At 45.4% G+C, this 71,074-nt stretch overlaps 2 protein-coding genes across 2 annotated transcripts; one reads left to right on the forward strand and one right to left on the reverse strand.

The window, feature by feature from the left end:
• Positions 1–3,137: 3,137 nt before the first annotated feature.
• KIF7 (kinesin family member 7) lies at positions 3,138–30,138 on the forward strand. The gene is made up of 18 exons (XM_087704289.1): positions 3,138–3,465; positions 5,106–5,306; positions 6,996–7,416; positions 10,704–11,244; positions 12,831–12,968; positions 13,797–13,994; positions 15,729–15,904; positions 16,949–17,058; positions 17,383–17,532; positions 18,443–18,645; positions 20,346–20,543; positions 21,972–22,097; positions 23,344–23,520; positions 24,500–24,715; positions 25,506–25,712; positions 26,344–26,542; positions 27,440–27,580; positions 28,988–30,138. Exons 1-18 carry the CDS (start codon positions 3,138–3,140, stop codon positions 29,356–29,358), a joined length of 4,101 nt encoding a protein of 1,366 aa, XP_087560415.1. The 3' UTR covers positions 29,359–30,138.
• A 418-nt stretch (positions 30,139–30,556) lies between these two features.
• Positions 30,557–56,583, reverse strand: TICRR (TOPBP1 interacting checkpoint and replication regulator). The gene is made up of 22 exons (XM_087703638.1): positions 55,927–56,583; positions 53,853–54,141; positions 52,640–52,881; positions 51,455–51,704; positions 50,373–50,502; positions 49,461–49,603; positions 47,363–47,572; positions 46,210–46,343; positions 44,427–44,527; positions 43,606–43,699; positions 43,418–43,497; positions 42,507–42,746; positions 41,438–41,534; positions 41,108–41,171; positions 39,612–39,758; positions 38,875–38,965; positions 38,682–38,743; positions 37,070–37,198; positions 35,882–36,024; positions 33,001–35,140; positions 31,748–31,873; positions 30,557–30,865 (listed from the first exon to the last, which is right to left on the reverse strand). The coding sequence occupies exons 1-22, from the start codon at positions 56,581–56,583 to the stop codon at positions 30,750–30,752; spliced, it is 5,685 nt and encodes a 1,894-aa protein (XP_087559764.1). The 3' UTR covers positions 30,557–30,749.
• Between the last annotated feature and the right edge of the window lie 14,491 nt (positions 56,584–71,074).

Raw genomic sequence — 71,074 nt, forward strand, 5'->3', positions numbered from 1 at the left:
GCCATGGATGGATTTTTAAAAATTATTATTTTGATGCTTGCAAGTGATTGTTGATTCCTAATCCATGGTGACTGAAATCAAAACATTTTTTCCCTAGAAGAAATAGAAAAGAGAAAGTTTTGTAGGGGGAGAGGGGTTGATGAATGCTCCACTGGACAGGTAGCTTTCTGTTTTCTTTTTCTAGACACTAGTGGCGTTATGATTAACCTAGTTATTGCATTAGCCCATCTCCTTTGTACTAATGAAAGAAATGTCCTTCTGGGTTCAGCTCCAAGTGGGGAAAAAGACACTAGAGACATGGAGGCTGCTTGGAAAGATGGTTTATTGTTGGACAGGACCACATGGCTTGAGTCCTGAACAGAAAAGGTGATCACATGCTTCAATGTTGGTGGAGAAGAAGAGAAAGGCGGGGGGAGGGGCTTGCTAGGCTTTTTATACCCTGTTTGGTCCCACCTCTCTGTTTCCTGTTCCTGTGTAAGAAATGTATTCTGATTGGTTGTCAGACTCCCATGGGACCATGCAGGGGCTACTCTCTAGGCTGTGTTTTGAATCCAGGTATGGATGAATTCTCAGATGCATTGTGGTCAGTTGAGTAAAGTTCCAACATTATCATGCCTTTACTCCCATCCCCCCTGGGGCTGCAGTGGAGACGTCTTTATTATGTAAAGTGGACTAGCCTGGCCCTCTCAATGGTCCACTGAGAAAGTGGGGATGGGCAGGAAGCTACAGGCAACTATTCTGTCCTTTAAAACAGGTTTCTTTTCATATTCAGAGAAATATTCTGCCTTTTCAATATTTCCTAGGATATTTCATTTTTCTGGGAGAGGGCTGGATGATAACTTCCCACAGTACAATGCTGTTTCCATCACAGTTTTAGTTAAGCAGGATAAGAACACAGCTTCACTGTGCTACCTTTCTGGTTTTGAGATCACATTATTTCCAAAATAAACTTGTAAAAGGTTTACTAAGACAGCCACAACTCCTTAAACATGTGTTGGTATGTCTGTTTTCTCCTCCTCCTTTATAAGGAGCAAGGGCAGGTTCCCCCACCATCCATGGTCTATTGGCTAAACCTGGCTGATCGTGGCTTATTGAAGGAATTTTGCTAAATTTTTAAAGCTGAATCAAAAAGGGCCCAGCATGTACCGCCTCTGTCACTGCTTTTTAAGTGTGAAGCAACAGATCCACCTTCCTCGTGGGAATTAGAATAGAATAACAGAGTTGGAAGGGACCTTGGAGGTCCTCTAGTCCACCCCCTGCTTAAGCAGGAAACCCTGCACCACTTCAGACAAATAGTTATCCAATCTCTTCTTAAAAACGTCCAGTTTTGGAGCATTCACTACTTCTCCAGCTATTGGGGGGAAAAACCACCCACCAGGATTTAGCTCCTAAAAAGCACAGGCGCCTGGAGAATTCCCTCCGTCTTTCTGGCGCGCATTACACAATAAAATCAAAACTTTCTTCCGTTCAGTCCGATTCCCTTCCCCGCGCCCGATCCTCTTCCCAGCGGATTTCGTGGTCCCTAGAAGGACCACGCGGCAAGACTTTTCAGAACTCCGAAAAAAGTATTCACAATTAAATCTACCGTTCGCCTACAATGGCCGAGGCCGCCTCCTAAAACTCTTCCACTCAAAAGAGGCTGCTACTGATGCGTCCCAGGCTGCGGGAAGGACAGGTTTACACCGAAGGGGGGACGGGGGAGAAACCCAGATCGCCCGAGAGAATTTTTCTCCCGGAGTTAACAGCAAAGCTAGGCTGCGTCCACGCCGCGTTCGCCCTCAAAGAGGATGCGCCTCCGTTCCAAGGAGGCGGCTTCCTCCACCGCCATCCCATTCCCCCTCCCAGATGTGGATACAGGACCATTCCCGGCATGCTTTTCCACCGGAGCTGCTGGGAACTGTAGTTCGCCAACATCTGGAAAAAAACTCAAGCGGTTCTTGTTTGCTTCCCAGATGCGCTTTGCAGTCCGGCTCTGCAGAGAGCAGCAGCCGCTTCATCTTCTCCCCAGAGATAGCGGCGCGTCCTGGACCCGCGGATCCAGAATCTCCCCTCTTCCTTCTTCTCCCCCCCCTTCCTCCCCCCCCCCAGTCTTCCTCGGACGGGGGAGCGGGTGAAGGAGCCGCCCCTTGACGCCATCGCTCGGCGCCGGCTATCCCAGGACTTGGGGAGGTCTTGGTTCGCAAGGAGGAGACGGCATAAGGTGAGTCGGAGCAGAGAGGCGGCTCCCTCTTTTTGGATACAAGATGCCTCTGAACGGATGAAGAGGAACTAGTGGTTTGTTCCTGGAAAGGGAGTGGAAGGAACCAAGAGGTGGGTCTAACAGACCAGCTTCTACCCTAAGAGCAGCCTTGGTCACAGTTCCCATCCTTGGGATAGGGGATGTTGTAGGTCCCACCTTCTCTTCTGGCTCCATCTTCCTCTTAAATTTTGGGAATGTCATGGGACTAGATCAGAAGAGCCAAGGAGCTGCCTACACTGCTCCCTCTTCTAGACCTACGTGAGATGCTAATCCCACTCTATAAAGCCTTAGTAAGACCATACCTAGAGTACTGCATCCAGTTTTGGTCACTACACTATAAAAAAAGATGTTGAGACTCTAGAAAGAGTGCAGAGAAGAGCAACAAAGATGATTAGGGGACTAGAGACTAAACAAAACCATCCGAAGAACGGTTACAAGAACTGGGCATGGCTAGTCTAGTGAAGAGAAGGACCAAAGGAGATATGACAGCAGTTCCAGTATTTGAGGGGCTGCCACAGAGAGGAAGGGGTCTTATTTTCCAAAGCACCCGAAGGCCAGGCAAAGAATAATGGATGGAAACTGATCAAGGAGGGATTCAACCTAGAAATAAGAAGAAATTTTCTGACAGTGAGAACAATCAACCCATGGAACAGAAGTTGCCTTCGGAAGTTGTGGCAGCTTCATCACTGGAAGCTTTCAAGAAGAGACTGGACTGCCATCTGTCTCGAAATGGTGTAGGGTCTTCTGCTTGGGTGGGTGGGAGGGTTTGGACGAGATGACATACAAGGTCCCTTCCAGCTCTGTTATTCTGTGATTATTACCTTCCTTTCTTCTCCTAGCAGAAAGATGCTACCTTCTTTTGGCTTGTGTCTCTCCTGACTTCCTGCCCTTGCCAGTCATGGGTCTGAAAGCCAAGACCCAACCCTTGATGGAAGAGACCCCGGTCAGGGTAGCCGTGCGCATTCGGCCGTTGTTGCCCAAGGAACAGTTACATGGGCACCAGATCTGCCTCCGGGGAGACCCTGAGAAGAAAGAAGTGACTTTGGGCCATACCCGACATTTCCAGTTCGACACAATCTTCACCGAAATATCAGACCAGATGTCTGTGTATGCCACCTGTATCCAACCGCTGGTGGAAGCCTTCCTGGAAGGATTTAATGTCACTGTCTTTGCTTACGGCCAGACGGGCTCGGGGAAGACTTACACCATTGGAGAAGCACGTCTCTGTAAGTTCCCTGCAGTGGTGGAATTCACTTTTTTTTACTACCGGTTCTGTGGGTGTGGCTTGGTGGGCGTAGCAGGGGAAGGATACTGCAAAATCCCCATTTCCTCCCAATCAGCTGGGACTCGGGAGGCAGAGAATAGATGGGGGCGAGGCCAGCCAGAGGTGTATTTACCGGTTCTCCAAACTACTCAAAATTTCCATTCCCGGTTCTCCAGAACTGGTCAGAACCTCCTGAATACCACTTCTGGTTCCCAGGGTTTTTCCCCATAAATTAGGTCCTTTAATGTCGCTCTTATTTTAGAAGGCATGAATACAGATAGTCCTGTGCCTACGAGTACACGCGAGCCCAAAACTTCTGTTGCCAAGTTGTAAAGTTGAATTTTGCCACATTTTAACTATTTTTCTTGGCACAGTTGTTAGGTGAATCACTGCACTTGTGAAGTTAGTAACACCGTTGTTAACTGAATCTGGCCTCCCCATTGACACTGCTTGTCAGAAGGTTGAAAAAGGTGACACGTGAGCCTGGGACCCTGCAACCGTCATAAATATGAGTCAGCTGCCAAGCATCTGGATTTTGATTTTTGATCCTGTGACCGTGGGAACGCTGCAAGGGTCATAATTGTAGAAAAACAGTCATACGTTACTTTTTCAGTGCCGTTGTAACTTTGAATGGTCACTAAATGAACTGTTGTAAGTCGAGGGCTTACCCCAAAGGGGCTTTTTCATGAGGCAACTGGACTTTCTAGTTTTACTTTGAAAATGTTTTACTTCTCATCCAAGAAGCTTCTACAGCTCGGAACAGCTGAAAAACCAGAAAGTCCAGTTGTCTCTTGAAAAAGCACCTTTGGGACAACCATGACCTTCCTACCTACCTACCTTCCTTCCTTTCTTTCCTCCTCCCTCCTTCACCAACCCTCCTCTTCCTTCCTTTCCTCCCTCCTTCCTTCCCCCCTCCTTCACCATCCTTCCCTCCCTCTTTCCTTCCTCTCTTCTTCCCTCCCTCCTTCACCAACCCTCCCTCCCCTTCCTTCCTTCCCTCCCCCTTCCTTCCTTCCCTCCCTCCTTCCTTCTTCCTTCCCTCCTGCCTTCCTTCCTCCCTCCTTCACCATCCCTCCCTCCCTCCTTCCTCTCTTCTTCCCTCCCTCCTTCATCAACCCTCCCTCCCCTTCCTTCCCTCCCCCTTCCTTCCTTCACTCCCTTCCTTCTTCCTTCCCTCCTGTCTTCCTTCCTCCCTCCTTCACCATCCCTCCCTCCCTCCTTCACCAACCCTCCCTCCCCTTCCTTCCTTCCCTCCCCCTTCCTTCCTTCCCTCCCTCCTCCCTCCTTCCTTCCCTCCTGCCTTCCTTCCTCCCTCCTTCACCATCCCTCCCTCCCTCCCTCCTTCCTCTCTTCTTCCCTCCCTCCTTCACCAACCCTCCCTCCCCTTCCTTCCTTCCCTCCCTCCTTCCTTCCCTCCCTCCCTCCTTCCCCATCCCCCATTAGTTTGTTGAAAAACACTCATTTTATTATTATTGTATGCACTGGTCTACCTTTGGGGAAAATGTGTGTGTGTGTGTCAGTGCCATCAGTCCATTTCCCTTAGGAAGGGGATGCTTCCGCCTTGCAGCCAGTGCCTCTGATAACTCCATTTCTCCCATCCAGCTTCCATCAAGGAGGATGAGCAGGGCATCATCCCTCGCGCCATGGCTGAGGCCTTCAAGCTGATGGATGAGAACGATCTGCTCAACTACACTGTCCGTGTCTCTTACCTGGAAGTCTACAAGGAGGAGTTCCGAGACTTGTTGCAGGTGGACACAGCCAGCAAGGACATCCAGATATGGGAAGATGACAGGGGGAATATGGGTATAAGCCAAAGGACTCTTTTCTCTCCCCCCCCACCTTTCCTTCATAAAGAACCCCTTAGGACAGGGGTGTCCAAACTTGGGGACTTTAAGACTTGTGGACTTCAACTCCCAGAATTCCCCAACCGGAATTCTGGGAGTTGAAGTCCACAAGTCTTAAAGTTCCCAAGTTTGGACAGCCCTCCCTTAGGACATGTTTTCTTCCTCCTTTGTAGTAAGAGTTTGATAACACAATTTGTTGCTCAAAGTTTGGGGCCAGAGAAGTAGTTTTCAACATCTGTCTCCTGCTAGGCATTCAATTGTCCAGTAAGATTTTTGGAAACTGGTGTAGCTATTTCCTCCTCTTTTTTGTTATTTTCCTCTATGTGTTGTTTTGCTGCTGTGGTTGGTTGCACAGTCAGCCAGATGTTTCAATTGGATTTGGCACTGGAATCCATCTTTGGAGTCCTTCCCCAAGACCAGGGATAGCAGATATTGCTACTTGCTGATATTAAGGGTATGAACACAGGATGTAAGCTGTTCTAAGTAAAGCTGCCTTTTGCAATTGATTGAAGGTGATTCTGTCAATGCCGATGGTGGTTCAAGTGGCTCTGCAGTTGTTTTGAGGTTGCACCTAAGGTAGCTGTTACTATCGGTACTGTATTATCCACTTCTTTCATTATTGTCCCCCTTTTTTAAACAAAAATCATAGCTGCCAGAATAGTATATAAAATTCTGGGAAAGATTGCCTGTTTTGTTTTAGTACATTAACAACTTGGCTTCTCTTTCTTAATTTTATTGTTTCCTTAGCGCGAAGATGTGTTGTGAAACTAGAGGTCGCAGCACCATTTTTGCACAGTGATTTACCCTAATATAAAACTGATGAACCACAGATGAGGCCAAAGAAGCCACAGAGTAAGGGCAGAGAAGTTTTAAATCCATAGCTGCTTTGTTCAAGAGCTGCATCCTCTCCTCATATCAACCGTGGTTGTTGTTAGCTGTGGCTCGACCGTCTTGGCTGGGTTTTTACCAGCTTCCTTTCTCATGTTGATCTAAGACGGAGGTTGCTATGTTCTGAATCGAATTTTAACCACGTGCATCTTTGAAACCACGATTAGACAAAGCGTGGTTTATTAGAGCCTCGGTGGCGCAGTGGTTAGAGTGCTGTACTGCAGGCTACTTCTGCTGACTGCTGGTTGCCTGCAATTTGGCAGTTCGAATCCCACCCGGCTCCAGGTTGACTCAGCCTCCCATCCTTCCGAGGTGGGTAAAATGAGGACCCAGATTGTTGGGGGCAAGAAAGAGGCTGACTCTGTAAAACCGCTTAGAGAGGGCTGCAAAGTCCTGTAAAGCGGTATATAAGTCTAAGTGCTATTGTTAAGTGGGAAGGAAGGAAGGAAGGAAGGAAGGAAGGAAGGAAGGAAGGAAAGAAGGAAGGAAGGAAGACCCATGGTGGTGCAGTGGTTACAATGCAGCATTGCAGACTAACTCTGCCAACTGCCAGCAGTTCGAATCTCACCAGGCTCAAGGTTGACTCAGCTTTCCATCCTTCCGAGATGGGTAAAATGAGGACCCAGGTTGTTGGGGACAATAGGCTGACTCTGTAAAACTGCTTAGAGAGGGCTGTAAAGTGGTATATAAGTCTAAGTGCTATTGCTATTGCTATTACAACAAGGGGGCCCAGTCTCTGTCCTTCCTTCTCTTGTTGCAGTGCTGCACGGGGTGAAGGAAACGGAAGTTGAAGGTCTGGATGAGGTTCTGAGCCTGCTGGAAATGGGCAACGCAGCCAAGCACACGGGAAGCACCCACCTCAACCGGAGGTCCAGCCGTTCCCACACCATCTTCACTGTGACCATGGTGCGAAGGCAGGGCAGCAACTGCCTCGCTCGCTTCGCCTGCCCGGAGAAAACGTTGGTGGCACCAACCTCTGGGCAGCTTCTGAAGTCCAAGTTTCACTTTGTGGATCTGGCCGGTTCTGAGCGGGTGGTAAAGTCTGGATGTACTGGGGAGAGGCTGAAGGAGAGCATCCAGATCAATGCCAGCCTGTTGGCCTTGGGCAACGTCATCAGTGCCCTGGGAGACCCCCGCCGGAAAAGCAGCCACATCCCATATCGGGATTCCAAAATCACCAGGTAGTCTCCTTCTGATTCCTCACTGTTAGGATGTACTCTTAAAAACTATTCTCCAAAGCACCTGAGGGCAGAACACGAAGCAATGGGTGGAAACTAATCAAGGAGAGAAGCAACTTAGAACCAAGGAGAAATTTCCTGGCAATTAGAACAATTAATCAGTGGAACAACTTGCCTCCAGAAGTTGTGAATGCTCCAACACTGGACGTTTTTAAGAAGATGTTGGATAGCCATTTGTCTGAAGTGCTGTAGGGTTTCCTGCCTAGGCAGGGGGTTGGACTAGAAGACCTCCAAGGTCCCTTCCAACTCTGTTATTCTATTCTATTCTATTCTTTTCTATTCTTATCAGCTTTGCTGAAGCAATAGTTATATTCAAATCAAATCAAAATCAGATCAAATCACATGTATTATAGACAGAGACCAGAACAAATATCTTTTTTTAGTATTTAATAACACCGGGCCTCACAGTTTATGAATTGTTATTCTAGTATAGTTAGGCCAGGTGTAACTGACAGACTGGATTTTAATATCTGTTATTAAAATGAGCTCTGGTGGCACAGTGGTTGGAGAGCAGTACTGCAGGCTACTTCTGCTGACTGACTGCTGCCTGCAATTTGGCAGTTCGAATCTCACCAGACTCAAGGTTGACTCAGCCTTCCATCCTTGCGAGGTGGGTAAAATGAGGAGCCAGATTGTTGGGGGCAAATATGCTGACTCTGTAAACCGCTTAAAGAGGGCTGTAAAGCAGTATATAAGTCCAAGTGCTCTCGCTATTTATTATTTTATTCTAGAATTTTTAACTGGATAAATCCCTGATTGTTTTTATTTGTTCTGGTCTCTGACTGTAGTAATAAACCTGACCACAACTGAGCCCTAGGTTTCTGTTGTTAAGTGAGTTTTGCTCCCGTTTTGCGACCTTCCTGCCACAGTTTAATGAATCCCTGCAGTTGTTAGTTACCAAGTTAGTAACATGGTTGTTAAGTGAATCTGGCTTCCCCATTGACAGAATTGACGCAAAAGGGGATCACAGGAGCCCGGGACACTGCAACTGCTGTAACTATGAGTCAGTGGCCAGTGTCTGAATTTTGATCACGTGACCATGGGGATGCCACAACAGTTCTAAGCGAAAAACTGTCATAAATCACTTTTTTCGGTGCCGTTGTAACTTTGAATAGTCACTAAATTAACTGTTGTAAGTCGAGGATCACCTGTAGCCATTGATCGACTGGCCGTTTCCATCCTTTCCATGGTTGTTATGGAACTCCAAGAAATTTTGCTGATGAGTACAAACGCGGATCCATCTGATCTTTTTAATTAACCCTCTTAAAAGACCTGTGTCCAAACGGCCTACAGAAGAATACCGCATTTTTCAGAGTATAAGACGCACCTTTTTCCCTCAAAAAAGAGGCTGAAAATCTGGGTGTGTCTTATACACTGAATACAGGATTTTTTTTTGCCTCCCGAAACCCCACCCCCTTCATCAAAATGGCTGTGCATAGCCTTTAAGGGGCTTATAGAGTGCTCCTGGGGGCTGGGGAAGGCAGAAAAGGGAATTGACAGTGTTGAGTTTACTTCAGGCTAAAACGTAGGAGCAACTTTGTACAATCCCCGCAAAATATACTATATTTTCTGGAGTATTAGATGCACCTTTTCCCCTCAAAAAAGATGGTGACAATCTGGGTGCATCTTATACAATGAATACAGCATTTTTGGCCTCCTGAAACCCTGCCCCCTTTGCAAAAATGGCCGTGCATAGCCTTTAGGAAACTTGTAGAATGTTCCTGGGGACTGGGGAGGGCAAAAATGATCAAAAAATGGGCCTTTTTTGATCAATTTTGCCAGCCCCCAGGAGCACTCTACAAGCCTCCTAAAGGCAATTCATGCCCTTTTTTTGAAAAAGTGTTTTTGGGAGGTCTGCAGAGTGCAAACCCTTTTTTAAAAAATTTGCCTCTTCAAAATCTTGTGCGTCTTATACTCCGGTGCATCTTATACTCTGAAAAACGCTGTAGTTTTCTTTAATGAATATTTTTATTTCCATTTTCATTTTCATAACACACACTCACATGTATACTATACATGGCCCGTATCATATGGTATTAAATAATAATTACATCAGTTCCTCTTGTCAACAATGCCCAGAAAAATAGAAACCCATTATAGCTCTTCTGCTCTCCATACACCTCTTTCTTCTACCACCCTCCAACTTTCTATCTTCCCTCCATCATCCTTTTCTACTCTACTTCCCCTCCCTTTCTACTACTCCTCTCTCTACAATCCACTCCTCCTTATCCTTCCCATCTTCCCCCCTTACCCTCTCTCCTATCCTTCTCTTCTCATTTTTCTTCTCCCTTCTATTTCCCACTCCTCCTCTCCTTGGTGTATTTCCGCTACATGTCAATATGCTTAACATATCCTAGTTTTTTTAAAAAATAGTAGTAATAATAGCAATGAAAATATAAGAAAAAAAAAACAGTATACATGTGGGGTCAAATTACATTAAAATCTAACACCTCATCAAACCTAATATATATCCCTCCCCCCCACCCTCCCCCCACCCTCCCCCCTTCCCCCAGCTTCCCAGAACCCGTACACGGTATAGATTTTTAACAAACACAGTCTAAAATATATTGGAAAAAAGAATGAGAAATTAATAACATCTTTACATTGAACCTAGCTCCTCCTTGCTAAGCTAACTTTAAACAATTTAAATCATTCCTGATCTTAAGCATAGGCTATCTGGAATTTCTTAGTCCCGTATTTATTTTGTATATAATCATCCATTTTTTCCAGTCTTGTTTATATCTCTCATTTGAGTGGTCCTTAAGATATGCAGATATTTTAGCCACCTGGGCTAAATTTGTGACTTTCAATGTCCATTCTTGAATTGTAGACAAGTCTTCCTTCTTCCAGTATTGCGCCACCAACAGTCTTGCTGCCGTTATTAAGTGCAGAAATACTGTAGTTTTCAAGTTCCTCTTGAAGGCTGGGTGGCTGGCTGTGTTGCTTTTTTAAAAAAAAGCTTTAAGGTTGGATTTTAAAATGAGGATACTACATCAATTTGGGCTGCCTGCTCCCTGAAATAAAATTGATTCGAAGCTAAGAACTGCATAAATAACAAACTTCAATGCCACCATTATTTTCATTTGCAGCCTCCGATAGGTTTTTCCTTCTTCAGGAGCTATTTATGACCCAAAACGAAAAAAACATGGACCGCGTTGTTCCTTCTTTAACCGTGATTCCTCCCACTCTACTTCAGTCTTGCTAATACGAGATCCTGCTCTGGTTTTTAGGATCCTGAAAGGCTCCTTAGGTGGGAATGCCAAAACCGTGATGATCGCCTGCGTCAGCCCTTCCTCCTCCGACTTTGATGAGAGCCTGACTACTCTGAATTATGCCCGGTGGGCTCAGAATATCAAAAATTGGGCTGTGGTGAATTGCAGCAAGGAGGTGGAGCCCGTAGAAGCCCTGCAGCTGCGTCTCAAGAAGCTTCAGAGGGCCGTGGAACAGAGACACCGGTCCGAGACTCGCATCATCCACCGATCGGAGGTGGTGCCCATCAAGGGACACTTGGAGGAAAGCGTGGCTCGCTTACGAGCAGAGTGCAACCACTACCGGACTTGCACAGACGCCGCCTATCAGCTCTTGATGGAACTGCAAGGGGAGGGCAATTTGACAGAGGAACAGGGGCTCCAGGTGAAAGGCTGGCTCTGTGCGGTGGAAAATGGGGCAGGTGAGCCGAGCTTGACCTCCGGCATAGACAGCGGGATTGGGAGCACTTCGGCTGAGGAGCCGCACTCTAAAACCTCCAGTTCCAAGCTGGTCAAGATTCAGGTACTGTGGTGGAACCCCCAAATGAAGAGCAGGATGGGGGGCATTTGTGGGAGGAAAGAGGCAGTGGAGTTGGTTGAAGGGAGGAAACATCTGGGGTCAAACTGTTAGGTCTATATCAGAGGTGGTATTCAGAAGGTTCTGACCAGTTCTGCAGAACTGGTGGCTGAAGTTTTGAGTAGTTCGGAGAACCGGCAAATACCACCTCTGGCTGGCCCCACCCCATCTATTCTCTGCCTCCCGAGTCCCAGCTGGTTGGGAGGAAATGGGGATTTTGCAGTATCCTTCCCCTGGAGTGGGAAGGGAATGGAGATTTTACAGTATCCTTCCCCTGCCACGCCTACCAAGTCATGCCCACAGAACTGGTAGTAAAATTTTTTGAATCCCACTACTGGTGTATATCTATATATCTCTATATCTTTAAAAACCAGCCACAATTGGTTGGTTGCTACTTATTTTTAAGACACTCTGGTTTATATTTATTTATTTTTATATATCTGTCTATATCTACCTATATATTTATCTATGTCTAGTGTATATTTATATCCGCCTGCCCTCACATCCATCCATATCTATCTATCTATCTATCTATCTATCTATCTATCTATCTATCTATCTATCTATCTATCTATCTATCTATCATCTATCTATCTATCTATCTATCTCTATCTATCTCTATCTATCTATCTATCTATCATTTATTTATTTTTATATATCTGTCTATATCTACCTATATATTTATCTATGTCTACTGTACATTTATATCCGCCTGCCCTCACATCCATCCATATCTATCTATCTATCTATCTATCTATCTATCTATCTATCTATCTATCTATCTATCTATCTATCTATCTATCTACCTACCTACCTACCTACCTACCTACCTACCTACCTACCTACCTACCTACCTACCTATTGTATCTACTCTATCTATCTATCTATCTATCTATCTATCTATCTATCTATCTATCTATCATCTATCTATCATCTATCTATCTATATCTATCATCTATCTATCTATCTATCTATCTATCTATCTATCTATCTATCTATCTATCTATCTATCATCTATCTATCTATCATCTATCTATCTATCATCTATCTATCTATATCTATCATCTATCTATCTATCTATCTATCTATCTATCTATCTATCTATCTATCTATCTATCTATCTATCGTATATATCTTCCATCTGCCCACCTACTTACCTTCCTAACTACCTGAGTGTCTTAAAGATAAGCAGCCAGCAACCAACCAATTGTGGCTGGTTTTGAAAGAGCTGCCAGAGACTATTATGCTTGTGAAGTCTTTAGAAGGGACATGATAGGTGATTTTGCATGTGTGTGTTGTTGTTGTTTGCTCTTGGGGACCATTCAAGGTGGAGATATAATTAAATAGCCTTCAGTGGGTTACAAGACATGGAGATGTTTCTGCCAATAGCATCTCTTGGGTGGATACTGAGAGTCGGTTATAAAGATGCTCTGCTCCTTCTTTCGTCTGGCTGGGGAGCTGACCCAAGAATCTTCTGAAGATCCCATGAAGAAGATCCCACCTTTCCCTCCTTTTTCTCTTCTTTCCTTCAGGAGGGGCATCAACGAGGAGCTGAGATGGTGAGACAGGAGGAGATGGTAAGGCTGGAGGAGCAAGTAGAACACTTAGAGAGAGAGAACCAGGATTTCTTGACAGCCCTTGAGGATGCTATGGAGCAGTACAAAGCACAGGTATCTCCTTGTTAGGTTGGAAAGCTTCTCATCCCTGCCATTCATCTTTGCAGCCAGATTCTCTTTCTCCACTTTGGTCTCCCTTAGAACTCATCTTTTAGCTGAATTTGGGAGAAGGAAGTCACTCATCTTTGGAGTTTGGGTCAACAGCTCCATTCTGTTCCAGGCCTTTCTTTGTGGTACTTGCCTGGCTTCATTCGAATCCCAAAGTTCATGTTATGGCCCACCAGCAGAGCTGGTGGCAGATTCAGACAGTGAGGAGGTTGGGGAGGAACCTGGGCCAGTCCTGGAGTCTGGGGAAGGCTCTAATGAGGGCTCTGTGTTGGAGGCAGAGAGGGGGGCCAGAGCTGTATGCCAGTTATCAGCTGCCTTCAGAGTCAGACGTGAGGCAGACAAACAGCTGGAGCCTGTTCCCAGACGAAGGGAACAGCTAAAGAACAGGGGTCGACTTGGGAGTAGGGCCAGATGATGAATGCCCTCCCCAGGAAATAAAAGAGGAACGAAAGGGGAGTGGAGTTTGCAGGAGACAATTAGTTTGCTGAATTGGTTCATGACTCTCTGAGACTCCTTGCCAAGTTTTGCAGATAATTGGCCTGGCAGCTCTCCAAGGCAGATAAGGTCTGTGACAGCAAATCCTCCCTTGAAAGACTTTGCTGGATGTGAATGAGCAGGATTCACAGTAAATTAATAAAAGGGTTTTTTTGTCGGAATCAGGAGTTTGCTTCATGCTCTCGGGAAGCCTCGGTCAGAACACACCAGGAACAATAAAGAACTGGGGTGCCCGTGGCCCTGAAGAATCACATTTGGTCTCACGTTATATTTTTTCAGGGGGCCAAATTGCGAGAACAGGAAGACATCATCTCTCAACTTCAGAAGCACCTAAAGATGGAGCTGCCCCATTTGGGCATCCCTGAAATGCTAGGGAGTGTCTCCCTGGTGCAGCTTGACCAAAGGCCCCACACGGCTCCTGTGGACACATATCAGTCCCATCGCTGGCTCAAGCCCGCCTGTAATAACCACAGTAAGGTTTGTGAGTTGTTTCATTGTCCTATAAACAGGAGTTATGTTTTTCTTAGGATTGGAGACAACTTGGAGGCTGCGTCTCCCTTCCTACCCCACTACTATCACCCAGTTAAATAAACTCACTTTTAGAAGAGGTTGCCATACATGTCCAAATGAACATTTCTGCATGCACTTGTGAAATCTCTTGAAAGGATGCCAAACTCTTGTGATGCTTCGGGAGTTTGGAAGCTACTGTGCACGATCACCTAATAATCTTGGGGGAGAGGAAAGGATGATAGCTCCTTCCTGAAAGTTTGTATTTATTGATTTGATTTCTGTAGCCATCCAACTTAACCAACTGACAACTCTAAAATCATAAAACAATTAATAGCAATAGCACTTAGACTTTTATACTGCTTCACAGAGCTTTACAGGCCCCTCTAAGTGGTTTACAGAGTCAGCCTCTTGTCCCCAACAATCTGGGTCCTCATTTTACCCATCTCGGAAGGATGAGTCAACCTTGAACTTGGTGAGATTTGAACAGCCAAATCGCAGGCAGTCGGCAGTCAGCTGAAGTAGCCTGCAGTACTGCACTCTAACCACTGCACCACTGTGGCTCATTAAATTAAAAATTAAAGAAATTTTAAACATTAATAAAAAACATAATATAAATACAGCCACAAAACACCCACAAAATAAATAAGTATAAATGGCAGCCATTAACATAAGAACATCCACAAAATAAATAAGTATAAACGGCAACCATGATGATTAATCAACTAATAGTAAAGCCAATTGACAGGGTCCTTAGCGCATTCCAAGCCCCCGGCCTGGTTGCTCCACTGAAAATATGCATGTACATAATGCATTTTTCCTAACAATAGGGCAAGCAGTTTGAGCATCACTTTATTGGGTATTGCATGAATTAATGAAAAATAAAACAAAAATATAATGAGGTGTCAGTGAGGCACATTGACTGTATTCCCATTATATGTTTAACTTAGCAATAGTTTTCTCAATTCACCCAATTTTGGGGGTTCACGTAACACACTGAACCCTAACCTACGTAATTACATGACCTGATCTTGTGCAACTTACTGGTCAAAAATGAGATTGACTAGTGGTATAATCAGTTATTTTCCTCCCATGGAAGTTGTTATTGTTGTTAGCTGCGAAGTCATGTCCAACCCATCACGACCCCATGGACAATGTTCTTCCAGGCCCTCCTGTCCTCTACCATCCTCTGGAGTCCATTTAAGCTCACGCCTACTGCTTTGGTGACTCCATCCAGCCACCTCATTCTCTGTCTTCCCCTTCTTCTCTTGTCCTCAATCTTTCCCAGCATTAGGCTCTTCTCCAGTGAGTCCTTCCTTCTCATTAGGTGGCCAAAGTATATGAGTTTCCTCTTCAGGATCTGGCCTTCTAAAGAGCAGTCAGGGTTGAGCTCCTCTAGGACTGACCGGTTAGATCGCCTTGCAGTCCAAGGGACTCGCAGGAGTCTTCTCCAGCACCAGAGTTCAAAGGCCTCCATTCTTTGGTGCTCAGCCTTTCTTATGGTCCAACTTTCACAGCCATCCATTGCAACTGGGAAAACCCCTGGAAATAGATAAAGAGAAGCAAAGAAAAGATAATTAAAATTCAGTCTAAGTAACTATAAGTAACCGCAAACCTTCTTGTGGGGAAATAGCTTAGAGCTGTAAGCAAATTCTTAGACTCATCATGCAGCCTTTTCTTCATTGCACATTTTCCTTTAAATAGCTCCACAGTGTCACAGCTCACAATGGAGAAGACTCATTGGTTCGAAGTCAGAGTCTCTCTGGAGACAATATGTACAGTCTGGGGACAAAGGAAATGCCACAAATGAAAACACTGGACAATGTTTTTGATTCATCTTTGGAAGACGAGAATAGATGTTGGTCCCTTCAGCAACACAGGTGAGTCATGAGTGATATGTTAAATCTTCCTGTAGATTGTTTGGGTCTGGTGGTGTCCACAATGTTTCAAATATGGCTTTTTTTTAAAAAAAAAAAGGAAACATCTGCATTGAATTCAAAATGGTCGCTTCAAATTTGAAACATTGATTCCATTGAAATCCTCTACTTGATTCTAGATACTAATTCATTTTTCTGAATTATTTTTTTTTAAAGGAGAAAACTTTCTGCAAGCATCTGTTTCATCCCCATCTTCAGCCTGATCAGCCAGTCTGATCTGATTGGACTTTCAATAAAATTGCCTTCTTATTGAAAGTCCAAATCAAAGCTATAAATTGCATCTACAAAGGATGATGCTTGTGTCTCTTGGATTAAGAGACCTTGATTTTTTTTGTTGTTGTTAGTTGTGAAGTCGTGTCTGACCCATTGAGACCCCATGGACAACGTTCTTCCAGGCCTACCTGTCCTCTCCCATCCTCTGGAGTCCATTTAAGCTCATGCCGACTGCTTTGGTGACTCTATCCAGCCACCTCATTCTCTGTCGTCCCCTTCTTCTTTTGCCCTCAATCGTTCCCAGCATTAGGCTCTTCTCCAGTGAGTCCCTCCTTCTCATTGGGTGGCCAAAGTATTTGAGTTTCATCTTCAGGATCTGGCCTTCTGAAGAGCAGTCAAGGTTGATCTCCTTTAGGACTGACCAGTTTGATCACCTTGCAGTCCAAGGGACTCGCAGGAGTCTTCTCCGGCACCATAGTTCAAAGGCTTCAATTCTTCGACGCTCAGCCTTTCTTATGGTCCAACCTTCACAGCCATCCATTGCAACTGGATTTTTTTTGCCTTAGCACCACATATAATCAAGACACAGAAATTTACTACGGTCTATTGTCTCTCATATTTGTTGTAGAATACCTTCAGTTATAGCATGGAAATATGCAAGTATAAGTTGACTTAATTTAGGCAATTCTCAAAGGATTTGCAATTGTGTTCCTTGTCTCCTCTGCCTTATTGATTGTTGTTTTCATTCAACCCAACAACTGGGTGTTCTTGTAGGAACAGAACCCACAGCTGCAGCAAAGAGGAGGCTTCAACCAAGAAGAATAAAAAATACAACTCAAAATCCCCAGAGGGAGTACAAGAGAATTCTTTGGAACTATCTAAAGGTACGGCATACTTTCAGCCAAGCCAAGAATACCCAGGAACGTTTATTCTGTTTATTCCCAATACTTGGAATAAACATGTTATTTCAGACACTCCTCTCCTTCTCCAAGTCCTGAATCCTCACTCAAGAGAAACGTGGAGAAAATGGTAAGAGTTGGAAAAAGTAAGAAGGCGGGCGTGGGCCAAAGATTTTTGTCACTGGTTCAGAGAACCGATGCCAATCATCCCTGCCAGTTTGGCCGAACTGGGAGGATTTCACCCCTGGTTCCATCCCTTATTGTGATAAATTTGTACCAAACCGTTCTCATTTACATTTTCTTTCCCAGATGGTAGGCAACAAGAGCTGAGCAGTCCAGCAGGGAGCTTTCCAGGCAAGGATTCAGAATGGCAGCTGCTCCAGGCCCACCAAAAGATCCGTGAGCTGGCCATCAACATCCGTATGAAAGAAGACCTGATAGGAGAGCTCATTAAAACAGGTACAGAGCTGTTGAGCTGTTGTTGAACTCAACTCATGCTTGATCCTTCTGTTCTTCAAGGCCATTCTTCATGGCTTCTACAACAATCCTACCTCCCCATGTCATCTGTTTCTCTTCTTCCCTGCTTGTGGAAAAGGCTAGCAGAACTTTCTCTTGGAATATCAGACTTTGCCTTTTTCTTCTTTGTTTGCTGTATCTTTCGGCATCATTCTTCCCCTTCTTTCTAATTCATTTGATATCCAACTTTTCTGTTCAGGAAGTAGCTCTGTGGGCTGATCTTCCTCCATGTCACTGTTCTGACCTAGGTTTCCCAAGAGCATGAAGCAGACTCCTCGTCCTGATAAAACCCCTTATTTAGTTTAAAGTGAATTCCTCTCCAGCAAAGTCCCGGCAAACAGTCTTCCATGAGATTTCACAACTACAGATCTTTATCAGGCTTGGAGAGTGGTGAGGCCGATATCTTCCAAACACCACACTGTAGCAGCAATTACCTGGCAAGAAGTCAAGAACAGATCTTCACCCTAATGAATTGAACTAATTGCCTCCTGCAAACTCCACTCCCCTTACGCTCCTCTTATTCCCTATGGGTGGAGCCATTTACCGTCCACCTGTGGCTTTACTCCCTAATCAACCCTTGCTCCTTAGCTGTTCCCCTCCCCTGGCAGCTCTGCACATGCGCACATGGAACAGGCTCCAGCTATTCTTCTGCCTCACTGATTTCAGATTCCAAAGGCAGCTGATAACTGTCAGATGGCCCTGGCCTCATCTCTGCCTCCGACGCAGAGCTCTCATCAGAGCCTTACCCAGAATCCAGGACTGGGCCATGTTCCTCCTCAACCTCCCCATTGTCTGAGTCTGCCAGTAGCTCTGCTGGAGGGCCACAAGAGTCACATAAGTCTATTTGTTTCAGGCAAGCATGCTCAAGCCATGAACAAACAGTACCAGCAGAAAATCCAACACTTGGAGCAGGAAGCCGAGCAGGTGCGGTTGGAACTGAATGATGGACAGAGGGAGTTGCGAGAGCTGGAAGGCAAAGAATCTCGTGACCCTGCCGAAAAGTGGAAACTCCAGGAATATCGCAGCAAAGTGGAAGCCGCGCAGAGCAAGGCAAAGGTAGCCTAGAAAATAAGGAGATTATCATAGGTTCTGAAGCCAAAATGGCTTAGATTGTTTAGCAAAGACCGACCTCCACTGTAAACGGGGTGTTATGGCATAGAGTAATCTGTGTGACAAGGGATGTGGCGGCTCAGTGGCTAACACACTGAGCTTGTCGATCAGAAAGGTCGGCAGTTCGGCAGTTTGAATCTCTAGCGCCGCATAACGGAGTGAGCTCCCATTACATGTCCCAGCTTCTGCCAACCTAGCAGTTGAAAAGCACGTAAAAATGCAAGTAGAAAAATAGGAACCACCTTTGGTGGGAAGGTAACAGCGTTCCGTGCGCCTTTGGCGTTTAGTCATGCCGGCCACCTGACCACGGAGATGTCTTCAGACAGCGCTGGCTCTTCGGCTTTGAAACAGATATGAACACCACCCCATAGAGTCGGGAATGACTAGCACATATGTGCAAGGGGAACATTTACATTTACCTTTAATTTGTGTGATGCCATTTATACTATTTATAAATGCAAAATTGTTTAAATTATTCTAGTTTAGGCACCCAGCTGTTGTGGCTTGTAATCATATGCGCCAGTGCAAATCTGACTTGTTCTTTTGGCCATTTTCAAATTAAAATGTCACATGCATATTCTAGATTATGCATTTCCCTGCCTGATGCTGGAAACATCTGGCGACTCAGACTTAGAAGGAAGAGCGGACGAGTACAGGCAATCTTTGACTTACGACCACAATCGAACCTAACATTTATGTTGCTAAGCGCAACATTGGTTCAGCGAGCTTCATCCCACTTTACAAACTTTCTTGCCGCTGTCGTTAAATGAATCATTGCAGTTGTTAAATCAAGGGAATGGCGGTTGAGTGAATCCGTCTCCCCCGCTGACTTTGTTTGCCAGAAGGTCACAAAAGCGAAGCGCATGACCCCGGGACACGGCAACCGTCATATAAGTGAGTCCGTTGCCAACTTTGATCAAGTGACCTCAGGGATGCTGCAGCGGTGACGCGACAAACGATCCCGAGTCACTTTTTTCAGTAACTTTGAGCGGTCACTAAATGGACTGTTGTAAGTCAAGGACTGCCTGTAATGAGGACATGGTTCCCTCGTTCCTATTCATTGTCGGAGCTGCATGTCTGGTCCAGTGGTGGGTTCAGGATCCCGTCGCAACCGGTACACTGCGACGGGGCCGGGTGTCTACCAGGTGCACGCATGCGCACCCACCACCTGCAAGGCTCCAGCTGCTCAGCGGAGCGTCACGCAGGCGCCATATAGCAATTATAGCAATTAGACTTATATACCGCTTCATAGGGCTTTCAGCCCTCTCTAAGCGGTTTACAGAGTCAGCATATTGCCCCCAACAACAATCCGGGTCCTCATTTTACCCACCTCAGAAGGATAGAAGGCTGAGTCAACCCTGAGCCGGTGAGATTTGAACCACCGAACTGCCGAACTAGCAGTCAGCTGAAGTGGCCTGCAGTACTGCACTCTACCCACTGCGCCACCTCGGCTCTTCCAAGGTGCATATGCTGCATGCACGTGAGCAAGTGGCCCATTTGGATCCAATATAGCTAAGGAATGCAGGCGGGTGGGTGGGCCCTCTGAAGTATCGTACCGGAACGATACCTGTTGCTCCCGGAATTCACCACTGGTCCGGTCCCACCATCTGCTACTTTCCCTGCATCGTCTCTCTTGCTTGGGACAGATCCTGCAGGAGAAGAAGCGGGCGACGCAGAGGCTGGCCTCCTTCTCTGCTCAAAACGAGAAGCGCCTGCTGGGGCTGGAGAGGAACGTGCAGCTGATGCGGCAACAGCAAGGCCAGCTCCAGAAGCGTTTGCGGGAAGAAGTGGAGCAGAAGCGACGTCTGGAAACCGAGATGCAGAAGAGGCAGCATCGGGTCAAGGTAGAGATGGCTGGGCTCCAGCAGCACCCAAGCGAGAAAAGAGGGAGATAGGCAGTACTTGTCTACCGTGTTTGAATTGTATTTCTTTTATTAGCAATAGGACTCAAGACAGTTCTGACCCAGGCTTCCCCAGCGGCACAAAGCCGAGTCCTCGGCCCAATAAACCCCTTTTATTTAATTTACAGTGGAATTCTTCTCCAGCAAAGTCCTGGCCCACATTTTCTCAAGATAGTTCACCAATCACCGACCTTTATCAGGCTTGGAGAGTGGCCAGGCTGATATCTTTCAGACGTCGCAGTACTTGGCAAGAATGCAGGAATGAACTAATTGTCTCCTGCAAACTCCACTCCCCTTTCGCTCCTCTTTTATTTCCTATGGGAGAGGCCATTCATCATCCACCTGTGGCCTTACTCCCAAGGCAACCCTTGTTCCTTAGCTGTTCCCTTCATCTGGCAACTCTGCACATGTGCACACTGGGAACAGGCTCCAGGTGTTCATCTGCCTCACTGATCTCTGACTCCAAAGGCAGCTGATAACTGTCGGACGGCCCTGGTCCCATCTTCTGCCTCTGACACAGAGCCCTCATCAGAGCCTTCCCCAGACTCCAGGACTGGCCCATGTTCCTCCCCAACCTCCTCACTGTCTGAGTTTGCTGCTTTCCCCGTCGATGGAGGCTGCACATGTAGGATTCTCACTTTGAAATGCTGATCAATTTTCAGTAGTCATGGTTGGAGTTTGACCTGAGGAATTATTTAAAATAGTTCAGAAGCTGTATCCCTACTCACAGTCACCCATGCCTTTGTCACTTCCCATCTTGATTATTGCAACATGCTCTACATGGGGCTGCCCTTGAAGAGCATCCGGAAGCTCCAGTTGGTGCAAAATGCAGCGGCATGCACGGTTTTGTGCACACCCCGGTGTGCACAAGTATCCCCTCTCCTGTGGGAGCTGCATTGGTTGCCGATTTGTTTCCAGGTGCAATTCAAGGTGCTGGTTGTCACCTTTAAAGTCCTTAAATGGCTTGGGACCGGGTTATCTGAGGGACTGTCTCTTGCCCGTCACATCAGAGCAGGAGGGAGGGAATGTTGTGGGTCCCATCCCCAAAGGAGATACACCTGGCGGGACTCAGAAGAAGGGCCTTCTCCATGGTGGCTCCCTCTCTCGGGAACCTCATTCCCCCGGTGATTAGAATGGCCCCCACTCTGAAAGACTTCTAGAAGGCACTGAAGACCTGGTTTTGCCAGCGGGCCTGAGGAACCCAGACTGGGATGTGGCCCATTAAATGGGCGAATAGGCGGCAATATAAATTCAATAGATAGATATATAAAATAAATATATGCTATCTAGAAGATCCAGGTGGTTCTCCCTTGCTTTAAATAGATTCACAAACAGTAGCTAAATTGTGCGTTTCCTTCCTTCCATCATTAGGAGTTGGAACTGAAGCACGAGCAGCATCAGAAGATTCTGAGGATCAAAACGGAGGAGGTGGCTGCCTACCAGCGGAAGCACAGGAGCGGCAGCAATGACTCTATGATCAGTCTTGAACAGCAGCAGGTAAAGGTGGATGCCCAGGAGCTTCTTGGCAGGAAACTGGGCCACAAGTAGAGCCAAGGACAAAATGAACATCACAACACAAGTGGGACAATCGTGTTATTTGCACAGCGATATTGAGGATACGCACACATCCTCATCCTCATCTGGACTTAGTTGTGACTTTGATCTTGAATTCTTCCAATTCTCCCCAATGTTTCTCCCCAAAGGGACGGTTTGATTAATTTACATGATGCCATCAAGTCATCCTCAACTCCTGAAGACCTCATAGATAGATCTTCTCCATTACCAAAGAGACACTCCCTTTAAAATGGTGGCTTGTACTTATTTCGGTTCACTGACAAATGCGCGCACGATAAATGCGCGCCAACTAAACCGTGGTGAGAAAACCGCGATGTCGAAATCGTGCCCACAGCAGCGCGCCGATAAAAGCGCGCCTTCAACAAACAACGCGAAAACAATGTAATAACCCTAAACCTAACCCTGAACCTAACCCTAACCCTTACCTTAACCCTAATCGCGCTTTTGTGGACGCGGTTTTGTCAGCGTGCTGTTGTGGGTGCGGTTTTGTCGGTGCGCTTTTGTCGTGCGCGCATTTGTCAGGTCACGCTTATTTCTTCCCTAAGTGACTGCTACCATTGAAAGCAAAAGGGATGCTGTATTTAGGACAGTGTTGGCGAACCTTTTCGGCACTGAGTGCCAAAAGGGGAGCACATGCACACATGGGGGGGAGGGAATGCCAGAAACTGGAAGAGCAGTTCCCAGGTGCGCATGGGCACACCGGGAAGCTGCTCTTCCGGTTTCCGGCACTCCTGTGTGTGCAAAGACCAGCTGGCTGGTGCCCTTGTTCTTTGCTGGAACTCAAAAGAGCAACGGGCGACAGCTGGCGTGCCCGGAGAGATGGCTCTGCATGCCACTTTCGACACGCGTGCCAGAGGTTCGCCCTCAGGGATTTAGGGGATGGTTTTTCAGATTTGACTTTAATGAATTTTGAATTTGATTTCAAATTAATGGATAAATAAATAAATAACAGCATCACAAAGTTATTCTGCTTTCTGAAGTTAATTGGAAGTCGCGAGCCATGAACCCCACAGGGAGACGATTGGAGGTTCTTCTTGCCATGGGGGGGGGATTTCTGGAGTAGGAATTCTGTTTGGCAGTTGACAGTAAAAAAACTTACACATTGTTTAGCATGTCTGGTCCCTGGGGCAACTTGGTTTCTTTTTTTTTCTCCTGCTTGTCTTATCAGAAAATTGAAGAGCAGAAGAAGTGGTTGGATGTAGAGATGGAAAAAATCCTCAAGCAGAGGCGTGCCCTGGGTGAGCTGGAAGATGAATTGACCAAGAGAGAAGCCATCGTCGCCAAGAAAGAAGCTCTCCTTCAGGAGAAAAATGACCTGGAAAATAAGAGACTCCGGTCTAGCCAGGTGGGCAAAATTGTCCCGTTGCTTTTGAGTTACATTATAGCGATCAACCTTGGTTAAGAAAGTAGATTAAACGAAAGACGGCCACACGGATAACTTGTGTAAGAGATGCTGAGCGAATGAAGAACGAAGAGCCGCGATGGCGTAGTGGTTAGAGTGCAGTACTGCAGGCTACTTCTGCTGACTGCAATTTGGCAGTTTGAATCTCACCTGGCTCACCATGAGCCAAGGTGGCGCAGTGGTTAAATGCAGCACTGCAGGCTACTGCTAGATCAGCAGGTCAGCGGTTCAAATCTCACCGGCTCAGGGTTGACTCAGCCTTCCATCCTTCCGAGGTGGGTAAAATGAGGACCCAGATTGTTGGGGGCAATATGCTGACTCTCTGTAAACCGCTTAGAGAGGCCTGAAAGGCCTATGAAGCGGTATATAAGTCTACTGCTATTGCTATTGCTCAAGGTTGACTCAGCCTTCCATCCTTCCGAGGTGGGTAAAATGAGGACTCTGATCATTGGGGGCAAGAGGCTGACTCTGTAAACTGCTTAGAGAGGGCTGTGAAAGCACTGTGAAGTGGTATATAAGTCTAAGTGCTATTGCTATATATATACAACATATATAGATTCCTAACTCCTCTGCTACGGTGATTTAGCTTTAAGCTGTGTTAAATGTGGGGTGACTCACTCTGAATCAGTATGTTTTAAGGTTAGGCAATTCTAATGATGCCACAGTGCAATGGTTTGGACTTGACTTCAGAAAGAAGTTTCGGAACATTGAGAGCTGTAAGTACATCATCTCTCTGCAGCTCTTTGAAGCAGGTGTATCTTCCTGGGATCTGTTGACATTCTCTAATTCTGCTTTCCTGGCCTGTTTTCAGTAAACATTTACTTTCCAGGAGTTATTGAAGTCTGGCAAATTTGCAGACTCCAGTTCTGACTGTTGGGCACTGAATGTTCCTTAAGATCTTTTTCTTCTCTCTCTGCCTCAGGCTCTGAATGATGACATTCTTCGTGTCTCCAGCCGTCTGGAGTACTTGGAGAAAGAGCTAACCCAGAGGAGTGGGCAGCTTGGTCACAGCAGCGCACAGGACCAGCAGCTCATAAGGCAAGAAATTAACAATTTGCGGCAGGAGAAGGACCAGTTGCTCAAGCAGAGGTTGGAGATCGATGAGAAATTACGTCAGGGCACCTTGCTGTCACCTGAGGTACGCAGATCTGGTTGCTCTGTTTTGAAAATAGATAACAACCCCATTGCACACACACGCAAAAAAAACCAGATGCAAAATCCATGTTTGGTTGAAGCATCATGAAAGTTAGTAAATGCTGTGCTACTTGCCGTGCCACTCCATACAGATAATTCTGTATGGAGGTTTCCCTTTGTTTTATCCTCACAACAGCAATTCCATGAAAAAGATTGGGTTGAGATTACCAAGTACACTTAAATTGCAATCATTAGGATGATCAGGTATCTTGGAGTTGGTACTGAACCATGAATATCATTCATTTGGGGACTTGGTGATACTTTGGAAGAGGAGTCTCCAAACTTGGCAATGGTAAGACTTGTGGGCTTCAACTTCCAGAATTCCTCAGCCATCCATGCTGGCAAGGGAATTCTGGAAGTTGAAATCCCCCAATCTTACAGTTGCCAAGTTTGGAAATCCTTACTTTAGAACATGATCTCCCTTTGTTCTATCAGTGGCCATAACAGTAACTGTATTATAGGAAGGAAGGGAAGGAGGGAGGGTGGAAGGAAGGCATAGATGATAGATAGATAGATAGATAGATAGATAGATAGATAGATGATAGACAGATAAGAGATATATCATAGCTGATGAATAGGTGAGATAGATGATAGATGAACGGATAAATGGCTGGGTGGGTGGATAGGTGGGTGTATAAAATGAGGATTGGAATGCTAGTCAATTGACTGAAGTATCAATTTACCATTCTTGAGGATCAAATAATTTAGGGGGGGGGATGTTGGTCTGTTTTTAGGAGGAGCGGATTCTTTTCCAGTTGGACGAAGCCATTGAAGCTCTGGATGCTGCCATAGAATATAAGAACGAGTCCATTACTTGCAGACAGCGAGTTCTGAGATCCTCAGCCAGCCTTCTTTCCCAATGTGAGATGAACCTTATGGCAAAGCTCAGCTACCTCTCTTCCTCCGAGACCCGGGCACTGCTTTGCAAATACTTTGATAAGGTAGGCATCCAATAATGTGTGGCTCAGAAGAACGTCAGAGATACTCTAGACTTCTCTCTTTGCATGTCACTTTACCTTGTTGAGAAATTAATTGGCTTTGTAGAACGTTTAGCTAATTAAATCATTGTGTATCTGTGCCAGAGTTCCAAGAGATCCCTTATGCCCTAATTAAATCATGAGCCTCAAGCCAAGCTTCAAAAGAAATCCAGTTATTTATTAGGAGCATGTTGGCACATACCCAAGTGAAACCAGCTCTGACTCCATGTAATTTACAGCCCAATTATGACCCTTTCCCCCCTCCCCCTGGGTGTGTCATAAATTACATTCTCCAACCGGAGCACTCCAGGGCTGTAGAGATCACTTCCCCTCCGACTGCTGTGGGTAACCTGGGAGACAGCCTTGAGAAAGATATGCCTGGAATGTGCTTCTGTTTATGGCTGCCATGCTGCTTCATCAGTTTCCCATCCCTCCTGCCTATGGCAACTCAAGAGCAGTCCAGGGATGCTTTGCAAATTGACAACCTGTTCAGTTCTGCATTAACTGTTGTAGAGTTTGGCCTCGTGAAACTGTCTGTTGCCTTTGTCATAACCCCTGTGAGTTGAAATCTTCCAAACATCCCTGTAATGGTCAGGTGGTGACCTTGCGAGAAGACCAGCACAAACAGAGTGTGGCATTTTCCGAACTGGAAATGCAGCTGGAAGAGCAGCTACAGCTGGTGTTTTGGTTGGAGGTGGCCCTGGAACGTCAGCGCTTGGAGATGGACCGTCAGCTGACCTTGCAACAGAAGGAACATGAGCAGGACGTCCAGCTCCTACTCCAGCAGAGTCGGGGTAATAATAGGACTGAGGAGCGATCCTGGTCTGTTAAATCCGTATTTGATCACTGGTGGCACTGCCTCTCCTAAAAACACACTATATAATAATAATAGTTCTAGTTGGAGCTGTAAGGAAGATGGAGACATCTGTGGTGGCCATGCCCTAATTAACCATTCTGCTTTGGAGACTTCTTGAATTGGGAAAAATCGCCTCCTTCTCATCTGAAATGAACCCTGCCAATGGTTATCATCCGTGTTTCTTAAGGCATATAAACTGATGCCACATAAGAAACGGATTCCATTCTTGTCTCCTGCCGATTTGGAAACCTGAAAGGCCTCTTCCATTGAATCTGTAGAATCGTATTTAGCTGAAAAACCGACACAACAGCAGAGATCTTTGAATAACCTCACAATGAATGGTAAAGTTAAGCCTCTAATCAAAATTGGACTTTAGGGGACTATATGGACCCAACCATCTCAGATAGCAGTGAGGGAGAGCTTGTCATTTCTCTCTTCTGGAGTGATTTTTTCCAACTTTCCAAATAAATCTTTAGCTCTGGTTTTCTTGTGCTCCCCCATTTAAGTACCTCCAATATTGCTGAGCACTTTTAAAAGATCAGTCAGGTCAACTAAAGTGCTACTCTCTACTGTGACGTAAGAATAAGCTCATTATTTTTTAGCTGTTCTTACATTCTATTGCATATAGAAATGTATGTTTATCCTTAAGATAAAACGTATTCATATGCACACACTTGAAGTTTCCTTTTGTGTTCCTTCAGCTATTGCTTTATAATTTTGTGATTTTTTTTTAAAAAAGGGTTGTTGTCTCTGTTACTGCGCAAGTAATTTGTCCACGGTTTGTCCCCATCTCTTGTGTTTTTAACAAGATTTTATTTTCTTCGTCGTTTTGCAGAACATATCGAAGAAGGACAGGCAAACAGCAGGCTTCAGTATGAACAAAAGATCCAGACGCTGGAAAAGGAATTGGCTCATTACAAATGGCTAAACGAGGAATTAAGCCAAAAGTTAAAGCAGCCGGAGGGACACGGCGGAGGTAAGGCCAGGTTTCTGGCGTGGTAAATTTTGCCTTTGCTTTTCTGCTGGTTGGAGAGGACTGAGGAAATGGCCTTGAGGACAAGAGGAAATGCTCAGCTAAGAGAGGGCAGGAAGACAACCTGATAAAATGGAATGAATGAATGAGTTAGGGGGAAAGAGAGGAAGAGATATTGCCTAGGAAACTACCAGGCAAGATACAGGAATCTGCAGCTGTTTAATGGTCAGAGAAAGAAACTTCGGAAAGAGCAAGGCATTAAAAGGAGATGGGAAATGTGCTCTCAAGACTTGCAAGGTTCTGTTAGTGTAGACTTGCAGTAAAGTAGAATTAGTTCATCTAGTCATGCTCCCAAATGGGAACAGCATGCATCTGGACTCAGGGCCCCTACCAAGAGGCATCTTGGCAAAGGAGCCATGGCACCAACTATGCCTGGCAATGCTGTCTTAGAAGAACTAGGAGCTAAACACGCAGGTTGCACTGCATAAAGTTCCCAGCACTATGGGGGTATCATGTCTGAATACATGGATCCTGTTGGTCTTTGTCCTTATTAGCATGGCTTGTTTGAACATTGCTTCCCTAGTTGATATAATGCGCCTCCTAGGTACATTGCTCAAGTACCATATTTTTTGGACTATAAGATGCACTGGAGTATAAGACGCATCAAGATTTCAAAGAGGAAAACAAGAAAAAAATGGTCCCCTGCCCTGGTCCCCAGGAGCACTCTGCAGGCCTCCCAAAACCTCTGTGCACCCCATTTTTGCTAAAAACAGGCCTGTTTTCGGCCTCCCAAACCCCCCACATCTCATTTTTCCCTCCCCAATCCCCAGGAACACTCTGCAGGCATCTCAAAGCCTGTACATGGCCCATTTTTGCAAAAAAATGGGCCTGTTTTTACCAAAAACGGGAGCCGTGGGGCGGGGCCGAGAGGCCAAAAATGGCCGTATTCAGTGTATAAGACGCACCCCTCCTTTTAAAGGGGAAAATGTGCATCTTATACTCCGAAAAGTACAGTATATTCAAAATGGCTCTACTGCATGCAAAGCAGCTGACTTTGTGAAACCCAAACCACAGCTTTGAACATTACCTGCCACTTGCCTAATTGATATGATCCTAAATAGATCAACCATATTGTTCTATTTTTTATTTGTCTTAACGACCCCATAATCCCTTGCGGGGTGGGCCAACTGAATGGTGCTAGAATATTTACTGGCTGGATGCCATTCCTGTCACCAATGCGGAGTTCATAGACGTAGCCTCATTGTGCCCAGAGAAAGAAATATCTGCCTCTACCTAAGATCGAACTCGCAGCCCCCTTATTCTGAGGCGAGAGCTCCCCCTCTAGGCCACTGTACCACTCCAACCATGTTGTTCCATCCCTCTCACTAAAAGATTCTTTTCTCGCAACAGGTATGGAGAGGAGCATCTTTGCAGTTGGGGACGGACCCAGTTCGCTCAGCACACATGAAGATTTTACCAAAAAAAGCCAGCTGGAACCATCCTTGCAGCTGGAGCCCTCAGAAAGGAATCAAAGAAAGAGAGAGGACTTAGTGCATACGCCGTTACCATCCACCTGGAGGCGCTGCTCACTGTCTAGTGCCAATAACTTGATAGTGGAAGATTTTCGTCAAATGGAGATAGATTTTCTCCTAAGATCTAACCAAGCCAAGGATATCCCTTTGCATCCCAGATCCCGCAAAGAGTTGCACCGGGCCAGCCAGAACTCCATCCCTGGGTTGTCTTATCCAGAAATCATTGACGTTAGAAAAAATCCACTCTAGTTCTGAGATGTTGACTGTTCCATCTAAAATAAGCTAATAAGCGCCTTCTGAAGATAACTGCGCATAAATTACCAAAAAGGCAGTAGGTGGGTTCATCCATTATGCAAAATCTGAAGAAACGATAGCTCGGATTAACGAAAGGATACATGATAGCCACCTTGTATCTGAAGGACTGTCCCATAGGTGTGGCAGAATTGCTCCAGAAGACAGAACAAGAAATCATAGATCAGGAGTGTTCAACTTTGGCAACTTTTAAGACTTGTAGACTTCAACTCCCAGAATTCCCCAGCTGGCCATGGGAATTGGAAGTTCACAAGTCTTAAAATTGTCAACGTTGAACACCTCTGCCTTAGATTTTTTTCATTGTTGCTTTCCTAATGATAGAAAATGTCCAATCATGGAAAAGTTGGTGGTCTCCTTCGATGGAGATCTTCAAACAGAGGCCAGATAGCGGTCTTACCGGAAACCACTATACTGGTAAATCAGAGAGATGATGAGTAGATCCCTTCCAGCATGTACAATCTCCAGATTGTATAAATCGCATTCTGCTTTAGTGTAATGGATGAACCCAGTCGAATGTCGCAGATCTTTTTTTACCTGGGCTTCGCTGGCTTTGTTACTTTTGTATAGTTGCCTTTTACAACAAAACTGGCTGTTTCCATCAAATCTGGATTTCCCATAACGAATGCCGTTCAAATAAAGAGACAGTAAATTTGATCTCTTTGCAAATATGTACACATATTTGAAGTAGCTTCTTGGGCTGTACTTTCAATAAACTACCGTAGCTTTTTGTAAATCTGTCTACAGTTTGCCCTTGAGAAAGTTTGATCATAAACCTGATCAAAGGGGTGTTTGACTTTTCTTTCCCTCCAGTTAACAGCTAACAGGTTCAGGATTAGGGTGGTTGAATCAAAGTTAGAGCCTTGGAATAATTAAGCATGAAACCTAAGATATGCTAAACCTTTAGCGGCTATTTGAAAAATCGACTTGTCAAAAGAAATTAATTTATTTTACAAAAGAACAATTTAAAAGTGGTTGCTTTCACTGCTCTCGGTTCTGGACATTCCTCTTAAAACCTTGCAAAGGCCGTACAGTGGCACAGCCCTTACTTTAAAAAAAAACCTATAAAAATACAGCAGGGGTCTCTTAAGACTTGTAGACTTCAACTCCCAGAATTCTGGGAATTGAAGTCCACACTTCTTAAAGAGTCCAAGTTTGGAGACCCCTGAAACACAGAATTGATTTCTGCTCTTCTTGGAACTCAGCAATGAGTCACTGTCAGCCACACACAAGCAATCACTTTTGGTGACTGAACCCTGATTTGGATTGCAAAGTTTGTCCCAAAGAGGTTGAAGACCTGGCTCCAAAATATTCCCACCGGTCATCTCGTTTCAGGAGAGTGGCCTTTTCCGTGAGTAAGTCCTGGTAATGGACCTCTTTCTGGATGGCGTGCTGCGGAAAAGAGAGAAGTCCTCGTATGCAGCTCCAAATGTATCCGGGTCTTCCCCTATAGGAGAAAATAGATGTGAAAGATCCTTACGGAACACCATTAAGAACAGAAATGGGGGCACTCACAATTTGTTTAAAGGGTGTGTACAACTTTCTAGCTTTCTTAAGGGGATGTCTTTTCCAATCATCATCTCTTTTTAATGACCCCATATAATCCCTTGTGGGGTGGAGCCTGGGCAACTGAATGGAGCTGAGTGTTTAATGGCCAGATGCCCTTCCTGTTGCCAATGCAGTTTTTTTCCCAGCAGATACATTCTCATTATGTGCAGAGAGAAATATCAGCCTCTACGTAGGATCGAACTCACAGCCTCCTGATTGTGAGGCGAGAGCTCCACCTCTAGGCTACCGCCCCACTCAAGGGAATGTCTTTTCAAATGAAAGATGAACAAGAGTTTGCTGTCATCTAGGTTAGTATGGAAAAGAGAGAAAGGAATCGGCATCCTTCCCCTTTATCAATCCTAATTTGGCTACACAGGTAGTGACCAGTTGCTTAGCGAGCTTCTGAAGTTATGCTGGACCTCCTCAAAAAGTACTTAAGACCTGGTTTTGAAGTTCGCATACAGTTTTGCCTCTCCCAGTCCTGTGGCCGCTTTTGGGCACTCGGCAACAGCAACTCCTCTCCTTCTACACCTTCCCTCTTTCCTATCATTTTCACATCTCGTGTTTTAAAACCACGTTGAGAGAGAGCAGGGGCCTTTACTGGTCTTGGAAAAACCCTCTCTCGGCTCAAAAGAAAGCAGAGACGTTTTCAAATAAGCAAGCCTCTGGTTGATTTTGGGAAGGCACTGGGAAATTGCACCCTCACAATAATGTGGAAATTTAGCTCCCTTGAAATGTTGTTACTCATTACATCAAGGGTTTGAAATGCAAATTGGCATACCTTTTGGGCACTTCTTCTGGGTTGCAGGAGGGCCCTTGTAGAGGAGCGGGGACTGTTCCAGGGCCCAAAGGCCACTAGCAGAGATCATGCTGTTTCCTGAAGATTTGGGTGGAGTCGTATCTGGAGCTGGGAAAACAAGTTTCAACTTAATTGAAGAAAATGGCATCTAACACTGGAGGAAAAATCTGAGCTCTACAGGAGAGATAAAGAAGCTTTCAGGGAGTCTACTGGCCGTAAGTAGAAAATAAAGCAATGTATCAATAGCTCTGTATAGGTTTATCCTGGTAAGCTCACTAAAATTAAAGATCAAGATCCAGGCTCAAGCCCTTTCTCATGACATCAAAAAGCCACAGAAGAAATTAACCAAGGTCTGACAGAGTCTGAACAGCCACCTGCTTGGAAATGCTTTAATTTGGGTTCCTGCAACTAAGGTTTGTACTCTTAACTAGACTTCTATGAAAAGGTTTGGCACAGGGGTCACCAACCTTTCAGACCTCAGGGACCACCACTATATTCATAATTTTAAATCCCGCAGACCACTAATATGATCTGCCTAATGACTGGCTGGATGGGCGTGGCTAGGTGGTCATGTGATTACTCGCCCCTCTCCTGGCAGTCATTCCTCGCCTGCCCGCCCGGGCTCCTTAGGGCTCCAACAGGAAGCAGTTGTTGGAGCTAAGTAGCCACCAGGAGAAAGAGTTGGCAAAGCAGCTCAGTTCAAATTGGATCTGACCGAGGAGGAAGCTCAGCAGAAGCACCTGACTGAGGACTACGAGCATAGGCTTTCCAAGCAGAGGGAAGACCTGCGGGAGTGCAAGGCCAGGTACAGGCACCTGGAGGCTCAGCGGGCTGAGATGGTCAGCCAGTTCCAGGCCTTGATGCAGTCCCACTGGAAAGAGGCCCTCCAGCTCTTCGCCACCAGCAGCGTTCACCCAAAGCCCCACACCAGGAGGCTGAAGCAGACCCCAAGTCGGAATTTCTGTCCCACTCCGACCCACACAAAAAGACCCCAAAGGAGGAGACTCTCTGCAGCAACACAAGCGTTCATTGCATGTATCCGGCCTAGGGGGTGTAGTTTGAGGACCCCGTATTTAGTGCAATATAAAAAAATGCAAATAATTTTTCTGCGGACCACCAAAATTTTCTCGCGGACCGCCAATGGTCCACAGACCACCAGTTTGGTCTGGCAGATGGGACTTATCTAATAGCTGCCTTGACAAGACAACAGTAAGGACGATCAGCCCCCAAAGTACCTGAGAAGTTGAAGATGTCCTCCAAGATTGTCAACTTTGAGGATACTGGCTGTTCTCCTGTGCTCAGCAGTTCGGTTGAGTAGGCAGCTGCTCCGGGGTTCTCTTTTATTAGGCATGGCCTTTTCGTTTCCTGGCTGGCCTCCTCACCCCATGCTCTCTTCTCCTGAGCCCTTTTCCTAGACTCTAGCACCAGAGTGTCTCTGTAGATGTTCTCATCCTTATGGCCTTCTGTATCGCTGCCAAGGGACGGATCTTGAAGCTTGTCAATTCCGTCAAGTTCCGGGTCTCCCAGGAGCCGAACCTTTTGGCTATTCAAGAGTTCGAATGCTTCCTTGCCCCCAGGAGGTGGGGCTGCCTCTTCCCCAACGGCTTCGGCCGGCCTTTCGCTTCTGCTGTAGCCCACCGCGGCCCTTTTCCTTCGTGGCCAATCTTTGATGGCCTCGGGGGTTACCTTCCCTTTACGTTTGGGAGACGGGGTCCAAGGGACGCCAGCGCTGCCCTGGGAGGGGGAAGTTGTAGAGGAGGTACAGGGGGAATAGGAATGGCATATGTAAGTCTGCCCGCCCATCCCAAACTTCCCAGGGGTGTTGTGGGCGGAGCGAATGCAGGACGGCGAGATGGAGACGGGTTCCAATTTCTCCGGGTGCTTACTGCACCAGGCCACTGAAACATCCCCCACAGCGCGATCATTTTCCTCCCCCTTGAGTTTGTCGCACAAATCGAGAGGCTGCTGCATGGCCTTGGAAGCGACTTTCCTGATACGGAGCTTCGGCAGGCCGGAAGCTTGCATTTCAAGCTCGACCTCATAGGTCAGCGGCGTAGCTGTGGCCCCGAGAGCTTTAGAGGTGGCCGTCTTCTCCTCCTTCTCCAGCCGTGCGGCAGCTTCCCGTTGCCTTCTGTCTGCAGTGCAGCGCAACGCGTAAGCACCAGATCCGGGCTTTGAGATTGCAAGCGGGGAGTCCCGCTCTTGTCTGGGAGGACTTGAGAAGAGCGGCGGCGGGCCACCCGCAGCGTCCTCTTCTGAAGAAATGCTACTGCTGCAGCCCGGGTCGACAAGAGAACCATCTGAAAGAGACTTGCTGAGTTCCAGTTTTTCGCACAATACTACAGCATGCGTAAAGCGCATGGGGTTATTGGAAGGGGACAGGCATCTCTCTAAACCTTTCCTCTTACTCGGACTTATTATTTTACTTATTGGTTCAGGTCTCTGATCCAATGAAGCGTCCTCTTCTGGTTTAATGAATGGGCTGGTCTCAGCAACAAGACTTCTGCTGCCCATAGAGGGATGCTCCTCTCTGGGCAAGGAAGGAGGGGAGCCGAGGGCTTTTATGGGGGAGGTCTTTCTGACACTCTGTGTTTCTTGGGGACTACAAGAGTTTCTTCCTAGCTTTTCCCCAGTTGGAGAGAGCGTGCAAGGGCTCACAGCTTTTGCAGACCCATTACAGGACGGAGAGATGCCATCAAACTGGAAAGCCGAACGAATCTCCAAAGCGGATTCAGAAACAGTCCTAATGTTTGGACTCTTCTGAATGTGTGTCAAACCCAGTTCTGGATGTGTGTCTTTGAAAGCTGCAGATGATGCTTCTGGCAACAGAGGGGGGAAGTCCACAGATGAGACTGGCTCAGGACAGGTATTCCTTCGCGACTCAAAAGTCCGGTTCTCAGAGCAAACTGTAGGGATTCTGTGGGGGGCGATTCTCAAGGAATGCTTGGAGGACTGCGGTTCTGAGCACGATTTCCCCCGAAGGGCAAATGGGGATGAAAGAGGCGACAGGACGATGGGTGAATCGGGACCCTCCGCAGGCAAAGCAAACACATCATCCAGCATGTCAGAGAGCGGTGCCTTCTCTGGGGTTTGGAGTCCTGCTGCTTTGGGTGAGGAAGGACGCCCATTTTTCTTCTCGGCAATCCAAGGCAGGCAGGGTTCCTGATTTCCAGTGGATGCAGGTAAGGACTTGCTCTTCTGTCTCGGAGGGGAGAAAAGATTTCCCAAACATTTGGCCACCGAGTTTTTAAGGGCTGGAGTTTTCTGGGGAGTCCGCCGCGCCTTTTCTTGAATCCGAGGAGATCTTCTCAGCGTGCTTAAATCTTTGGGATTTAAGAGCTCCTGGGAAGACTGAAAAGAACCCTTCCCGAGTGCCTGTGAAAGAAGCATGGGAAAAGATCAGAGATACAGAGAGAAGAACAGGATGAGCTGTGCACTTTTTAAAGCATGAAGATAGCAATAGCAATAGCACTTAGACTTACATACCACTCCACAGTGCTTTTACAGCCTTCTCTAAGAGGTTTACAGAGTCAGCCCTATTGCCCCCAACAATCTGGGTCCTCATTTTACCCACCTCGGAAGGATGGAAGGCTGAGTCAACCTTGAGCCCGGTGACATTTGAACTGCTCAATTGCAGGCAGCCGGCAGTCAGCAGAAGTAGCCTGCAGTACTGCACTCTAACACTGTGCCACTGCAGCTCAGTGTTTTCAAGAAATGTTGAAAACAAAGATCTTAGCAAAATTGCGGTGTGTAATAGTTTTGTAGAATAGCTGCAGTTCATATAACAACCCGCTTTAAAAGGGGCATGTATCTTCTCCTATGAACAGCAACTTCATATCATTGAATCCTAATACATTTTAGATAAATGCCCAATGAAGAATATATTACCTATCAGTAGGCTGAGGTCATTTTTAAGTGTACAATTGCCAAGCAGATGCCTCACAAATGGTTAAACTACAGTTTAGATCCAAGAACTTTTAAAAAGAGCAAAGAAACTGGGAAAAACAGTGTTAGTGATCACCCAGAATTGCTTTTGGTGAGATGGGCATACATTTGATTAATATTTTTAAAAAAAATAAAGATAAACAATAAAAAATAGAAAGATGGCAAGTCTACCTGAGGAACAGGCTCATCAAAGGTGAGTTGTTTTCTTCTCGTTTGGGGACAGCTTGTTCTCCCCAAACTAAATCCGCCCCAAACTTCTCCAAAAAGTATACTCTTTGGAGATTGGGGGGCTTTTGCGGGAGGTGAAGCCAGACCTGTGGATAAAAATCCAAGTTTAGACAAGCTTAAGCTAAATGCATCTGTAAGTTTACAGGAGAAACTCTACCTAGGATTACCATTTATCGTGATAAATCAAAATGAAAACCCCATGCCCTTCTAGATACTACTGAACTACACCTCCTGGCATCATTTACCCAGCCTAGTCATTGGTGAGAGATGCTGAGAATTTCAGGGAAATAATATCTGGAAGGTTGGAGGTTGTCTGCTCTGTATTAGCAAATAATCTTTAATAATAATAAATAATAAAATAATAATAATTATAATTAAATTTAATTATAAATAATTAAAATAATAGTCTTTGGTTTTGATTTAAATCAGTGATAAGAAAAGAAACCCATTCTAAATAGTAGACACATAAATACTGATACAAGTCAGGAAACACAACCTCTCCCTTGCTTACATCCCTGTTGTGGCCCAGCAGGTGCCGTTGGAGCTGCCACCAGACTCCGACAGCGAAGGGCCCTCTGAGTCGGCTCTGGAGGAGGTGGAAGACCCTGGACAGGGTTCCGACTCCGAGCAGGGCACAGAGAGGCTGGTTGGCCACCAGGAGGCACCTGAGCCTTGGACCAGTGTGGAGGAGACAAGGGAGAGTGAGCCGGAGGCCAGCAGTGAGTTGTTCCTGGATGCACGCCATCAAAGAGCTACTAGGTGTCAGGAACAATTACACAATCACAGGAGGTGATTGTACTCTGCTGGTGGTCATTAGGCTCCTCTCCAGACTATAAAAAGCTACTTGTGCACACAGCCCGCTTTGCAGAAGTCAACGCAGGAATTGAATGTTGGAGGACAATACTGTGAGCTTGGCAGGCTGGATTGCTGCCAAGCCTTATCTGTGTTTATTGCTGCCTGAGTTTGTCTGAGTTGCTGCCAAGGTCCTTATCTGTTTGTTTTGCTTGGCTTTCAGCCACCGAGGTTTTGGTGTCTTTCTATTAAAGGACATTCCAGTTAAGCTTGTCTCGGCATTTGTTACTGGACGGAGGAGGAAGTCAGAACACATCCCTATTAGATCTCTCTCCTCACCTGGTTCTTCTAGCTGTGCAGAATGCACTTGTGCTGTGTTCCCCTTGTTTGGCTCTACGGAGTGGATGCTGCTGGAGAGAAATTTATCCTGCATCAGTTGCTTGATCCGCGGACTTCTTCTTAAACCATCTTTTAGGAAGAGAGAACGAAAAGGAGAGAATCAAGGATCGTCAATCAAGGATCGTCAATGCTCGATACAGACCCGTGATGGCGAACCTATGGCACACATGCCAGAGGGGGCACGCAGAGCCCTCTCTGTGGGCACGCATACCGTCTCCAGCTGCTCTTCTGGTTTCTGGTGCACTGGTGGTCGCAAGGGCCAGATTACTGGAAAATGACCCCCAAAACACACCAGAAAACGCCCTGAAAAATGGCCCAAAACAGGCATGCCCGTGCGGGCCGGCTGGTCTTTGGGTTCCTGGTGCTCTTGCACATGTGAAGACCAGCTGGCCGGCACGCATGCCAGAAACCGAAAGATCAGCTGGCTGGCATGTGCACCGGCCAGCTGGTGTTCGGGTTTCTGGCACTCCAGTGCATGCACAGGCATTCTGGTTTGAGCACTCGCCTTCACTGATATAGACTATGTCACCCTTGGAAGGAAATACTGAGGAATACTGGAAGCTCCGCTTATCAAAGTTCATGAAGAATTCTTTGGATACTGTCATTTTCAGAAGCCTACATTGGCCAGAGGGAAGATTGCTGATCTCTGCCTCTAGCAACTAAGGGTTCGAGACACCTCCACTAAGAGACAGAAACAACACTAAACCTGGACACGCAATTATAAAGGGCTACAGTCAGCGTCATTCGGTGTCCTTCAAACTGCCTCTCTCTCTTTCTTACCGCCCCCAATAATAAGCTAGATGAAATTGGAGCCACCTCGTACCAGTGTCAAAAGGCTGAGTCTCTTTTTCCATCCTGTGACATCGCTGAGATAACAATGCTGTATCTGGTGCATGGCTCTTGGCCAAAGCCAGAATTTAGTCATAAGCGCCGTGGTGGCGCAGCAGTTAGAATGTAGTCCTGCAGGCTAATTCTGCCGACTGCCAGCAGTTCGATCCTGACTGGCTCAAGGTTTACTCAGCCTTCCATCCTTTTGTGGTCTGCAAAATGAGGACCCAGATTGTTGTGGGCAATATGCTGACTCTGTAAACTGTTTAGAGGGGGCTGTAAAGCACTGTGAAGCTGTTTAGAAAGTCTAAGTGCTATTGCTAAGTGGGAAGGAAGGAAGGAAGGAAGGAAGGAAGGAAGGAAGGAAGGAAGGAAGGAAGGAAGGAAGGAAGGAAGGTTGTAAAGCACCATGAAGCAGTATATAAGTCTAAGTGCTATTGCTAAGTGAGAAGGAAGGAAGGAAGGAAGGAAGGAAGGAAGGAAGGAAGGAAGGAAGGAAGGAAGGAAAGAAGGTTGTAAACCACTGTGAAGCGGTATATAAGTCTAAGTGCTATTGCTATTTCTCAGGTTTCTGTTGAGGAATTTGAGGTTAGAGATTCATAAGTAACGCTTCCCCTTCTTGCTCTGCTATGAAGATAATTTTAATTGCACTCATGTAACCAGCGTCTCTCAATCCTCGAGTCACTTTGATGTGCAAAGAAATAGCCTGTCAATTGGTACTTACAGGTTATGGTTTTTTCAGGAGATTCTTCTACAATGCCAACATCAGACCCAGGATCCGAACACCTTTGAAGAAAAGAATGTTTGAGACTTAGTGGAGCAGTAAGACATGTAGAAGTAAAGAAAGGAAGATTTTGACTTTATTCCAAAGTATGATTGGTAAATTGCTATTAAATGAATCCAAAGCTTTCACTCACCGTCCTGTAATCTGCCTCTGCAGCAGCCTCTTGGACATCTGCTTGTGCAAAGGGGTTTCTGCCACGCTTTTGGTCAATAGCTTGTGATGAGCTGAAACAGAGTAAGTTGTGTAGAGAAATAAGATTATACTTAAGCAAGCAATCTGTTTGCTTCCTGCTTGGGAAGCAAGCAAGGACAGAAGTTCTTTTTCAGGACTGAATTTGTATTGAAATCAGCTGCTACTCCATGCTATCAGGACAAACACTTGTAGCATCTTGAACACAATCACATTTTTTCCTATAAGCTATAGTGGATGAACTCCACTTTATCAGATGTAGGGAATATATTGCTGTGAAAAGAAATTCCATATCAGAATAGAATAGGAAGAGAATAGAATAACAGGAATTCTTTATTGGCCAAGGGTGATTGGGCACACAAGGAATTTATCTCCAGTGCATAAGCTCACAGTGTACATATAAACAGCAAGTCATCATCTTTTAGATACAGCCTATTGTGCCTTAAAATGGCTTCTACTGTACAGCGCAGTGGAGTTGCCATGGTAACGGCTTCACATTACTCCACAAGGGGCTCCCTTTGGTAAGGGGGAAAATCCAACATTAGAAATTACGTTTGGTCTGGACATTTCCCCCTTATAAATAAATACCAGACAACTTCGGGTTATCAGCTAGTTGTAAATAAAAAGTCATTCATGACCTTTATTCAAGCCTCTTAAGTATTCTATCCATTATTCCCTTACCTCTAATATCTTCCTTAGATCTGCTGCGTTTATGTTTTTGATCTTCTAAAATGGAAACTGACTGGCTCCGAGCCATCTTTGGTAGGGAATTTTTCCCCAGAGGTAGAGTTTCTTCATTGAAAAGATTTCTTCTCACCTTTGTCACTTCTGAAAGCAACAAAAACAAGAGACTTTCTGGTACGCAAGCATATCCTGGACAAAACCAATCATCAAGGGTACTTGAGAGACCGCCTACTGCCAATCACCTCCACGCGACCAATTAGATCCCATAGATTAGGCCTCCTCCGAGTTCCATCTGCCGGTCAATGCCGACTGGCAACTACGCGGAGGAGAGCCTTCTCGGTGGCAGCTCCGACCCTATGGAACGATCTCCCCGTGGAGATTCGTACCCTCACCACCCTCCAGACTTTCCGCACAGCCCTTAAAATCTGGCTATCCTGTCAGGCCTGGGGCTAAAGACTGTAACCCACCCGAATGGTATGAATGTTGTGCTTTTAAGTATGTACTGTTTTACGTACATACTTACACCCCCCCCCCCTTCGAGTTGTAAGCCACCCTGAGTCCCCCCAGGGAAAAGGGCGGCATATAAATAAACTCTCAATCAATCAATCAATCAGTAAGATATTTAAGAAAAATATCAGTAAAACATCTTTAAGTCAAACATCTCATTGCTCCAGTTCAAGTCAGTTTTGAGGTAACTGATACAATGTGGATGTAGTACATGGCAGAATTAAGGGTGCCCAAGATAAATATTAAAGAAAGTTGTAACATATACATGCTAGATTTTTTAAAATGAATATCTGTGAAGGAATCATCTCTTTAGCTATGCAATGACTAACTTTACCAATTAACTTGAATTTCCTTTAAGCCTTTAAGTTAAAACCTTTCCTTTAACCTTTCAGTTATGCCAAAGCAGCAGTGAAAATAGCAACCGGACTGAGTGGAGAGGATGTTTTTGTAATTATCTTTTTTTATGTACAGTTCCCAGATCAGTGCGATTCCGTCCCTTGCATGCAGCCAAATTTTGTTATGCTGCTTGCAAAATTAGGCAGATTTCAATTATGACACTGATGAATCTGCCACCAACTGCAATCTTTTATCTTGCTTTGTTTTATTTTCAATGTTCTTTTGTTTGGTGGTCGGTGACTGTGATAAAAAGCATATTCATTGAGAGAATGTCTAATATCTTAGCTACCTGCAATGCGAGAGAAATATCACCTCACTTCCTGCTTCAAATAGAACACTTTATTGTCACTTTCAATATACACTAATCGGCATTACGTTAAAATGAAATTACATTGCATGCAGCTCTCAAAGGGCCTCCACCTCTAATGTAAACATAAACATGGCAAGATAAATAAATAAATACAAAATTATGCATGTACCCACATGTGTGTTATATGACATGGAGAAACAACACTCTAGTTTGGATGTAAGCCATCCGTACATGGTGAGAGAAACCAACCTTGCAACAAATCTTAGGATAGAAGACATACCTTGTACTCCCATTTTCTTGGGAATGGGTGCCAGTTTGGCATCCAGGGGCACATGAGAAGTGTCCTGAAAATTTAGAACGCAGCGTTAGAAAGCCTGCAAAATTCACATCACTTACAAGCTGTCAGTGGAAAACTAATACCAGTGAATGAAAACGTCTTCATTCCAAGTTCTACGGGAAGTAAAGTATGCCTCTCTCTTCTATGCTCAAAAACGATCACACTTTCCAAAGGACTAAGTTCTTTATGAAGCAGAGTTGCCCTTTCTAACCGTTGCGCATGTTTCCCTCCCTTTAACCTTCCAAGCCATTTGTTCCCGAACGGAAGTTTCACCTTTCTCCTGCGGTTCCAGGATGCTCGAGGAATTTCTATTTGCCGTAAGTTCTGTGACATTTCTGTGATACTCCTATGTCTGGCTAATGGATACTTTCTGAAAGCAGAAGACAGACGTTTTCAGCAAGTGAGGCAAAAACATTTCGATTCCAGCTGCTGTTTTAGCAATAGCAATAGCAGTTAGACTTATATACCGCTTCATAGGGCTTTCAGCCCTCTCTAAGCCGTTTACAGAGTCAGCATATTGCCCCCACAGTCTGGGTCCTCATTTCATCCACCTCGGAAGGATGGAAGGCTGAGTCAACCTTGAGCCGGTGAGATTTGAACCGCCGAACTGCAGATAGCAGTCAGCTGAAGTGGCCTGCAGTACTGCACTCCAACCACTGCGCCACCTCGGCTCTTTATAAGATGTAGGATGTTTCCTTCCCTTCCCAATCATGAATCAAGCCTGTTTTTAAGGTGCAGAAGACCTGAGTTTCTCGCACACGGATGACTTCAGAATATTCAGACACTGTAAGCCCAACAGATAAGGATGACACCCACTCTGTTTTCCACTCAACAACCCAGCCAATACTGTGGCTCTATAGAAATCAATTACAGAAGCAGAAGAAACACTGGGGCTGGGAGGAGTAGACAGAACTTATCATATTTTTCGGAGTATAAGACGCACCAAGATTTTGAAGAGGCAAATAAAAAAAAAAAGTTTTTGCACTCTGCAGACCTCCCAAAAATGGCCCTTTTTTGTCAAAAGAAAAGGGCATAAATAGCCTTTAGGGGGCTTGTAGAGTGCTCCTGGGGGCTGGGGAGTCAAAGATGAGCAAAAAAAGTCCAGTTTTTCGATCATTTTTGCCCTCCCCAGCCCCCAGGAGCACTCTACAAGCTTCCTAAAGACTAGGCACGGGCATTTTTGCAAAGGGGGCAGGCTTTCAGGAGTCCAAAAATGTTGTATTCAGTGTATTAGATGCACCCAGATTTTCACCCTCTTTTTTGAGGGAAAAATGTGCATCTTATACTCCGAAAAATATGTTACATTTTGCAGGGATTGTGCCCTTTTCTGACATACACCTACCGTTTCTTGGCAGATCGGGTGCGCAGTGCTTCCAGCTCGTCTGCTTCGGCGCTTAAAGAAGCTGCTTTAGAAAGTGGAAGAGAGGCGGCAGAGGCAGGAAGGGACGGAATCTGTGTCTCCTCAGTGATGGAATCATCGCTAAAGAAATCCGTTGGGAGGACAGAAGCTAACTTAGCGGGAATCTCTGTTCCTAGGCTGTAGTACAAATCACCAAGTGTCTTGGGCATAGATTCCAGATATCTGTAGGGAGAGCGCAAAACCACAGGATTTAAATCTTGGCAAAATTTAGATACCAAGCTATCTATGTACAGGTAGTCCTCTACTTGTGAGCCCAACATTTCTGTTGTTAACAAGATGTTTGTTAAGTGAATTTTGCCCCCTTTTACTTGTTGCTTTCTTGGTTAAGTGAATCCCTTCAGTTGATAAAGTTAGTAGCCCGGTTGTTAACTGACCCTGGTTTCCCCATTGACGTTGCTTTTCGGAAGGTCGCAAAAGTTAATCACCAGACCTTAGGACGCCGCAACAGTCATAAATAATGCAATAATACACAGGCAAACAATCAATACAAATACATGGCAAACTGCTCCAAACTCGACTAGAGAAAATCCGACTTCAGCAACAGAGTGGTCAACACCTGGACTGCACCACCTGACTCTGTTGTTACATCCTCAAACCCCCATAACTTTATCCTTAAACTGTCTACCGTGCACCTCACCCCATTCTTAAGAGGTCTGGTAAAGGGGGCATGCATAAGCACACCAGTGTGCCTACCTTCCCTGCCCTACTGTCCCCATTTATCTGCATTTACTTCCTTTGTTCATGTCCTACCTATACTTGTTATCTTGTACATGTTTAACCAACCAACCAACAAACAAATACAAATCAATTGCCTCTGACTTTTGATCACTTACATATCTACAACTTCTTCCAAAAAACTGCTGAGGTATCCTGGATCTTTAGTCAAACACAACATCCTAAGTAACTCCGTCATCTGCAAGAGAGTAAAAGTCCCCAAATCCATGACACTCAAAGTAAAAAACAAAGTCTTACTTTCCAGGACTTTAGAGATGTGTAAAACACACACACACACTTTATTTACCTCTTGAACAAGCTGCTCCATTCTGTCTGTTTTATTTTGCAAAGAAGGATGTAGCAGGCACATCTCCAGGCGCAAATACACTTGAAGTCGGCACCTTTAAAAAAAAAAAAGGAAAAGACAGATTGAGGGGAATATTCCTTGTTTCTCTTTCCCCTTCAACTGTTCAAAATAGCAATAAAAATGGACTGTGGGGGAGGGAGTGCAGGAGAAATTACTCTGAAAAGCATTTTCCACACAGCACCCAAAGCTGCAAATGTTCTCAATTAATACCAATTACCAGTTTGGACTAAGGGTATTTTAAATGTTCATCAATCAATTACTATCAAGTATTCTGGTGAAAAAACAGTCTACAAATGTATATATATAGTAGGAAGATCATTTAGACTTATATATCGCTTCATAGTGATTTACATACAGCCCTCTCTAAGCGGTTTAGAGTCAGCATATTGCCCCCAACAGTCTGGGTCCTCATTTTCCTGACCTTGGAAGGATGGATGGCTGAGTAAATCTTGAGCAGGTTAAGATCGAACTGCTGGCAATCGGCAGAATTAGCCTGCAATACTACATTCTAACCACTGCATAATCAGGCCTCAATAATAGTTTTATCCTTACACCATACAAACAAAATAATACATTTTGTCAAGGCTAATTATATAATGGGTATGCAAATATTTTCAGAACAACATAATGGGAGTGAATTTAAATCATGGACTATATCACATCAAGCATTCAACTGAATCCCTCCACTTATATGCAGAAGAACCCTCTCATTTAAAATTAATTGATTCAATTATTTTAGAAGCAAAAATCAGGCTTCGTACTCTTTGATTTTGATTTCTTTATCAGGATCAGTGGCAAGTTGTTGACGAAGAGTGTTGGGGGGTTTCAGGAGACGTCTTTGGATCGTGTCTAGACAAGTTGCCTATGAACACAACATCAGAGATAAAGGTGTTACTACAGATATGCACCAAATACAAGTGGCAATCACAAAAACAGCTCATTGGAATAACAGCACAAAAACAGAGAGGCTACCTACTGTATTTTTCAGAGTATAAGACACCCCCCCTGCTAAAGAGGGTGAAAATTTGGGTGCATCTTATACACTGAATGTAGCTCCGCTCACCCGCCGGCCTCCACCCTTTGGCCTCTGCCTCCCAGCAATTTGCCTCCTTGCAGCAAACAGCCTATTTCAGTTTCAGCACAGCCTGATTAGCGCAAGCAGCTGATTGTTGGTTGGATTGGCCTCCCAATGATCAGCTGTTTCAGGCTTCAGGGATTGCCATTGCTGCCTCCATGCACATTTTTGGCCTCCACATCCTTTTCAGCCTCTGTGCACCCCATTTCCGGCCTCTGTGTGTCCCATTTTCCACCCATTCCGATCCCCGCCACCTGGAACTGGTGAAAAATGGGGCACGCTGAGGCCAAAAACAAGGTGTGGGGAGGCTGAAAATGGGATGCGGAGGCCAAAAATGGGGCGTATGGAGGCTGCAATAGGCTATGGCAATCCCTGCAGCCTGAAACAGCTGATTGTTGGGAGATCCGACAATCAGCTGCTTGTGTTAATTGGGCTGTGTTGAAACTGAAATTGGCTGTTTGCTGTAAGAAGGCAAATTTCTGGGAGGCAGAGGCATTTTTTTCCCCCTCCCCATAAGCTAGGTGCGTCTTATACTTCGGAGCGTCTTATACTCCCAAAAATACGGTAATTAAATGCGAACAACAAAGCAGTGGGAAAAGTGTCTCAGAGAGACACTTATTTAATAGATTTATATGCCACTGCTAAATCTTAGAGTCTTATATTAAGGAGCAAACAAATTAAGACAGAATGAAATCAGTTTTTCTTCCTTTATATGGGAACAGATGACACTTGAGTAGAAAAAAGGAAACACTCACAGGATGTTCTCAGCAAAATGTCCTTCTCAAGCAAGAACAAAATTGTATTGCTCTGTTTCAATATTTTTGAATGTAATTTGTACTATGCTGAAAACATGACATAACTATTTTGAAGTCGTCTCACCGGAAGTGGCTTGTTCTAATCCAATCAGGTTTATTGTTTCTTCATTAAAAAAAAATGGGGGGGGGGGATTCTCTTTTGGAACTGAAGAATTTAATCTCTTATCCTAGCATCTACAGTTTTCTTGTGGTCTTTAAACCAAAGGCATATAATGTGGAAAAGATCTGAGAGACAAAGAAACCACCTCAATTGTCCATCTTACAAAGGACCATGACCAATAGGTGCCTTGCAGGATGTTCCTTATTGCTTGTGTGTAGGCAGGCAAAAATAATTCCTGAAACCCAATTAGCTGGATGTCTATGGAGATTCTCAGTCATCAAAGAAAACCAGAAAGTCCAAGTTGCCTCCTGAGAATGCACCTTTGAGACAATCAATTAGCTGGACTTAAAAAGACTGGTAAAATACAGTATAAACTTTTTCTTGATTGCTAATGTCATTTCACCACCTAGACAGGGGATTTATTATTATATTTCTATAATAATAGAAATATAAGCTTGTTCTCTTTAGGTTCCCTTTCAATGCCTTTAAGTCTGAAAGACCTTTGAAAAACCTCTGGGAAAGCAAAGACAGGTGTATGTAAGCAATGACTCTACCTCACTGGAGTTCTGAAACGCATTAACAGCTGTCACCATATCTTGGGAACGAGCAAACAAATTTTCTCCATCCATCATAGCGTTCTGGTAGTTTGCATTGAGGTAAGAAAGCATTTCATCTTCGGTACTGAAGTCTGTAAAAACACACAGAATGAAATATCTTGCTGGAATATAATGGCAGTGCAATTGAATATAACATAATTGCTTCTGTGATAACGGTGAATTTGCAGCAAGTGGGTCAGGAAAACCTTGAGGTATGAAGACCAGAGTCAAATGATGGGGCAAATGATCCTCTCTCATTTGTTGAGTTTTTCCTCCCTAGTATTAGTACATTTCTATTCACTCACAAACTTCACAATTCCACCATTGACATGTCAGATTTCTCCATGCGGTCTGACTTAGTACACTGACTAAGAAGCCTCTTATAATATACAAGCATCCATATTCAGCTATCTCATTGAGAAGAGGAATTTCAATCTTCTAGAGCAGGGGCCAGCAACCTGCGGCTCTGGAGCCGCACGTGGCTCTTTCATCCCTCTGCTGTGGCTCCCCGTCGCTCAAAATATGCGTCGCAACCGCCAATGTGTGACACCTGCTGGCACGCAATTTATTGAGCTTTTCGACTTCCGGTACGTCAACCATAGATAAATCCAAGAAAAGAACAGTTTCAGAAGAAAACAGAACATTTAATTCAACTACGCATGCTACTTTTGTGGCTGCTCAGGAAATAGTCAGGCACGGGAAGGGTTTTGTGGGAAAACCCAGGGTTTTCTTTTCTGTGGGAAACGGGTCCAAATGGCTCTGTGTTTTTAAGGTGGCCGACCCCTGTTCTAGAATAGCAGTCCACAAGCTTTCTCACTCTGCAGATGGGTGGTAGGGGAGCAGTGGGAGAGGGGATGGTTTCATGCATGTGCCTACCGCTTGCATTAATGAAGCTTCGCATGCTCACTTGCAGCTTGTGTGGTCTGGTTCTCAACAGGTCATAGACAAGTACCGGGCTGTGGACTGGAGTTGGAGACCCCTGTTCTAGAATGTTTGCAATTCTCCTTTAAATCTGCACTAAGACACCCAGTTTTGAATCCTACTCTTTGTTCTGAAACACAGGACTTTTGATTTAGCTACTGCACATGACACAGAGCGGATCTCCACGCACCTATCTTGCTTTTCCGTTTCCTTCCGTTTCTTTCCCCTTTGCCATCCAATCTTCTGGAGGGCAGCCTTTGGCGTGGCTTTTTATGTGCTGGCAGCTCTCCATCCGGCTGGTGTTTCTGAGCTTTCACGTTGAACATGGCAGCGTTGAGCATCTGAAGAGAACGGGGCATGGTTTTCATCTTCTGCCTAATGGGTGTCCGGGGAACCCCGGCTGTTCAAGCGGAAAACAAAAGCGGAATGTGAGCGTGGTTCATTAGAGTCCAACAGATGAGTAGCATTACAGATCCTACAACACACAACTGCTTATCAGGAATGATGTCATCTTTACACATGTTCTGACCCAGGCTTCCTTAGAAAGCAAGAAGCAGAGCCTTGGCCCTGGCAACCCCCCTTTTATTTACACAACTGTGAATTCCTTTCATTCAATCAGCAAGGGTTAGCAAACAGTCTTTCCGAGGAATATTTATCCACACGAACCTTGAAGAGCTGCCAGATAACTAGTTTCCAAAGCAAGGCAAGGCAAGACTTGGCACAGAGTCTCTTATAGTCACAAACAGAACTTTCCATTCTTGAAACGACTGAAGGAACAAATTGTTTCCTGCAAAAGCCCACTCCCCGTTCGCTCTTTTGTTTCCTATGGGAGGGGCCAATCACCTCCAAGGGTTCGCTTTACTCCTAAGTCGACCCTGCTTTCTTAGTTGTTATCTTCTGGCAGCTCTGCGCATGCGTACACTAGGAATAGGCTCCACCTGTTCCTCTGCCTCACTGCTGTCTAAGGCAGCTGATAACTGGCATATGGCCTCCTCTCAGCTTCCGACAGAGCCCTCATCAGAGCCTTCCCCAGACTCCAGGACTGGCCCATGTTCCTCTCCAACCACCTCACTGTCCAACTCTGCTGCCAGCTCTGCTGGCCGCCGGCGGGCCACAATAACAGGCAATCCTTGTCTTACACCAGTGTTTTTCAACCACTGTGCCGCGGCACACTAGTGTGCCGTGACATAGTGTAAGGTGTGCCGTGGGAAAAACACTTTATATATAGTCAATATAGGCACAGAGTTAAATTTTTTTAACATTTTCTAATGGTGGTGTGCCTCGTGATTTTTTTCATGAAAAAAGTGTGCCTTTGCACAAAAAAGGTTGAAAAACACTGTCTTACACCTACAGGCAGCCCTTGCTTAGGGACAGCTCAAAGTTACAACAGCACTAAAAAAAGTGACTTGTGAACCATCGCAGCATCCCCATAGTCACGTGATTTACATTTGGCTGCTTGGCAACTGGCTCATATTTATTGATGCTTGTGGCATCCCAGGGTCACGTGATCCCCTTTTGTGACCTCCTGACAAGCAAAGTCAATGGGGAAAACAGATTCACTTAACAGCCGTGTTGCTAATTTAATGACTGCAGTGATTCACTTAACCACTGTGGCAAGAAAAGTCGTAAAACGGGGCAAAACGCACTTCAACGTCTCACTTAGCAACCTTAGAGATGGGATTCTACAGGTTCAGACTGGTCCGGGCGAACCGGTTTGCCCCGACGATCAAATGGCAAATCGCACGGTCACTGAACCGGTTGTTAAACTGGGAGGATCCCACCACTGAGCAACATGCATTGTGGGCTCAATTGTGGTCATAAGTTGAGAACAATCTGTATTTGTTTAGTGACTATTCAAGGCTATAGCAGCAATAAAAATAGTGACGTATTACCGGTTCTCGCACTTATGATTGTTGCAGCATCCCTAGTCACATGATCAAAATGTAAATGCACAGCAACCGGCAAGTATTTACAATGGTTGCAAATTCCCAGGGTCATGTGATGGCCTTACCAGCTGGCGTCCATCAAACAAAGTCAGCGGGAAAAGGCAGATTTGCTTAACAACCACAAGTCACTTAACTGCAGTGATTCACGTAACAACCATGGCAAAAAAAATAATTGTAAAATAGGGTGTAAAGTTCATTTAACAACCGCGTTGCTTAGTAATGGAAATTCTGTTCTCAATTGTGGTAATAAATCAAGAACTGCCCATATTTAAGTAAGGGTGATGTGTTCCCTTGTGCTTTCATCTGCTTGATTGTAAAAATATATATATGCAAACTGCATACCTCTCTTTTTCTGATCTCGGGGGTGAGATGAAACTGTCCGCTCAGAAATTTTTTTCTGGTAAAACTCTGCTAGGGACTGTCTCAGCTCCGCTTCTGATGTTGGGGTTTCCTCTTCGTTTTTAGCAGAACTTGCTTGCAGCATCCTATACAGAGAGAAAGAAAGAAAAAAAACCCAAGGAAAATGTATAAAAGCCAAAAAGTAATGGCCATTCTTCACTAGGTTTAACAATTAGCAAAATTCTGCACATGGGGCTAACAGTTAAACATTCCTTTTTCCCAGAATTATTTCGCTCAGAAATGAATCTGAAAACCTGAAAAACATCTGTAAAGGCTGCACATACCAAACAAGCCCAGATGAGATTTTATCCAGATGCATTTCTTTTTATTTAGACATACAATATGACTTTATTGAGCACAAATGCTAACCCTTTGGAGGAGTATGGGAAGGAAATGTATTCCAATTTAATTGCGTTATAGCAGCACTAGTTATCGTGGAGTATTTGGTGTCTAGGTTTGCTCTTCTCTAAATTAAGGTAAAGGCAAAGTTCCCCCTTTTACATATGAGCTAGTCGTTCCTGACTCTAGGGGGCGGTGCTCATTTCCGTTTCAAACCCGAACAGCCAGTGCTGTCTGAAGACATCTCCGTGGTCATGTGGCCGGTATGACTAAATGCCGAAGGCGCACAGAATGCTGTTACCTTCTCACCAAGGTGGTCCCTATTTTTCTACTTGCATTATATGCTTTCTAACTGCTAGGTTGGCAGAAGCTGGGACAAGTAATGGGAGCTCACTCCGTTACGTGGCGCTAGGGATTTGAACCGCCAAACTTTCTGATCAGCGTCTTAGCCACTGAGCCACCATGTCTCTAAACTAAAGCATTTAAAATAAAGCCAAAAAAAGAAAGAGGAATTACCTGAATGATTCCATCAAGTGTGAGCTTGGCCCGCAAAGGTTTGACACATTGTACCAATCTTCAAGGACTGCAGGACACCAGTTTTGAGCACAGGTGAGCTCCTGCTGGACCCATCCTGGACATAAACTCTCTGTTTAACATGTATAGATGAAACATTTTTAAAAAATAAATAAAAAATAAACACTACTTTATTAGAAAGAAATTGCATCGACTCTTACACATGTCTAAATAGAACCTATTTTAGGCAACCCTGAGCAAGAAACACTTAGATATTATAGATGAGCTTGTAATAAAATTGATTATCTCCTTCTCCAACCTAATTTTATCCAGACTTCCTTGAATGGGTTAGGAAATCAAGGTGCCTGGGGGAGGGGAACTCGCTGTAGCAAAATCCTAGCAATTCTGAGTTGTTAGGAATATAGAGGCTTTTTATGCTTTACTCTGTACATAGTGACATTTACAATCAGCATTTACAAGACAGTCAAGACAGTCTTCCAAACATGATTGTAACCCTCTGTAGTTAAATCAATGATTCCTTTATTAGGAGCGCCAGCAGCCCCGGCAAAAAGTCTCTCTTTCACAGCAGGCTAACAAGTCTGTCTGGAAGGGAGATGAATAGCTGTCTGCCACATCTGTTCATCTTCGCCCCCTGCCTTTTATACCCGGAGCTGTGGCGGGGCTTTGCTAGCAGCGGTGGCTCTTCCATCGCAAGGACCGGCCCATAGATTTCCACTGCTCTCCTCTCCTCTGCCTTCTGTGCATCAGGCACTGGACCCAGCTGTTCTTCCTCTTCCTCATCAGTCACCTCCAGACCTGGGGCTGATGGAGGGTCCAGGCTCTGCCTCTGCCAGCTCTATTCCCTCTTCCCCCTCAGAACTCTCAGGTTGCCTTGATGCTGACCCTGGCTCCCAGGCCCCCTCATCTGATTCAGCTGGAGGGCCTGGTGGCCGACAGGCCCCAACAATTCCAAACAGGTCATTGGCCAAGAAAATCTGGCTGTACTGAGACACTGCAAAAGGTTCTTTTTCAGACATCTTGGAACATTTGAAAAACAGAGTGGTAAAAAAAAAGATCATGCTTACCAGGACTTGCTTGATGGTCTTCCTCAGAGTCCTCCATAACTTGACGTAGCACGCTGCTCACAACATCTGGCAGACAGAAATCCTCCTCCTCGGATGTGTTCTCTGCCGCAGGTGTCTGAAGGAGGGACCCTTCAGCTTCTGCCACTTGTTCAGCAAAGAGCAGGGAAAGAAGTGCAGTGGTGCCAGAGATGGGGGAGAAAACCCCCGTACAAGGAGAATGAGCTCCGGATGAAAATATCACTTCAGCCACCTTTCCAACAGAAGAGAAACATGAGAATAATGAGGGGGATGTACAAACCCTTCCTGGGAAACAAAAAAAAGATGCTTTGAAGGAGGGATTTTGTTTTGACTATCTTTTCAACAAAGCCTCCTTTGAAATTGATAAGCTGCTCTGTGGCTTCAGTTAATGTCTAAGGTAAAGGTAAATGTTCCCCTCACACATATGTGCTAGTCTTTCCTGACTCTAGGGGGTGGTGCTCATCTCAGTTTCAAAGTCAAAGAGCCAGCGCTGTCCGAAGATGTCTCCGTGGTCATGTGGCTGGCATGACTAAACGCTGAAGGCGCACGGAACGCTGTTACCTTCCCACCAAAGGTGGTCCCTATTTTCCTACTTGCATTTTTATGTGCTTTCGAACTGCTAGGTTGGCAGAAGCTGGGACAAGTAACGGGAGCTCACTCCGTTATGTGGTGCTAGGGATTTGAAATCACTTTGGATAATCTGATGTTGAACCATGTTAAAATAAAGCACAGTGCAAGTTTACTTAGAGTATTAAAAGTGACTTATGACCGTTTTTTACACTTAGGACCACTGCAGCATCCCCATGGTCAAAATTAGGATGCTTGGCAATTGGTTCATATTTATGACAGTTGCAGTGTCCTGGGGTTGGGTGATCCCCTTTTGCTCTTACAAGCAAAGTCAAATGGGGAAGTCAGATAAATCTAACAACTGAGTTATTAACTTAAGAACTGCAGTGATTCACTTAACAAATTGGCAAGAGAAGTTGTAAAATGGGGTAAAACTCACATAACAAACTTCTCACTTAACAACATAAATGTTGGGCTCAATTGTGCTTGTAAGCCGAGGACAACGTTCATTTTGCTTATTAATGAAACCTAATCAACATCACCAGGCTTATCAATTACTTATCATGAGATTCACTTTGCAGAACGAAAAGAGAGACTTACCATATGAAGTCCTTGAGACAGAATATATCTTACAAACTGCTGGAACCAAGAAATCTCTCGAGCTGAAGATCCCATCGGCTTACTCCGGAGTGTCCAGCTCTCCGTGTGAAGATTTCTAATGTGCGCTGACTTCCAGTCTGTCATGGTGCCTTTAAGATGTATCGTGACTGTCCCTTCGAAGTGCCTCTGGTTCAGAGTTAAGGGCTCCAGCACCACGGCGCAACTCCGGGCTTCTTCATTTCCTGCCCATTTTAGAGATCAAAAAGGTTATTACTTTGTTTATCAAGCAAGCAAACTTTCTTTAATTTCTGTATGCAATAATGAATAAAATTGTATGTGTGTGTGTGTGTCACATACATAAATACATACATACATATACACACACAGTATATATATCGTAGTCACGGGTGTAGGTATGCTGGTCTTGTTGTATTCGTGTCTTTTCCCGTATAAGCTTGAGATTGTTTTGGCAACGTTTCGGCACTCCACACTACCCCACCAAGATTTATAGAGAGACGGCAGCTCCGACCACGGTTTACTCGCACAAGCACAAAGCCGAAAACATCAGCCTGAAGATGGCAAGTGGGACCTCGCCAAAATGTTGCCAAGACAATCTCAATCCTACACAGGAAAAGACCCGAATACAACAAGACCAGCGTCTGTGTGTGTGTGTGTGTACACACACACACACGCCTTATAACAAGGGTTTGGTTTGATCTGCTCAAAATGCAACTATAATAGAATACAGGTGGTCCTTGACTTAGGACCACAATTGAGCCCAGCATTTCTGTTGTTAAGTGAGACATTTAAGTGAGTTTTGACCCATTTTACAATCTTTCTCCCCTCAGTGGTTAAATGAATCAAGGCAGTTGGTAAGTTAGTAACCTGGTTGATAAGTGAATCTGGCTTTGCCAGACTTTGTTTTTGAGGATGTCACCCAAGGAGATCACATGACCTTGTGACACAACAACAGTCATAAACATGGACCAGTTGCCGGGCATCTGAGTTTTTGATCACATGATCATGGGGGGGGGGAGGAACGCTGAGAACATTCGAATGTAAATCATGTGACGAGAGGGATGCTGAAATGGTCAGAAAAGGGCCTGTCACTTTTTTCAGTCCTGTTGTAACTTTGAATAGTTATCAAACAAACTCTTGTAAGTCAAGGACTACCGGTAAACCCTCACAAACCATAGATGTTATTTTTCATTACCCTCCGCCTTCAGGAGCAGGGCGCCATCCAGATTTGGGAAGGATGTTTGTAAAGAAGAGCGTGAGGAAAACAAGCAGTTCAAAGAGGAATCCAAAGGCAGCATTTTAGTCCAAGGAGGGAACGACGGTTCGGAAGACGAACGCTCCGCATCCCGGGGATCTGGGATGGTCCTTTTTTTCTGATGATCTAAATGCTGCGTTAAGACCTCAGAAGGGAAAATGGTGCCTCCCAGGATGCCCATCACTTCAAGCAAGGTGAGGTAGCCAAGGTGATCAGGGGGTTCAAGAAGCTGAAAGGAGACAAATCAAAGATGACCGGAATAAGGCTAATCATAATGGGTAGGACAGCGCAACATGCAAGACTACCATATTTTTTGGAGTATAAGACGCACATTCCCCCCTCCAAAAGAGGGTGAAAATCTGGATGTGTCTTATACACTGAACACAGCATTTTTGGCCTCCTGAAACCCTGCCCCCTTTACAAAAATAGACCTGCAGAAGCTTTAGGAAGCTTGTAGGGGGCTGAAGATGGCAACGATGAGCTAAAAATGGGCCATTTTTTGCTCATTTTTGTCGTCCCCCCAGGCCCCCAGGAGCACTTTGCAGGCCTCTCAAACCCTCTGCATGCCCCACTTTTCACACACACAAAAAAAATGAGGCGTGCAGAGGGTTTGGAAGGTCTGCAGAGTGCAAAACCTTTTTTTTTAAAAATTACCTCTTCAAAGTCTTGGTGCATCTTATACTCTGAAAAATACGGGTAGGTTAACATTGAGCTGCACAATTGGTGCTTAGCTTACTGTGACATTTGAACCATATCATTATGCTGAGCTGCAATATGTTTTCTTCACTTGAGCACCGCATGTTACAACGAACCACCAAGTCGTTTCAATATGAGATGAGCAGCAAATAAATGTAATCAATAAATAAAAAGGAATTCAGCATCCCAATAATGATCCCCACCTAAGGCTGCTGGAAGCTTCTTTTCAATAACAGAGGATCTTCTCCGTGTTCCCCAGGAATACTGAATCTTTGCAAAAGGGAGAACGCTGTTTCTACAATAGCATCTAAGCCAGGGATTTAACAGAGTTGAAAGGGACCTTGCAAGTCATCTAGTCAATCCTACCTCTGCCTCTACCTCTGGATTGTGAGGCGAGAGCTCCACCACTAGGGTCAAACTCGATTTCATTCAGAGCCGCAGCAAGTTTGTGTTTGACATCGGGATGGGGGGTTGAGGCGGGGCTGGTTAGGCCTGGCCAGGGTAGGCGTGGCCAGCTCAACGTCACTCGTGTCAGGGGCGCCTGTGGTGGCCCGAGCGCTCTGCCAGTGAAAACAGCCTTGCGAGCTACATTTTTGGCTGCGACGGCCTCCTGCAACCCTCTGCCAGTGAAAACGGGGCACGGGGGAGCCACCCATGGCCCTCGAGAGCAGTTTTTGCTGGCAGAGGCACTGTGGGCCAGTCCTTCACTGTTTCCCGAGCAGCCCTGCAAGGGTTTGAATGCAAGGGTTTCCCAAGACTAAAACATTATTTCAAGGATTCCTCCAAGGAAACAATGTTGAGAAAGGCACAAATATTTATACAAGGATTATGCAGTTAGTCTTTTCTGTTCATTTGGTAGAAAGAAGAGCTGTTAGGCATAGGCCAGTTTGCATAATTCGTGAAGTGGTGATCAGCATGTCTGAAAACCTTAGAATCAGAAACACCTATACAGGAAGCCCTCGACTTACAACTGAATTTGATCAATCAGTCATAATACCCAGTAGATGAACATGGAATCATTTGTTCTATTACAGCTCAAGTAGTACAAATAAAACAGTAAGCAAAGTACATATGATTTTTGAAGGAAGGAAAAATTTCCTGACAGCCTGAGTCAGTGGAACAACTTGCCTCCAGAAGTTGTGAATGCTCCAACACTGGACATTTTTAAGATGTTGGGCAACCATTTGCCTGAAATGGTATAGGGTTTCCTGCCTAAGCAGGGGGTTGGACTAGAAGATCTCCAAGGTCTCCTACTCTATATTCTAAAATGAATGCAGCGATATAGCAAACTAGGCAATAATCTGAGATTTTTTTTTACCTTGGACCATTCAGTGGTGTCCATCCAATATAGAGTGACCTTATGACTGACCATCATGTCTTGAATTCTCTTAGGGAGGAATTTTTCTGCCAGGTCATGCGAAGCAGGCAGCTCCTCTGGCAAAGGAGCATAGTTCCCAGAAATAAATTGCCATAGTTCCCTCCGGGAATGAGGGCAGGGAGATAAGATGAAAATGGCATTAGCAAAGCCAGTGTGAGTGGATTGTGCTGGAGGGTTGTCCACAATCACCGGTAATTTGTTTTTCTGGCTCCTCAGCACTGGTTTGGTAGGAGAGACTATTTCAGGGCGGTCCCACTGATAGTCCAGCAGCGTTTCTTTCAGAATGTTCCGAGTGACGGCGGATCGTGGCGTCGGCCCAGGTGAGCCCGTCGGGCAGAGCTGCTTCCCGAACCTGGCCGCCAGCTCTTCCTCAAAGTCTTCCCAGCTGCGGGACCCAAGCTCCCGGAAACTGCCTACACGTGAAGCCCGGGCGTGGATTCCCGTGGAGTCAAAGAATTTGAAATCCCATTGGACCTTAGCTAGGCCAAACTTGCAGCCCAAGAGGTTCAAGATCCTCAAGGTGCCCAGGTGAAGGTGATCTTTCTCCGCGGAATCCGCCGTGTCCAAGAGGAAAACCACATTGTGGGAGCAGGTCATGATGCTTCAGCCGCTGGTTATCCTGGAGGATCCCAAGCGCCAGGAGAGGGCATCCGCCTGAACCGAGATCCCAAGGTGGAGCCCCGCTTATTTCAACATCCTAATCCGATCCTAGGCAGGCTAATAGATCCCTGGGCTTTACAGTCACTGGGGCTGGCTTTCCAAACAAGCATGCTCACGCCAGGGCTTGGGAACCGAGGAACTTAAGCTTCTGCTGGCATTCACAGGCAATGCGGCAGCGTCGTCCCTCTCCAAAGCTCACCCTTTTCAAAGAAAAGCAATGCCCCCTCCTCGTTTGCAAAAAGTCAAGCGAGCCCCTTTACTCTATCCACTGGGCCCTTTTGCAAATGGGGGCGCTACCTGGAAAGTCTATCATGGCGGCTCCCCCCCCCCGCTCTGTTCCTAGTTACCCTGGGTGGGAGGACTATCCTTCTGCCTCCCCTCCCCCGTTATCCTGAAAATTATCCCCTCTCTTACCTTGATAACTACCCTTCTGCCCCCTCCTCTGCCCTGGTAACTATTCCCTCCCACCTTGATGCCTATCTTCCTGCTCCCCTCACTTGCCCTAGTAACTACTCTGCCCCTTACCTATGACTTCTCTCCTGCCCCACCTTGGTTGCCCTAGTAAATACCCCCCCCCTTCTGCTACCTTGATGACTCCTTTCTTGCATGGCAACACCCCCCCCCCTTACCTTCACTCTCCTGTCCCCCCCCAACTTTACTCTCCTGTCCCCCCGTTGCCCTGGTAACGTCCCCCCCTTACCTTGATGACTATTCTCGATTGCCTTAGTAACTATCCTCCTGCCCGTCCGGTTGCCTTGTTAACTACTCTCCGTTACCTCACGGCTTGCCTGCCTCCCTTCTCAAGACTTTCGAGAGTTTAGTAAGAGAAAAGAGGGTTAACGGCCGTTCTCAGGAATCCTTGACCTCCAAGGGTTCTCCCAGCCTCTAGTCCTTCTCGGGCAGTCCTCCTTTGGGAGAGGAGCAGCCAGCTACGCCGAGGAAGCCGCTCCAACCGCCGCCATTACTCTCTTGGTGGCCCCGGCCCATCCAACTGATGGCGCCTTTCGCGCTCTGCTTTCCCATTGGCTCGGGAGAGGATGCCTGGAGCGCTCCTCATTGGCTGAGCCTAAACCCCGCCTCTCTCCGCTCGGCAGGTGGACTCCTCCCTCTTGCTCTTCGGATTGGCTACTGCCATCGGCGCAGGCGCCTTCGCAGGCGGAAGAAGGAACTCGAGGATCGGGGAGGGGGGGGGAGTTCTTTCGCGGCTCCTTTAAGATTTAAAACCTTAAATGGAAGATTTGAGAGCAAAGCTCTACTGACTTCGATGTTTCTCAGCCTGGCGAATTTGAAGACATGCGTGGGCACTTCAGCTGCTCAGCCAGCCTTGCAAAAATTTAGACGAGGTTGATTTATGGCTGAGTATAGTGGTTATGTCCACCCAGCCTCTTTATATATCGAATAGAATACAATAGAATAGAAACGCAGGATAGAATAGAATAGAAATGCAGGATAGAATGGAATAGAATAGAATAGAAATGCAGGATAGAATAGAATGGAATAGAATTCTTTATTGGCCAAGTGTGATTGGATACACAAGGAATTTGCCTTTGGTGCAGATGCTCTGAGTGTACATAAAAAGACAAGATACATTCGTCATGAATCATAAGATGCAACACTTCATGATAGTCATAGGGTACAAATAAGCAATCAGGAAACAATATCAATATAAATCTTAAGGATACAAGCAACGAAGTTACAGTCCTGAAGTCATAAGTGGGAGTGATAGGAACGATGAAAGACTAATAGTAATAGCAATGCAGACTTAGCCTTTATGCACCATATATCATTATATGTCATGTATCATTCATATACTATTCAGTGTGTTGTACAAACGCAAAGCACGGGCTAAGAAGTCCACACCATCTTAAAGCTGCCAAGGGTGAAAAGTACTGACGTCGACTGTGAACGCCGCCGGCCCTTTTGAGCTTTGTGCTCAAAAGGGGGGGGGGGGAGATGATGGGGTCATTCTACTCATTTCCTAGCTCTACGTTCTCTTCCTCTCTTAAATTCTCTTCCCGTTTCTCGTCATTGGCCGAGAGCTCTGGAACGCGTGGCGCTGATTGGATGACAGGCAGCCTCGCTTTGATTTTTAAAACTTTAAAGGTCGCGTGTCGCCTGACTGCACTCCGGTCAAAGGGATAAGAGGATTGCGAGCGATGCTTGACTAATTTTCACCTTTGCTTTGTGGTTTAGTGTGTTGTGTCAACCCAGCACATTTGTTAACTGCCCGATTTCAATCTATTGTGCAAACATTAAAAATGGGTTAAAAGAGAGAGAGAGAGCCAGCATGGTATAGAGGTTAAGGGTTTTGGCAAAGACTCCAGAGAGATCTAAATCTATTCTCAGCTATAGGAGACCAGTGGGTGCCTTTGGACTTGCCACTCTCTCTCTCTCTCCTTCTCAGCCCAGTCTACACCACAGGGTTGTTGTGCGGAAAATAGGAGGCAGGAGTGATAGCTGAATATCTATGGAGATTCTCAATCATCCAGGTTTACTTTAGTTTACTTTATTGTCACCGCACCTCATGCAACGAAATGAAATGCCATCTTCAGTGTACATTATAAATATGAAAATAAAACAGACATCCTTCACATTCTATATAATTGAAGTGAAAACCCCTGATATTGCATTAATATTGCACTGTATAGTAGAATTCAATATGGTTACTGCTCTGGGATAGAAGCTGTTTTGCAGCCTGTGGGAAGTTATCATCCAGCCCTCTCCCAGAAAAAATGAAATATCCTAGGAAATATTGAAAAGGCAGAATGTTTCTCTGGATGTGAAAAGAAGCATGTTTTAAAAGACAGAATAGTTGCCTGTAGCTTTCTGCCCATCCCCAGTTAATGGGCCATTGAGATGGCCAGGCGAGCCCACTTTACATAATAAAGACTTCACCAGCAGCTACAGAAAGGCATGATAATATATTCAACTGACCACAAGGCATCTGAGAACTCATCACAGCCTAGAGAGTAGCCCCCTGCATGGCACCATGGGAGTCTGACAACCAATCAGAATACATTTCTTACACAGGAACAGGAAACAGAGAGGTGGGACTAAACAGGGTATAAAAAACCTAGCAAGCCCCTTCCTCACCCCTTCTCTTCTTCTTCACCTACATCAAAGCATGTGATCACCTTTTCTGGTCAGGGCTCAAGCCATGTGGCCCTGTCCAACAATAAACCATCTTTCCAAGCAGCCTCCATGTCTCCAGTGTCTTCTTCCCACTTGAAGCTGAACCCAGAAGGACATTTCTTTCAACAAGCCTATTTGTCCTTGTTTTTATTGTCCTGTACCACCTGCCAGATGGTAATAGTTCAAAAAAAAAGTGGCCAGGATGAGATGGATCATTAAGAATGTTTTGAGCTTTCTTAAGGCTGCGGGAGCCATAAAGCTTTTCCAAGGACGGGAGAGGGCAATCCATGATCCTCTGGGCAATGATATTAACCCTCTGGAGCGGTGTCCTGTCTACCAGTGTGCAATTATCCAAGTCATGGTTGTCCCCAAACATACTTTTTTCCCCATCAATAGGCAACTGGACTTTCTGGTTTTTTTCTTTGAAGATGTTTCACTTCTCATCCAAGAAGCTTCTTCAGCTCTGTAAAGTTGAAGAAGCTTCTTGAATGAGAAGTGAAACATCTTCAAAGAAAAGCTATAAAGTCCACTTGCCTCTTGAAAAAGCACCTTTGGGAATATTAGTTGAGTTGCCTACTGTAGGAAGTTATCACCCAGTCCTCTCCCAGAAAAATGAAATATCCTAGGAAATATTGAAAAAGCAGAATATTTCTCTGGATGTGAAAAGTAAGAAACATGTTTTAAAAGACAGAATAGCTGCCTGAAGCTTCCTGCCCATCCCCCTTTGTCAATGAGCCATTAAAGCCTGAGCTAGTCCACTTACATAATAAAGAGTTTTCCCCTTCAGCTCCAGGGGGATGGGATTAAGGCATGATAATATTGGCCCTTTACCCAACTCACCACATGGCATCTGAGAACTCAACCACACCTGGATTCAAAACGCAGCCTAGAAAGTTGCCCCTGCATGGGCCCATGGGAATCAGACAACCAATCAGAATACAAGCTCAAGATCAAAGGCCAGAGTGGGCATAAAACCAGGGACTCAGCATCTCTGTTTTTCCTTCACTTTTTCTCCACCAACATTGAAGCATGTGATCGCCTTTTCTGTTTAGGACTCAAGCCACGTGGCCCTGTCCACCATTAAAACCATCTTTCCAAGCAGCCTCCATGTCTCCAGTGTCTTTTTCCCCACTTGGAGCCGAACCCATAAGGATGTTTCTTTCATCAGGAACAGGAAACAGAGAGGTGGGACTGAACAGGTTATAAAAAAGCCTAGCAAGCCCCTCCCTCAGCCCTTCTCTTCTTCTTCACCTACATCAAAGCAGTTAGTTGAGTTCCCTTCAATATACAAGTAATCCTTGACTTATGACCACAATTCACAACCAACATTTCTGTGGTTGTGAGAAATCTGTTAAGTGAATTTTGCCCTAGTTTACAACCTTTCTTGGCCGGGTTAAGTGAATCACTGCCGTTGTTAAAGTAGTAACATGGTTATGATGAAAGAAATGTCCTTCTGGGTTCAGATCCAAGTGGGGAAAAAGACACTGGAGACATGGAGGCTGCTTGGAAAGATGATTTATTGGTGGACAGGACCACATGGCTTGAGCCCTGAACAGAAAAGGTGATCACATGCTTCAATGTTGGTGGAGAAGAAGAGAAGGGCTGAGGGAGGGGCTTGCTAGGCTTTTTATAATCTATTCAGCCCCACCTCTCTGTTTCCTGTTCCTGTGTAAGAAATGCATTCCGATTGGTTGTCAGACTCCCCTGGGGCCATGCAGGGGCAACTCTCTGGGCTGTGTTTTGAGTCTCAAGTTTGGTTGAGTTCTCACATGCCATGTGATGAGTTGGGTAAAGGGCTAATACTATCATGCTTAATCCCATCCCCCTGGAGCTGAAGTGGAGAAGCCTTTATTATGTAAAGTAGACTAGCTTGGCCTTCTTAATGGCCCATTGACAAAGTGGGGATGGGCAGGAAGCTACAGGCAGCTATTCTGTCTTTTAAAACATGTTTGTTTCTTTTCACATCCAGAGAAAAATTCTGCCTTTTCAATATTTCCTAGGATATTTTATTTTTCTAGGAGAGGGCTGGGTGATAACTTCCTGCACTAATTTTCTTGTCCAGGACTTGAAGGTAGATTGTTACTACTGTGCTTAGTTGAGTTATTATATCTCAGACAAAAATCCACACCCACCAGTTGATGGAAGTAAAGAGTGTTTTCTATTTTTCTATTGTTCTCTAGGGGTCTTAGATCCAATTTTTCAAGGCTAATTTCTCCTTGGGATTGTGGCAAAATGCCAGCATAAGGACATTTATAATACATATAAAATCAAAAGAATTTATAATATTGCACAGATATTCCCCCTACAAGCCAGTGTTCTCCTGATTCCTTTGCCTAAATTTTGTACATAATCAAAAACTGCTGGGACCACTGGGATTGATGTATTTTCCGTTTTATGTCCACTAGATGTCACCATTGGCTCACAATAAAGCTATGAGAAGCTTTACTAAGATTAGAATATAATCTTTGCATAACACACAGGGAAGTTTGCACGACTAAACTCCAGTGAATACAGTAAAGCCTGGAATAAAATTAAGAATAATATTGGAGTCATTGAATGGAGCTGAGGCCTTTGCTTCAATTGTTTTATTTACTTTTAATTCAAAACCTAAGATACATGTTCTAATTGTAAAAAAAAAAAAAATCCTGGAAAGATACAAGCTCGGCATCACAAGACAAGATAGAAAGACCTGCACACGGATTAGAGAACAAACGAAAGTTATACCATATCATCAAGAGAGTAAAAGAATTGAAATGGAAATGGTCTGGTTACATAGCAAGAACTGATGGCTGATGGACCATGGTGCTCATAGAACAGATCCCACTTTATAAAAAGCATCCACAAAAGAGACCTCAAACAAGATGGAGTGATGGCATCAGCAAGTATTATGGGCCTGTAGGAAGTTATCACCCAGCCCTCTCCCAGAAAAATGAAATATCCTAGGAAATATTGAAAAGGCAGAATGTTTCTCTGGATGTGAAAAGGAAGAAACGTGTTTTAAAAGACAGAATAGCTGCCTGCAGCTTCCTGCCCATCCCCCTTTGTCAATGAGCCATTAAAGCCTGAGCTAGTCCACTTTACATAATAAGGAGTTCTCCCCCTCAGATCCAGAGTGATGGGATTAAGGCATGATAATATTGGCCCTTTACCCAACTCGCCACATGGCATCTGAGAATTCAACCAAACCTGGATTCAAAACGCAGCCCAGAGAGTTGCCCCTGCATGGGCCCATGGGAGTCTGACAACCAATCAGAATACAAGATCAAGATCAAAGGCCAGAGAGGGCATAAAACCAGGGACTCAGTTTCTCTTCTTCCCTTCTCTCTTCTCTTCTCCACCAACATTGAAGCATGTGATCACCTTTTCTGTTCAGGAGGTAAAGCCATGTGGTCCTATCCACCATTAAAACCATCTTTCCAAGCAGCCTCCATGTCTCCAGAGTCTTTTTCCCCACTTGGAGCTGAACCCAGAAAGACATTTCTTCCAAAAGCCCAATTGGCAAAAGAAAGCTCAAGACTGTATTGGTTGGACACATGCGGAAGAAGCCTTCATCCTGCAGTAGATAGACAATGGCTAAGAGGAGGAGGAGGAGGAGGAGGAGGAGGAGGAGGAGGAGGAGGAGGAGGAGGAGGAGGAGGAGGAGGAGGAGGAAGAGGAGGAGGAGGAGGAGGAGGTGGTGGAGGTGGTGGTGGTGGTGGAGGGACAAAAAATTATGCCTTCATATGAAAAATTCAGCAATAGTCTCTAAATAAAACAATTAAATTAAAGCATCCAATTCAGTGTCTTTACAACACCAATTGATTCAAAGCAGTAAAAGTACACTTTGAGATTTTGGTTTAGGTCAGTGTTGGCGAAACTTTTCTGCACCGAGTGCTGAAATGAGAGCCCGTGTGAATGTGGGGGAGCGCTGGAAACTGGAAGCCCAGTTCCTCAGTGCACATGTGTATGCTGGAAAGTTTAGCTTCCGGTTTTCAGTGTGCCCATGCTCCCTGTTCATCTGGTCTTCTTGTTTCTGGCGCATATGCAAGCATGAAACAGAAACTGGAAGCTCAGCTTCCCAGCACGTACATGCATGCCAGGGGACTGCTTTTCCGGTTTCTGACACTCCCGCACGCGCGAAGACCAGCTGGTCGGCGTCAGTGGTGGGATTCAAATAATTTAACAACCGGTTCTCTGCCCTAATGATTTCGTCCAACAACCAGTTCACCAAACTGCTCAGAAAGTTAACAACCGGTTCTCCCGAAGTGGTGCAAACTGGCTGAATCTCACCACTGGTTGGCATGCAAGTGAACCCGGAAGAGCGACGGGTGACGGCTGGCATGCCCGGAGAGATGGCTGTGTGTGCCATAGGTTTGCCATCAAAGGTTTAGGTCTCTTGCCTATAATGACAAGTTCTCACAAATCAGCTAGATAAACAGCACTGTATGAATCATTGGGACGTCATTCCAGGAACACCAAAGGCCCGCGCCAGATCTTTCTTGTCCCGGTGACCTGAAACCGATGCAGAGGTAAATGCAATCATAATCTGCCTTATCTATCTGTAACTACATGAGAACAGAAAACAGCCAAAGAGCCCAGGAGTGTACTAACTGACTTTTGATGATAGATATGGTGCATAAAAAGTGTTGGCTAACACCGTTGCACTAAGAATGGCTAAGGTCAAACACTTTAGGGGCTGAAGGCTGATCCAACCGGGTTATCCTGCCAGAGGCAAGAGCAAATGATTCTGCCCTGTTATTCGCACTTTTCACGGCTTCTTACCGCTACCAGAATATTCCTGCAGTTTGCAGTTGCAGCCAAATTCACCTGAAATGGCAGCTGAATCAATCTGGAGAACCGAAGAGTTCTGTGCGAAGTGATATGACCCACTCATCCTCACCACATTCTGAAATCTGCTCTCTGCCTCGGGATTCTCCCAGCGGTGATCTACATCCTTCTAGTTAGCAAACAGACCTACAGGTAGTACAATACAATAGCAGGGTTGGAAGGGACCTTGGAGGTCTTCTAGTCCAACCCCCTGCCTAGGCAGAAAATCCTACACCGTTTCAAACAAATGGCTCTCCAACATCTTCTTAAAGACTTCCAGTGTTGGAGCATTCACAACTTCTGGAGGCAACTTCTGCTCCACTGATTAATTGTTCTAACTGTCAGGAAATTTCTCCTGAGTTCTAAGTTGCTTCTCTCCTTGATCAGTTTCCACCCATTGCTTCTTGTTCTGCCCTCAGGTGCCTAGTCCTAGAGATGTGACCATAATTCAGCCAAAAAAATGTTTTTTAAGCAAGACATTTGTTAAGTAACTTTTGGCTCAGTGTATGACTTTTCTTGCCACCGTTGTTAACTGAATCCCTGCAGTTGATAAGCTAGTAACCGGGGTTGTTAGGCAAATCTGGTTTCCCCATGGACTGTTTGTCCAAAGGTCGCCAAAGGAGGTCACAAGATCTTGGGACACAGCAAAGGTCATAAGTATGAACCTGTTGCCAAGCATCTGAATTTTGACCACGTGATCATGGGGAGGCTGGCAGGGATACGCATGTGCATTTCACTGCAAATTGTTTTGTGCATGCGCAAAAACCATGAAATACTAATAAAAAGCATGCCGGCAATGGCCGGGGGACAAGTTCAGGGGCGTGACCAGCCTGGGTCGCTGCTGGTTCTGCAACCCAGGCCAAATTATCACTACCGGTTCACTCCAACCAGTGTGAACTGGTAGAAACCCACCTAGAGCTGAGGTGGCGCAGTGGTTGGAGTGCAGTACTGCAGGCCACTTCAGCTGACTGCTATCTGCAGTTCGGCAGTTCAAATCTCAAGGTTGACTCAGCCTTCCATCCTTCCGAGGTGGGTGAAATGAGGACCTAGACTGTGGGGGCAATATGCTGACTGTGTAAACCGCTTAGAGAGGGCTGAAAGCCCTATGAAGCGGTATATAAGTCTAACTGCTATTGCTATTGCTACCTCTGGATGCTGGAAAGGTCGCAATTGTGAAAAACAGTCATAATTCACTTTTTTTTCAGTGCCATTGTAACTTTAAATAAATAAACTGTTGAAAGTCAAGGAGTAACCACATTCTTCCCCCTCCCCTCCATCAGATATTTGATGTTTTGCTGATGGTGTCACATTAAAATCACATAATGATCTTGACTAGGTCCTAGTCAATTAAGAACTTTTTTTTTTAATTGAACAAATTTATATGACCACTTAACTTAGAGACAATGACTCTAGGCTGCTTATAAAATTTAAAATCCACAGTATAGAACCTACTTACTGTGTTGGAGCACATAGCCTTTTAACCCAGCAGCCTCCAACATTTTGGGCACCAGGGACCAGTTCCGTGAAGAAAGCTTTTCCTGTGGACGGAGGGAATGTGGTTTCACATGCTGCCTGCATCCCACAGATGGGGCTTTGCTTGTTCGTGTGGCCCAGGGGCTGGCATGCTATGGCCAGGGTCAGTGGTGGGATTGAAACAGAGGTGGGTTCCTACCAGTTTGCACCTATTCGGTAGAACCGGTTCGTCAAATCTACCGAACCGGTTAGAAGAGGTTCCACCAGTGGACCCGGAAAGCAGGCCACACCTACAGAAGAGGTTCCAAAAAATTTTGAAACCCAGCACTGCTACACACACACATACACAGACAGACAGACAGACAGACAGACAGACAGACAGACTGACACAGAGAGAGAGAGAAAGAGAAAGAAAGGAAGAAATAAATAAAGAAATAAAGAAAAAAGAAAGAAAAAGAGTGAGAGATAAAAAGAAAAAGAAAAAAGGAACAGAGACAAAAGGAAGGAAAGAGAGAGAGAGAGAAAGAAAGAAAGAAAGGAAGAAAGAAAGAAAGAAAGAAAGAAAGAAAGAAAGAAAGAAAGAAAGAAAGAAAGAAAGAAAGAAAACACATGGCCGGCAAACCACTCTCACCAGGTCACATGGCCAGCAAGCCACTCCCACAAAGGAGGCCACACCCACAGAGTAGGTTCCAAAAAATTTTGAAACCCACCACTGGATTGAAATAATTTAACAAACGTTTCTCTGCCCTAATGATTTCTTCCAACAAGCAGTTCACCAAACCGCTCAGAAAGTTAACAACCAGTTTTCCTGAAGTGGTGCGAACTGGCTGAATCCCACCGCTGGTTGGCTGCTACAGGTTTGCCCTGGTTCGGGAGAACCTGTAGCTAACATTATGGCCGGTTCAGAGAACCTCCAAATCTCACCCTTGACTGGCCCCAACCACCCCTCCCCACCCCGGAGTCTCCATGTGGCCCGTTTTGGATGCAAGGTAAGTGTGGGGCCTGTGTGGAAGCTCTGGGAGGATGAAAAATGGGCCTCCCGGAAGTTCCGGAAGACCAAAAATGGGCCCAGTTTTCACCCTCTCAGAGGCTTGAGGAAAGCCTCCAGAGCCTGGGGAAGGCAAAAACAAATCTCCGTGGTTCAGGAGGCCGACTAGGTCATACCCACCATGGCACATCGACCCCACATCCGGACAGAAGCCGTTGCTGAAATTTTTGAAGGTCACCCTTGGCCTCGGCCAAGTGCTGGTCCACAGAGTGGGGGTTGGAGACCGCTGTTTTAACCTAAAAAAATAATTCTGTTTAAATATATGGAGGATTGAGACAGGCTCTCCATAACCCACGGTCTCCATGATTGAGTGGGGTGCTCCCACATTCCCCTCTTTGCAAAAGTATCTCTCTTCCAGAACAAAAATTTCGTCAGCGCCGAAATTTAGCTCTTTTCTTCATTTTTGGGTGAGTCTGTAGTCTTGGATTCTTCCAAACTGGGTGGAAAGTAGGGATGGGTTTCAGGCGGTTCGCGGCGGTCCCCGTGAACCGGTTGGTTGGCGAACCCGGAAGTAAGTAACTTCCGGGAACGCCGAAGGGTCCACCCGCCCGCCCGCGTTCCTTACCCGGTTTTGACGTGTTCTGCGCTTCCACACATGCGCAGGACGCATACAGCGCCTGCGCGATCCTCCAGGAACAGCTGGAGCATCGCACAGATGCTAGTACGCATGCGTGCACGAGGACGCCGCCGGCCCCGTTCCAACTGAACCGGTTGGAACGGGGCAAGAAACCCACCCCTGGTGGAAAGACTTTATTTCGTTATAGCGGAATAAAATTGCACCAGACCAAATGTTCCTCTTTTTTTTGTCACTGGACAATCCAAATTCCTTTAGCTAGTTATTTTCCAATTCTTGGGTGAAACTTACAATAATGTGTACATTAAGCTTTGTGGCTGATCTTTAGCACTTCCCGCTTGTTGACATTTTTGCAACATAATCCTTTGTTCTCTTATGGCTACCACACCTTGTACACGGCATCAGGTTTGGCTCTTGAATGTTCGGTGACCTCTAGGGCCAGTCCCGTGCCACATTTATGCACCAATGGCACCTAATTTTGACCCAGTGCTCAGAATGCGCATGAAGGAATGTCTTGGCCTCCTCCTTGATTCTCTTAAACTCGAGGAGAGGTCAGAGAGAAGACGCCTATAAAGTATCAAATCAAGAGCAGCAGGGCTTAAGATTGATCATTTCCATGGAATTAAAAAAATAATCTGATCTCCGAGGCGGCTCTGCATTCTGTCCCTGGAAAAGAACTGCATCTAAAATAGGGACAATTCAAGGAAGAAAAGGAGTGAGTTTTCCATCCTTGTTTCCTGTTAAGGCAGGGGTCACCAACCTTTCGGACCTCAGGGACCACTAAACCCATAATTTTAAATCCCCTGGACCACTAATATGAATTAGTGACGGGATGGGGTCCTTCGGGCACTTAGCTTGGCCACCTGTTAGCGGAGAAAAGTGCCTGGGGTCAACCCTAGGTTTGTTGTCCATTGCAGCTAGGAATCTCAAATACGGCCAAGAATGAACGTTTGTCTTGTAGCAACGGGCGCTAGATTGGCCCCCTGCAAAACTCTGACTGTTGAGGAGCCCAGCCAAAAATTCCCATGCCACTTGCTGAAGCGCCTGGACTCCTGGGAGGAAGGGAGGGGGGGCTGGAGCTACTAAACAGGCAGTCAAGTTAAGTGCCTGAAGGACCCCATCAGTGGTGGGTTTCAAAAATTGTTCGAACCTACTCTGTGGGTGTGGCCTCCTTTGTGGGAGTGGCTTGCTGCCCATATGACCGGATGGGAGTGGCTTGCCGTCCATGTGACCGGATATGAAGATGCCAACGACACTTGTCAGAACCACCTTAAAATACCTCACACACAGCACTGGCATGCATAAGAATATGATGTAAACTTGTTTTTTAAAAGGCGTCTTTGATTTGTGTTAAAACAACTTCAACATACACAATGTTCTGATTGCACCACAAATGCAGTAGTCATCCTTACCTTTCACAGAGGCACTGAGTTTTATAAATATGAGCATGATAGTGTAGAATAATCATATCCAAGGACCAGTGGTGGGTTTCAAAAATTTTTGGAACCTCTTCTGTAGGTGTGGCCTGCTTTCCGGGTCCACTGGTGGAACCTCTTCTAACTGGTTCAGTAGATTTGACGAACTGGTTCTACCGAATAGGTGCAAACTGGTAGGAACCCACCTCTGGACCCCATTCTGTCAGTGAGTAGGAGTAATTGCTTCAGTGGCCCGTATCCGGCCCAGAGGCTGTAGTTTGAGGATCCCTGATGTAGTGCAATATTAAAAAAATGCAAAAATGCAAAGACCACCAAAATTTTCTCATGGACCACCAGTGGTCCACGGTCCACCGGTTGGTGACCATTGTGTTAGGACACTCAGCTTTCTCTGATAAATGCTGTGATTGATGTCCTGTGCTGCCATCTGCCATGCCTTGATTTAAAAACACAACGGTGACCAAAATGCCTATTGTCAAGCTATGTTGTTAAGAGAGTCATGCCACAGTTGTTAAGCCAATTAGTGCAGGCATTAAATGAATCTGCCTTCCCCCGATGACTTTGCTAATCAGAAGCCAGCTAGGAAGGTCACAAATGGCAATCACACAACCCCGGGGTCAGCGTTCCAAGGGACACACCCACAGCAAACAAAGCTCCGAGGTGGGTAGATTCCTCAAAGGGTATTTCGAGATATCGTATTGGTACAGAGTTCTGTTTGCTATAGGCGTATTACTTGGCTTCAGGGTTGACATCCGGGGACACTGAAACTGTTGTAACCACATGCCAAGCGCTCACGTTTTGATCACGTGACAGTGGAGAGGCTGCAATGGTCATAAGTAAATTACTTTTTTGTTCAATGCCATTGTAACTTGAAGGATGGATAAATGAATGGTTGTAAGGTTTGAGGACTACTTGGGTACTCATCTTCCAGGTGAAGCTTCATGAAGGGAAAGTTACACTGGAGCTTCTACAGCAGAGACAAATTCCTTGTCTTATCTAATCACACTTGGCCAATAAAGTATTCCATTCCATTTATTGTCCTATTCTATTCTATTCTATTCTATTCTATTCTATTCTATTCTATTCTATTCTACTCTACTCTACTCTACTCTACTCTACTCTACTCTACTCTACTCTACTCTACTCCACTCCACTCCACTCCACTCCACTCCACTCCACTCTACTCCACTCCACTCCACTCCACGCCACTCTACTCCACTCCACTCCACTCCATTCCATTCCATTCCATTCATTGTCCTAGTCCAGTCTAATCTAGTCTAGCCTAGTGCAGTCCATTCATTGTCCTATTCCATTCCATTTCGTTCATTGTCCTACTCTATTCCTATTCCTATTCCTATTCAAGTCCAGTCCAGTCCAGTCCAGTCCAGTCTATTCCATTCCAATCCAGTCCAGTCCAGTCCAGTCTAGTCTAGTCTAGTCCATTCCATTCATTGTCCTATTCTATTCCATTCCATTCTGTTCCATTCCATTCCATTCATTGTCCTACCCTATTTTATTCCTATTCCTATTCCATTCCATTCCATTCATTGTCCTAGCCTAGTCTAATCTAGTCTAGTCTAGTCCAGTCCACTCATTGTCCTATTCCATTCCATTCCATTCTGTTCCATTCCATTTCATTCATTGTCCTACCTTATTTTATTCCTATTCCTATTCCATTCCATTCCATTCATTGTCCTAGCCTAGTCTAATCTAGTCTAGTCTAGTCCAGTCCACTCATTGTCCTATTTCATTCCATTCCATTCTGTTCCATTCCATTTCATTCATTGTCCTACTCTATTCCTATTCCTATTCCTATTCCCATTCCCATTCCCATTCCCGTTCCCGTTCCCGTTCCCGTTCCCATTCCCATTCCCATTCCCATTCCCATTCCTAGTCCTAGTCCTAGTCCTAGTCCTAGTCCAGTCCAGTCCAGTCCAGTCTAGTCCATTCCATTCATTGTCC

The sequence above is a fragment of the Thamnophis sirtalis genome, unplaced genomic scaffold (genome assembly GCF_051295495.1).
Source record: "Thamnophis sirtalis isolate CommonGarterSnake01/CBP01778 unplaced genomic scaffold, rThaSir2_p1.2 scaffold_2, whole genome shotgun sequence".
Lineage (NCBI taxonomy): Eukaryota > Metazoa > Chordata > Lepidosauria > Squamata > Natricidae > Thamnophis > Thamnophis sirtalis.

Excerpts from the sequence above, each read along its gene's own strand:
- KIF7 (XM_087704289.1), top strand. The coding sequence starts at position 3,138 with ATGGGTCTGAAAGCCAAGACCCAACCCTTGATGGAAGAGACCCCGGTC. Across the intron at positions 12,969-13,796 it reads TGGAGCAGTACAAAGCACAG|GGGGCCAAATTGCGAGAACA; the intron begins GTATCTCCTTGT and ends ATATTTTTTCAG. Across the intron at positions 17,059-17,382 it reads TTCTTTGGAACTATCTAAAG|ATGGTAGGCAACAAGAGCTG; the intron begins GTACGGCATACT and ends TTTCTTTCCCAG.
- TICRR (XM_087703638.1), bottom strand. The coding sequence starts at position 56,583 with ATGACCTGCTCCCACAATGTGGTTTTCCTCTTGGACACGGCGGATTCC. Across the intron at positions 41,535-42,506 it reads ACCCGATCTGCCAAGAAACG|AAAGTATCCATTAGCCAGAC; the intron begins GTAGGTGTATGT and ends TTCTGCTTTCAG. Across the intron at positions 35,141-35,881 it reads TTGATGAGCCTGTTCCTCAG|GCACTCGGGAAGGGTTCTTT; the intron begins GTAGACTTGCCA and ends CTTCTTTCACAG.